This window comes from Triticum urartu, chromosome 6 (genome assembly GCF_003073215.2).
Source record: "Triticum urartu cultivar G1812 chromosome 6, Tu2.1, whole genome shotgun sequence".
In the NCBI taxonomy this organism is placed as follows: Eukaryota; Viridiplantae; Streptophyta; class Magnoliopsida; order Poales; family Poaceae; genus Triticum; species Triticum urartu.
In genome coordinates, this window is record NC_053027.1 from 374693334 (window position 1) to 374765422 (window position 72089).

At 47.0% G+C, this 72089-nt stretch overlaps 1 protein-coding gene across 2 annotated transcripts; it reads right to left on the reverse strand.

Annotated features, from left to right (window-relative positions):
* Nucleotides 1-39313: 39313 nt before the first annotated feature.
* On the reverse strand, nt 39314-48876 carry LOC125517601 (probable inactive histone-lysine N-methyltransferase SUVR2). Of its 2 annotated transcripts, none has more exons than XM_048682811.1 (10): nt 48628-48876; nt 48407-48502; nt 45723-45918; nt 45248-45626; nt 42313-43271; nt 41531-41796; nt 40794-40860; nt 40649-40699; nt 40246-40342; nt 39314-39529 (listed from the first exon to the last, which is right to left on the reverse strand). In XM_048682811.1, exons 3-10 carry the CDS (start codon nt 45915-45917, stop codon nt 39498-39500), a joined length of 2046 nt encoding a protein of 681 aa, XP_048538768.1. In that variant the 5' UTR covers nt 45918; nt 48407-48502; nt 48628-48876; the 3' UTR covers nt 39314-39497. The 2 variants fall into 2 exon arrangements, with proteins under 2 accessions (XP_048538768.1, XP_048538769.1); XM_048682812.1 differs by having other exon boundaries at nt 48407-48507.
* Between the last annotated feature and the right edge of the window lie 23213 nt (nt 48877-72089).

Sequence of the window (72089 nt, forward strand, 5' to 3'; positions counted from 1 at the left end):
GCGAGCGCGGTCCGGTGTGCAGGCTGACCGAGAGGCGTGCAAGCTGTCCTCCAATGTGTAGGCTCACTGGGAAGCGTGCGAGCTGTACGCTGCATAGGCTCACTGGGAAGCGGGCCCTTTGACTTCCATGGCCACCCGCCTTGCTCGGATCCTCTCCATTAATGGCGTCCGAGCCGCTGTTTAATACGGGCGTCCTTATTGTTCGCCTCCCATTCCCTCCCCCCCCCTCCCACAGACCTCCACCAACGCCATGGCGCAGAAGGATCATCTTCCACTAGTCTTCAAGTTTGGTGAAGTCGACTCCGACCGAAGGAGTTAGAAAATAAGGAGGAATGGGGCCTCATGGGCATGGCTCTGAACGAGCTGGCCGCGGTGGTTGCTGCCCATGCACCCGTCCCAGCTTCCATCCCCGCGCCCATGCCAGCGACCATCCCCGTAGCATTGACGGACAGGTCGCCGAGCACTATCGCAGACTTGGAAGCTGCGGGCCTCAGTGAGGTCTCCGCGGACCCCCGCAAGATAGTGTACATGCCAGCGCCCGTGCCCGTGCCCATGCGCGCCCCTCCATCCACCGTGGCGCCGGTCCCTGTATGTTTGCCTACATCCGCCGCGCATGTGCCCGTACGCGCGCCACTCTCAGCGGCATGGGACGCCGCCGCCGACCGCTACATCACAGCGCTACTAGCTGCCGTCCTCCCGTGCCCTGCCTGTCAATCGTGCGATGACATGATTTTTGATTTCCAATTGAAGAACATTCTGCGCTGCCTTGAAGACTTCAACAATGGCGTCCCGGAGGACGACAACGACAATGCCGGCGCAGCACGCCGCCTCCGCCGCCGCCGGAAATAGTTTTTTTGGGTTTAATATTGTATCTCGATCATATGAATATAAATTCGCTGTGTGACTGAATGAAAGATATGGTTTGAACGAACTTGCATTTTTCTCTCTTAATGTACAAACTTACCAAACAATTTTCTTTTGAAAAATGTCGATGGCTTTTAAATATTAAACAATCATCACAAACATTTTAGTTAGAACACCTATATGCAAACCGACAATTTCCCCAGGAAGCCAAGGGAAAATGGGTTGAGCAGGATTTGTGCAGCTCTTAATCGCAAACGTTTTAGATAGAACACCTGTATGCAAAGTGAGAGCTATGGTCTTCCCCCTTAAGTCAAGGGAAAATTTGCAGCGCGGGATTTATGCATCTCTTCAATGCAAACGGTTCAGATTGAATACGGTATGCAAAGCCAGACTTCGGTGCTAAGCCAAGAGAAAATGTGACGAGCAGGATTTGTACATCCCTTCAACGCAAACGGTTGTTTTGGATGACCCATGTGCAACCACGTACAGGCAATTTGGTAAGATTTGCATCTGTCATATTGGGTATATTGCCATTTGTCAAACTGGAAATATTGACATTTCTTGATCTAGTAACATTGCCATTTGTCAACCTTGTAACACTGCGATTTATCAGAATATGCAGCTAAAAATCACTAGCACTGTCTAATTTTTGCAACTAAAATTTAGTAATTAATCATAGATTTCATTCATAGATTAAGCATTCATTCTTTATACAAATAGTTCAACTCGACAGCTGAACCGACCAAACTTTTCCCGAATTGTTACCAACCACGTACTGAAATAGATAGTTCAACTATATATAATAGCTAAATTTAAGTACGTTGTACAGTTTCACCACATCTATAGTCAGATGAACTGAACAAAATAGCCCCTAAATACTACAACTACGAAGGGGATTTGTACTACTTCCGGCAGCCTCTCCATAGTCGAGGGCACTTGGTAAGAGGCAGAGGAGGAGGAGCCTGTCGACGAGCTGGACAACTACAATACGGTGCCTGCCACTGTTGCACCTTTAGCGATGCTCACCTCGAATGCCCTCTGCCGCTCCAGACGAACCCTCTCGAAGCGGTGGTTCTCCTCGTAGATCTCCTGATTCCTCGCCTCTGCGGCGGCATGTACTGTGGCCATGCCGGTGGTAAGGATCTTTGCGTGCTCGATGAGGCGCTCCTCCTCCTCTCGCAGGAACTCGATGTAGTGTGCAAGGTCGCTGACACATGAGCGAGCCTCCGCCTTCGGGCGGCGACGGCGGGGGAGCGGGTGATGACCCCGGCGGTCGACGATGGGCTGGCGGACGATGATGGGGTGGCAGCCACGACCACCACCTCCCACCTTCGGGCTGCGGCAACGGAGCGGGTGATGGCCATGGTGGCCGGTAGTGGGGTGGCGGCCATGACAGCCACCTCCCGCCTTCGGGCCGCGGAGGCGGAGCGGGCGATGGCCCTGGATTTTAACGGTGGTGTGGCGGCCACGGCGGCAGACGGTAGGGTGGCGGCAGTGGCAGTCGGCAACAGCTGCCGACGGGCAGCGACGGTGGAGCATGTGGTGGGTGTTACGTGCACACCCAATAGGGACGCCACGCGCACTACACTACATTAGGGGCTGCGCCGCCGCCACGGTGTAGCCTCCTAGCTGGAGTTGTCCTCTGATGACAGTGGAGTGGCTGAGCGACGACGACGGACCGGTGCCATTGCGATTGTGGGAGAAGCAGACAAGATAAGCTATAGGGAGGGAGGGGGAAATGCGACGCGGGACTCGCCGACCATGAGGGTTTATATAGCAAGCCGGCAAGCATTGGGATTTTCGGGGATTTCATCAAGTCGGGCGGGAAGCTTGCGCCGGAACCTGCGAGGTTGCGCGGGAACGGGCTCATTGATGATTCATTGGCGCCACTTTGAGCCACCGTTTGGCCAAAAGAACACCCCTGCGCACTGTGCAAGCTTGAGCTGTAAGCCTTCTGCGGCAACAGGGTGACAAGACGTGCGAGAGGAGGACAAAAGGCCACGTACACATATGGTTAATAAAAAAATATTTGCAATTTAATTACCTACAATACCCCCGTCCTAGTTTATAAGTAGGATTTAACTAATAAAACACGAATGCATGTCGTCAAAGATTATATCATCGGATTCGTATTTGAACATAGTTTCCAATTATATAATTTTTACAATCACACGGCTTATTAGCAGCAATCGTCTATGTTATTATTGGTCTTCGCACACATTTCTGATTAGGAACCTGTTTGCTGTGTATCACACACATCTTGTTCAGTTGAACCATTTCCATTGTGTTGCCTAATCACACACAGTTCATCCTAGTGAACTGTATGCCGTATATCGCACACACCCTCATCTGGCTGCCCATTTCTGTTGCTCTGAATCATCGCAAATAGTTCTTATGGATTAATTGTTTGCCACTCATCACACAAGCAACTCTAATATGAACCGTCTTTGATGTCGCCGCCATCGCAAACGTTCTGCATCTTTTTTGACGGTTTTATTACATCTGTCGGTGTACAAAAAGAGGGGTACTTTTTTGTACCCCTATAACTGTGCACGGGCAGTCTGAGCCGCGGATACCACCACACCAAGCAAGGCAAGGGAGGTGAGACAAGGTAAGACTGAAGCTCAAGAGAACTAGAACGACGCCAAGGCCAAGACCACAAAGAGCAAAGGGGACGAAGCGGACTCCCCCGGCAAGATCCTTGCCGGGAGACAGTTTTAGCAACCCCGGCAAGACCCTTGCCGCGGCAACTCGCCCCACACCTACGGAGCAAATCACCCTTGAGTCCACTGCCCCCATGGGGCAAGGATTCGGGAAACATCCCCGTGGTGGCATGCAGATCTTTGTGAAGACATTCAAGATCAGATACGCACTAAGGAGACGACAACCCTTGGCGGGATCCCAGCCGAGGAAGACCACAAGGCCCCCGGCAAGCGCCTTGCCAGGGATGACAGCAGGCGCCTCGGCAAGACCCTTGCCGGGGCCCCGGCAAGGCCCTTGCCAAGGACACCCGCAGGGCCACCATCAGGCCAACGCCGACTAAACCTCCACCGCCGTTCACATGCAGCTGCCGACCCAACGAGCTGGGCAGGCACCTGCGTGGTGGCATGCAGATCTTCATGAAGACCCACCACTGCGCCACCTCAGTTGCCTGCCTACCTACATGGCATCGCAGGCGTCGCTGGCCAGGGCACGTGTCGACACAAAGAGGAGCGGCGACGGACGAGACAGATCTCTCCCCCGTCCCCGATAAAGCAAGGACACCTAAGCAAGACGCATTAAATGCACCTTGTCATGTAATGCGAGGGATAACCTCGCATCACTGTACCCTTTCCACCTCCTGTGTGCCACTATGGCAACCCCATTTTCTATAAAAGAAGGCCCAAGGCGACCAGAGGAGGGATTCGGCTTTTTGGAGCTCCTCACGCCCCATAGCTAGCTCAAGAACACAGATATACAATCCACCAAAGCAGGAGTAGGGTTTTACGCATCCTCGCGGCCCGAACCTGGATAAATGAACCGTGTGCTATCTGTTTGATCCGCTCTTCTCACGACCCCGCGCCCCGCTAACCACAGTAGGGATTCTTGTGATCCCGTAGGTGTCGTTCCCACTGACAACATCACCGTTTGTGATTGATGCATCGCACACAGTTTCGTCAAAGGGTCTCTGATTCGACTGTCGCATTTGGACCATCCTGCAGTACTGATGTTCCGACATCCCTGTGACCTAGTCACCTATTGAAAGAGCATGGTGCCGCCATGCATGGTTTTGGTAATTGATGACATTCTCTATGGACTAATGGTTGCCTTGAGTTATATTTGAAGGATTTTTCCAAAGGCATTTCTTGAAGTCCATCTGTTGGTTTCAAGGAGTTTTCTAGATGACCAAGGTGCTATTCAAGGAATTATCCAAAGATTGCTCATGTAGACGATATAATACAAGGTTGATCAAGACTAAGTCAAACTGTGAATCAAGTTGATCAACACGCAAAGCGTAGAAGATGTAACGAAAGGAATCAAGTGATCCCATGGTATGGTAAGTATTGGCTATTACACTTTGTGTACTAACCCATTTTCTACATGATGGTTTTATGTGGGGTTAGGTTACAGTGTGCAAATTCAAGTGGACCATCATGAAGATATCATGTCCTTGAAGCTTGCCGTCCATGTGACAACGGACTTGTGAAGATGTGCCGAAGAGTGGCTAAATGCACCTTATAAAGCAAGGACACCTAAGCAAGACGCATTAAATGTGCCTTGTCATGTAATGCGAGGGATAACCTCGCATCATTGTACCCTTTCCACCTCCTGTGTGCCACTGTGGCAACCCCTTTTTCTATAAAAGGAGGCCCGAGGCGACCAGAGGAGGGATTCGGCTTTTTGGAGCTCCTCACGCCCCATAGCTAGCTCAAGAACACAGATATACAATCCACCAAATCAGGAGTAGGGTTTTACACATCCTCGTAGCCCGAACCTGGATAAACGAAAAGTGTGCTATCTGTTTGATCCGCTCTTCTCACGACCCCGTGCGCCGCTAACCACAGTAGGGATTCTTGTGATCCCATAGGTGTCATTCCCACCGACATCTCTGGCGCGCCAGGTAGGGGCGCGGTTGTGAGAATCGGCTTTAGCAGTTAGTTCGGCGCTTCTTCATCATCATGGCGCCCAAGAAGAAGAAGACGGTGGCGGTTGGCCAGTCGGAAGCCGGACAGCCCGCCCCGACGTGGGCGAGCAGTAGACTGGTCGCAGAAAGGACCCAGGGCGCTGCTCGCGAACACCAACACCATCCCAGCAGCCGGGGTTTGGGAGGCGGCGATGTTTGTGCGCCTGGTAACAGGCCACACGTCGCCAAATCCAAAGGCGGAGCCAAGCCCTTCGCGGGTGGAGCGGGGCCTTCCAGGGTCATCGCCGCCCCGCCCGAAGGCGACGCAAGGGCCTCCAAGACTCCCACGTCGGCGCCAATAGCGCGCTCCTCCCAGGCAGCGCGAGACGAACGGTGTAATCACGCCGAAGATCCCGGGCGTCACCGCGGGAAGAGCCCCGAGCGCCACTCCCGGGACGTAGAAGACCTGCCCACTCGCCAAGGTGCTGGTGAAAACGGCATGCGACCACGGGGTCATGATAGAGCTCCTTCTGACATGGTCAGAAGTCGAAGCGCGTCGCGATCCGTGCAGGTTTTGCTGCCACCGACGCCAGCAGAGGCCCTGGCACGCACGCAGTTGCTCCTCGACTTTCCTCCCACTACGGGGAAACTCGACGAATGGAGAGCCACTATCCGAAGCCTTGTTGCGGTGGCCAACAAATCGAACCAAGACCGGTGGGGCCCCCGGGTCGACACTCCGATGGAGTCCCGCGGACCAATAGCGGAAAAGCCGGCGGCGCCGTGACCATGGTGCATTCACCTCTTCCCCATCCGGTACCGCGGACGCCGGCTCGTCGCAACATCGCGGGCGACGACATCTCCATAGCATCATCTGACCCGCGGACCCACTGTGACCAGCGCCATGTTCTTAGGGAACGAGCCCATGAAGACGCTCGAACCACCATCGAGCGCCGGCGCGGAGCGCGCCACCAGTCAGACAGGCGAGCAGGGCCTGCTGTGAATCACCCGGCCCCGGAGAGCCCTGGAGGCCTACCTTACGAGGTAGGCTGTCCGGCTTTTACCCGTGAGCTGCGACAGTTCCAGTGGCCCACTCACCGCACCTTCAAACCTGACGTTGGCGAAAAGTACAACGGCAAGACTCACCCGTCTGAGTTCCTCAGCATCTACACCATCGCGATGCAAGCCACCGGAGCCCGCGACGATAAGGTGCTTGCGAATTACTTTCCATTGGCTCTTAAACCCAATGCCATGTCATGGTTGATGCACTTGCCGGTAGACTCTATTTCCTCCTGGTCGGATTTGTGCCATGAGTTTGTGGGCGCCTTTACTGGAGGTCACCAAGCCCATGGCCAAGCAAGCGACCTGCATGTCATTCCCCAGAAGGAAGGCGAGAGTCTGCGCAAGTATATACAGAGGTTCAGCCGGGTACAGTACAATATCCCTGATGTTCACCCTACCGCCATCATCAGCACATTCCATCAGAACGTGCGTAACCGCAAGATGCGCGAAGAACTGGCAATGAACAAGGTGAAAGATGTGGCAGAACTCTATGTTCTTGCTGACAGATGTGCCCGAGCTGAAGAGGGAAGGAAGTACCCCGGCGAAGATGCCAGCGTGGAAACCAACTCCTCAGATGAGGATACTGCCGCCCCGGCGAAGAAAGGCCGGCACCGCAACAGGAAGCGCAAAGGTAAGGCTGTGCTTGCCGTCGAGGGATCTGACGACGCTGGCTCCACCAAGAAAACCAAGGTAGATGACCCCGGCAAGGAAATTGCCAGATGTGTCGCCTGCCGGGCCTTGGCGGCTGCCGAGAAGCCAGGAAACTCCGACAAGCAATACTGCAAGATCCATCGCACCAAAGGCCATGATCTCCAGAACTGCCGATAGGTTGAGCTCCTTGCTGAGAAGCAGAGGGCTGAATATGAGAGGCGGGACAAGGAGAAAGGCCAGGACGGTGCTGAGGGGTCCGGCAAGAAGCGTAACGGTCAGGCGGGCCGTCGCGGCAAAGATAAACAGCAGGAGAGGCCCGCCCGGGGCCGTGACATAAAGCCATAAGACGATGATCATGAAGAGGACGATGAGTCTGGTGACCAAGAATTTCAGAAAGCTACAGAGGCCATGTGCGTCGATGGCGGCGCCTCGCTGCATACCTCTCACCGCCAGCTTAAACAGTGGGCGCATGAGATTACAGTGGCGGAACCGTCGTTTGATGCCCAAAGGCCGCTGAAGTGGTCCAGCACACCTATCATTTTTGACACTGAGGATCACCCGGATCTCACTACTACAGTCGGGTGCTTGCCATTGTTGGTTTCACCAAAAATACGCAACCTCAAGGTGAAAAAGATGCTAGTCGATGGCGGGGCCGGTCTGAACTTAATCTCGCCTGCGTGATCGAGAAATTGCAGATTCCTGATGAAGACCTCAAAGAGATGGGCACGTTTCAGGGGGTCAACCCGGGAAGAAGTCAACCAAAGGGAAAGGTCACGTTGCCCGTGACTTTTGGGAGTGATCTGAACTACAGGACAGAAAGGATTGTGTTCGACGTTGCCAAGATCCCCTTTCCTTACAACGGGATCCTTGGCCGCCCGGCGCTGGCCAAGTTCATGGCGGCGTCACATTACGCCTACAACACCCTGAAGATGCCGGGGCCTGTAACGATCATCACCGTCCCGTCAAACAAGAAGGATGCGCTAATTTGCGTTGACCAACTCTACCAACAAGCAGTTGTAGCAGCCGCCACTGCTAAGGCGCTTGCTCCTGCCGCTGGAGCCCCAGGAAGGTGAAAGAAGAAGAGCGGTGAGACCTCAGGCACCCACTCCGGCAAGCACACCTCTTCGGAGTTTAGCGCTCCCGTCGAGGACGTGCCAGAGAGCTCCGCCGACAGAAACAAGAAGTCCAGGGCCACACCGCCGGGAACCAAGAAGGTTTCTGTCAAGGAGGACGGCACGGGAGGAGCTTTTACCATAAGCTCCACCCTTGACAACAAATAGGAAGACGCGCTCGTCACCTTCCTGTGGGAGAATGTCGATGTGTTTGCATGGCTAGCATCCGACATCCCTGGCGTTCCCAGGGAGGTGATTGAGCACCACCTTGCTGTCTGTCCTCATGCGCGGCCCGTCAAGAAGAAGGTCAGAAAGCAAGCTTTGGAACGATAAGAGTTCATCACAGAGGAGATCCGGAAACTGGAAGCAGCGGGTTTGGTAAGAGGAGTGCTCCATCCAACGTGGTTGGCCAATCCGGTGGTAGTGCGCAAGGCAAATGGGAAGTTGAGGCTGTGTATTGATTACACAGATATTAATAAGGCTTGTCCCAAAGACCCCTTCCCGTTGCCGCGCATCGACCAGATTGTTGACTCCACAACTGGGTGTGATCTGTTGTCATTCCTCGATGCCTACTCCGGCTACCACCAGATCTTCATGACAAGGGAAGATGAAGAGAAAATGGCATTCATCACCCCATGTGGTACGTATTGCTTTATACGGATGTCTTTCGGGTTGAAGAGTGCTGGTTCAACGTTTGCAAGGGCGGTCCAGATTGGTTTTGAACCCCAGCTCCATAGAAATATGGAAGCTTATATGGATGATATAGTGGTCAAAACCAAGAACAGGGCAACCCTCATATCAGATTTACAAGAAACATTTGCAAACCTACGCAAGATCAATCTCAAGCTGAACCCTGAGAAGTGCGTCTTCGGCGTCCCGTCTGGCAAGCCTCTCGGGTTCTTTGTGTCACAGCGTGGGATAGAGGCCAATCCGGACAAGATCAAAGCTATAGAGCAGATTGAAGCGCCCAAGCGAGTCAAGGATGTGCGTCGGCTTGCTGGTTGCGTTGCCGCCATGAGCAGGTTCATTTCCAAGTTCGCCGAGCGCGCCCTTACCTTTTTCAAAATTTTGAAAAAGGCGGGCCCGATGGAGCAGACGCCAGAAGCCGAAGGAGCATTGCAAGATTTGAAGAGGTACCTCTCCTCGGCGCCAATACTAGTTGCTCCCAGGCCACAGGAACCGTTGCTGCTGTACCTGGTAGCAACGAACCAGGTGGTCAGCGCCGCACTAGTGGCGCAGAGAGAAATTGATGATGAGGTAATAGCAGCGACGGAGCCCGATGCCACCGATGCCGAGACGACGCAGCCAATTGAAGTGCCGCCGAAGAAGAAAATGATGCAGCACCCGGTCTACTTTGTTAGTTCCCTCCTGCAGGGGGCTAGATCGAGGTACTCCGGTGTGCAGAAACTGCTCTTCGGCCTTCTTATGGCCTCGAGGAAGCTGCGTCACTACTTCTAGGCGCACGAAATCACTGTCGTCACTCGCCTCCCTCTGCAACGGATATTGCACAATCCAGACGCAACGGGAAGGATCATAGAGTGGGCACTGGAACTGTCCAGCTTTAGCCTCAAGTTTGAGAGTACCTCGACGATTCAAAGCCGAGTCCTGGCGGAGCTCGTTGCAGAATGGACCGCGACGCCTGACGAAGAAACACAAGAGACTGCTCTCCCCGGCAAGGAGGCAAGTTGCGACTCGATCATGTACTTTGATGGAGCTTTCTCCTTACAGGGCGCCGGGGCTGGCGTACTGCTTCCCGCGCCCATCGGAGAGCACCTCAAGTACGTGATCCAGATGCACTTCCCCAGGGAGGTGTCAACAAACAATACGGCTGAGTACGAAGGGCTGCTTGCCGGTCTTAGGATCGCGGCGGACCTTGGAATCAAGAAACTCGTCATCAGAGGCGACTCGCAACTTGTCGTCAAGCAAGTCAACAAGGATTACCAGAGCCCATTGATGAAGGCCTACGTCGATGAAGTGAGAAAGCTGGAAGAGCGTTTTGACGGTATACAGGCAGAATATGCTCCCCGAGCGGAGAATGATATCGCCGATTACCTGTCAAAACGCGCTGCCCTCAAGCTACCTATGGAACCAGGTACCTTCGTGCTTCGGCTAACTCAGCCATCCGTTGATCCATCAACAGAGCAGAACAAGAGGAGAAAATTAGGGCCCGGCAAGTACTTTCCTGCCGAGCTCCCCGAAGCCGCCGGCAAGGATGTTTCCGGAGACACTGAGCCCGCCATGGGACGGCTAGCTCCGACAGAGCATCAAGCTCTTGCCATGGAGACAGCCACTCCGATAGCGGAGGAAATGCCTTTAGTCCTCGCCGTCGAGCCCCAGGCTCCAGCGTGGGCACAGCATACTGTCTGATTCCTCCAAACAGGGGAACTTCCTGAGGAGCAGGAAGAAGCGGAAAAAGTAGCCCGTCGCTCTACTATGTACCAGTTCGTCGATGACGTCCTGTACAGAAAGAGGCCGAACGGCGTGAAATTGAAGTGTATCCCTCGAGAGGAAGGACTGGGGCTGTTGGCGGAGATACATGGAGGCATATGTGGATCCCACATCGGGTCAAGGGCCCTTGCCAGCAAAGCGTTTCGGCAAGGCTTCTTCTGGCCCACCGCCCTCCAGGATGAGACGACACTAGTCACCAGGTGTGAAGCGTGTCAGTTCCATTCAAAGAAGCTTCATCAGCCAGCTCAAGCCCTTCAAACCATTCCTCTCTCCTGGCCTTTCTCGGTCTGGGGGCTCGACATACTGGGCCCTTTCCCCCGCGCTGTCGGGGGCTTTGAGTACTTGTACTTTGCAATCGACAAGTTCACAAAGTGGCCAGAAGTGGAAGCAGTGAGGAAGGTCACAGCACAGTCAGCCGTCAAGTTCTTCAAAGGACTGGTGTGCCGTTTTGGTGTACCCAATAGGGTTATCACCGACAACGGCACGCAGTTCACAAGCCACACCTTCATGCAATATATTCAAGACCTCGGCAGCAAGGTCTGTTTCACTTCCGTTGCTCACCCACGAAGCAATGGTCAAGCTGAGAGGGCAAATGCTGAAGTACTGCGAGGCCTGAGGACAAAGACCTTTGACAGACTGCACAAGAGTGGAAGGCGCTGGATTGATGAATTGCCGGCGGTTCTTTGGTCAATTAGAACGACACCAAATCGAGCCACCGGCCAGACACCCTTTGCCCTGGTATATGGGGCAGAAGCAGTTCTCCCCATGGAACTCATATGCGGGTCACCTCGAGTACTCGCTTATGACGAGCTTGACCAAGAGCAATTGCGGCAAGATGACGCAACGCTCCTTGAGGAAGATCGTCTTCGGGCGGCTGTGAGAGCAGCGCGCTACCAGCAAGCCTTGCGCCGCTACCATAGCCGCAAGGTTCATGCCCGAAGCTTTGAGGAAGGCGACCTTGTTCTTCGGCGCGTTCAATCGGCCAAGAATTCCAACAAGTGGACGCCAAAGTGGGAAGGCCCTTATCGGGTAATACGAGTCACCAGGCCCGGCCCAGTCCGCCTGGAGACCGAAGATGCCATTCCGGTGAGTAACTCCTGGAACATTGAGCATCTTCGCAAGTTTTACCCGTGAGGCGCGGCTTGCCGGGCCCCCCGGCAAGCCACCTTTTGTACGAGCCTTTCCGATGACGCATGTAACCCTCTGTACAAAGCCAGGCGCAGACCCTGAGCATAAATAAATGAAGCGTTGGCGCCCTAAGTTATAGCATGCATGCTAGGTCGAGTCTCGTCCTTGGTTAGGGTTGATAGTGCTTAGCGGCGACTAACCCCTAGCTTAGAGGTCGAGTGTGCGTCTCTTTGTCTTTCTTTTGTCTTCTTTGGTTCACAGGACACACAGATATCCGTGCCAAACCACTTGGGGAGGAAAAAAAAAGAGGAACAGACCAGCATCTAGCCCCCGGCAAGCCAGTATTGCCGGGGGCTGCAAGAGCAAAGATTCACCCACGGCGAACCAGGGTTGCCGGGGACTGCAGCTTCAGATAAGTTCTTCATCCCTTATCATGCATTCCATTATGGACTGAGGTATGCGAAACCTTTTTTTCCCCTAAGCTACTATGCTCCCATAACTCTAGGCCCTAGGGCTCGTTCCTGGGGCCAAGTTTGGTCGTAGTCGCGGCAGCAAAAGGATGAAACAAGGAGCCTAAACCCGCCTCATCCCTGCCTCCGCCAAAGGCATGAGGAAGGTCGAGCGAAGTGGGGAGACGGCAAGGCCTGTTGCCGAGCAAGGAAATGTTTATCTTGAAGATATCAAGGATTTACTCCTTGTCGTGGGTTCCACCCGCAAACAAATGACCCGGCAAGCATCCCTTTTTCATTAAAAAAACATTCCACTCAGTTACAATCCATAGGGAATGAAAAACATGAATGATGGGATTACAAGTTTTAAATTCAACAAAGGCCCGAAGGCATTCAAACTAAAAAGAGATAAGGTGCCCGTAATCCCTTTCTTGTCCCTCTCCTCAGGAGGCAGGTCAAGGAGGCGAAAGGGACAAAAGGAGCGCCTAGGCGAGCTACGTGTGGCAGAAGACACCAAGAGAACATCTTGGTGGCCGTCCAAAGGCTGGATGGTGATGGCGGCGCCGAAAGTAGAGCTCGAAGACGAGGCAGCAGGACGTCAGCACGCGTCGAAGGCGTCGGTGCCCGCATACTCCGACTTGACGGCTTTGCCGCCCACCCCCTTCCTCTTCCGTAGCCTCCCAATGCCAGCCGCCCAAGGAGACGACCCCGAGAAGTTCAAGGAGCCGGCGACACGGATGATGGGGTCGCCGGTGCCGCACGGAGCGGCACCCGACACCTAGTCAGACCCGTCATCCTGCCGCCTACTACCCTCGTCGTCGCTGCCGCTGTCCTCCTCGTCACTCCCGCCCGAGGAGGAGTCTTCACTATCAGAAGAGCTCTCCACGCATCACCTTGCACGGGTCCCAAAGCACCCGAAGACCTTGACGGAGAGAAGGCCACCCTCCATCAGCTTAAAATGGAGAGTAAGCCCTTCCATCAAGCGGTGGATATGAGCAAACGTCTTCCATCCCCGACGAAGATACATCACGTGAGGGGCGGGGAAGTCGACGCGGACCCGCGTGCCACTGATCCCGCAGCCCCTCATGTGCAGCCGCAACGATTCCGGTGGATCCAGCTCCATCTCCCGCGCAAATGGAGTCAGGAGACGAAGGCGACGATGCGACAGCCGGCGCAGCCTGACGAAGAACTCACAAGGGTCATCCCCAACATGGCCCTCCATTGGAGGAGGAGCTGCTGGCGGAGGCGAGGCCGGCGCGCCGCCCCGTCGTCCTCTTCCCCGAGCGCCCCGGCCTCGCCCATGGCCTCGCCCCCTCCCCCTTCCCCTTGCGGCTGGCTCTGCCATCGCAGACACAGGAGAAGGAGGGACGCATTGTCGAGCGGCAACCCTCGCCGCCACTGTTGAAGGACCGGGATTCCCTCTCTCCATGACGAATGGAAGGGAGGAGCAGAAGCTGAAGGAAGAAGAAGATGAAAGAATGCGGGACGCCATCCCCCCTCCCGCTCTTTATAAAGGATCGGGGTTGGGGCTCGGCCACCCCACTCGAACAATCAAGATACGGAAGGCACAGGGAGCTAGGACCAACCCGCCGCCCCAACCAGCGACAGCCCGGTTTCCCGCCTCCACCGTTTGCCACCCCAGGCGCATGGGAGACACGTGGCGGACGTGCAGAACCGAGGGGACGGGTGAGACGACCACTCCCCACCCTGTGATCGTGGGGAGTGGACGCCTTGAAGATCGTGCCTCAGCCCCTTTCAGTAAATGGGCCGCGCCTCCACGCCTCCATCCATTATGGGGAAGGCGCGAACCGCCCCTTTACTACGATGTGGCGCATGCCTGCGGGAACCAACCCCACACATACCGCCCACGTCACACACGCCTCCCCACGCCGCGCCACGCGCGGGAATCGTGGGAAGCACAGCGCGCGAAGAATCTTACCGCGGTAAAAACCGCCCTGCCTGCCCGCGCACCGTTTTTGGGCCTAGCCCAACAACGCATTGCGCTTATGTGTGGCCCAGGCCCGGGAGCTCCTGTCGATGTACAAAAAGAGGGGTACATTTTTGTACCCCTATAACTGTGCACGGGCAGTCTGAGCCGCGGATACCACCACACCAAGCAAGGCAAGGGAGGTGAGCCAGGGTAAGACTGAAGCTCAAGAGAACTAGAACGACACCAAGGCCAAGACCACGAAGAGCAAAGGGTACGAAGCGGACTCCCCCGGCAAGATCCTTGCCGGGAGATAGTTTTAGCAACCCCGGCAAGACCCTTGCTGCAGCAACTCGCCCCACACCTACGGAGCAAATCACCCTTGAGTCCACTGCCCCCATGGGGCAAGGATTCGGGAAACATCCCCATGGTGGCATGCAGATCTTTGTGAAGACATTCAAGATCAGATACGCACTAAGGATACAACAACCCTTGGCGGGATCCCAGCCGAGGAAGACCACAAGGCCCCCGACAAGCGCCTTGCCGGGGATGACAGCAGGCGCCTCGGCAAGACCCTTGCCGGGGCCCCGGCAAGGCCCTTGCCGAGGACACCCGCAGGGCCACCATCAGGCCCACGCCGACTAAACCTCCACTGCCGTTCGCATGCAGCTGCCGACCCAACCAGCTGGGCAGGCACCTGCGTGGCGGCATGCAGATCTTCGTGAAGACCCACCACTGCGCCACCTCAGCTGCCTGCCTACCTACATGGCATCGCAGGCGTCGCTGGCCAGGGCGCGTGTCGACACAAGAAGGAGCGGCGACGGACGAGACAGATCTCTCCCCCGTCCCCGATAAAGCAAGGACACCTAAGCAAGACACATTAAATGCGCCTTGTCATGTAATGTGAGGGATAACCTCGCATCACTGGACCCTTTCCACCTCCTGTGTGCCACTGTGGCAACCCCTTTTTCTATAAAAGAAGGCCCAAGGCGACCAGAGGAGGGATTCGGCTTTTTGGAGCTCCTCATGCCCCATAGCTAGCTCAAGAACATAGATATACAATCCACCAATGCAGGAGTAGGGTTTTACGCTTCCTCGCGGCCCGAACCTGGATAAACGAACCGTGTGCTATCTGTTTGATCCGCTCTTCTCACGACCCCGCACCCCGCTAACCACAGTAGGGATTCTTGTGATCCCATAGGTGTCGTTCCCACCAACAACATCACCGTTTGTGATTGATGCATCGGACACAGTTTCGTCAAAGGGTCTCTGATTCGACTGTTGCGCTTGGAACATCCTGCAGTACTGATGTTCCGACATCCCTGTGACCTAGTCACCTATTGAAACAGCATGGTGCCGCCATGCATGGTTTTGGTAATTGATGACATTCTCTATGGACTAATGGTTGCCTTGAGTTATATTTGAAGGATTTTTCCATAGGCATTTCTTGAAGTCCATGTGTTGGTTTCAAGGAGTTTTCTAGATGACCAAGGTGCTATTCAAGGAATTATCCAAAGATTGCTCATGTAGAAGATATAATACAAGGTTGATCAAGACTAAGTCAAACTGTGAATCAAGTTGATCAACACGCAAAGCGTAGAAGATGTAACGAAAGGAATCAAGTGATCCCATGGTATGGTAAGTATTGGCTATTACACTTTGTGTACTAACCCATTGTCTACATGATGGTTTTATGTGGAGTTAGGTTACAGTGTGCAAATTCAAGTGGACCATCATGAAGATATCATGTCCTTGAAGCTTGCCGTCCATGTGACAACGGACTTGTGAAGATGTGCCGAAGAGTGGCTCACCCATAGTGGAGTATGGGGGAGCAATCAAATTGTCTTCATCAAGCCAACGCAATCAAGAAAGGTGGTCCAACTTGAGGGAGTCAAAATCGTCATCATCTAGCTCAAGTGGACTATGTGCAACGAAAGGTTTGCCCTTGATAGGTTTTCTATTTTACCGGTCTCATGGTGGTAGTTGGGAGACCGGGTTATAGGATCGATTATCGTACTATCAAGGGGGGCTCTCAAGTGAGTAGCTTGATCCAATTGATCGTAGAGAGCTCAAACCATTGCATCGTTGCATCATCTTTCCTAGTTCTGGTTTGGTGTTTCTCTTTGTGAGTTTTAGATCTTATGGTCATCTTCGTGACAATCTCGAGTTCATCAAAAACAGAGTTCATATGCATATTTTATGATGTTTTCAATGTAGGAGTTTATGCTGGTTCTTCTTTGATGGAGGTTCTTCACTATTGGATAGTATTTGTCGTCATCTATCCAACAATCTTGAATTTTCTTAATTCGGAGCTCATTTGCAGAAGTTATGGCCGTTCAGGTTTTATTGTATCCATTTATTTTGCTTGGGCTTCTTAGTAGCACTCCCGTGGTAGTACCGCTCTGGGAAGCGACAGTACTGCTTATAAGCGGTACTTCCGCTGTCCAATTCTGTGGCTACTACCGCTGCTTCTGGGACTCATCTTTTCGTGTCGGGTTGTGAGGCAGTGGAACGGTAGTACGAGCGGTAGTACCGCTTACAAGTGTCCTATTAGGACACGACTCCATATCATATCTAAACACAATACTACTCAGAGTCCAACTGTAACCTACCTTGTACACTATATTCGACAAAACTCTAACTAACTCCACCTTGGGGAATATTCTCCACCACCATGAATTCATTCATGTGTGAAACTTCCATGTACAGTGGACTTGAGCTTATCCCATGAGTACCGCTGCTACTCCAAAGACTCCATGTGAGTCCACCTGCAACTTGTAGTCCCTCCTTTTCTTGATCACAGTCAACACTCGAGCAAAACTAATTTCCTCTTTACTCTAGTTTGTGCTTCCAACTTCCATAGTATCCGTCCAATGCCATCACACACTGATCACTGACCTGCATGAAAGTGCACAACTCACATATTGGATGTCACACATAAGAGTTACGTGAACTCAACACCACTCCTCTTTCTTGACCTCTTGTCTAAAACTTGAAAGAATTTCGCCGTTGCTTGTAGTCATCCCGAGTAAAATTCGTAGTTGTCTCACGACATGCATGACCAGCAGAGCCTTGGCCCATCTGCATGTCCCAGGCATACCTGATGTCTACTACACAACTTGTTCTTATAGACTCGTGTTAGGCCTCCAAGTGCAGAGTTTTGTAGGATAGTAGCAATTTTCCCTCAAGTGGATGACCTAAGGTTTATCAATCTGTGGGAGGCATAGGATGAAGATGGTCTCTCTCAAACAACCCTGCAACCAAATAATAAAAAGTCTCTTGTGTCCTGAACACACCAAATACAATGGTAAATTGTATAGGGGCACTAGTTCGGCGAAGAGATGGTGATACAACTGTAGTAATGATGGTACATATTTATTTTTGTAATAGTAACAATAAAAAATAGCAAGGTAACGAGTAACAAAAGTGAGCACAAATGGTATTGCAATGCTTGAAAATGAGGCCTAGGGTCCGTACTTTCGCTAGTGCAATCTCTCAACAATGCTAATCTAATTGGATCATATAACCATCCCTCAAAGTGAGATGAAGAATCACTCCAAAGTTCTTACCTAGTGGAGAACATAAGAAGAAATTTTTTGTAGGGTACAAAACCACCTTAAATATATTATTTCCGTTCAATCTATTCAAGAGTTTTTACTAAAATAACGCAAAGTTATTCTTTCCGTTCGATCTATCCAAGAGTTTGTACTAAAATAACACCATATGATATGCATCAACCAACTCTAATGTCACCTCGAGGATTTTTTGGCGTTGGTTTCACGTGAAGATGGGCCTCGAGGTGAGCACTAAGCACAACCCACCGGGGCGAGCCAGGCCCCTCTAGCGTGCCCTGGTGGGTTGTGCCCTCCTCGTGGCTCTTCTGGCCCTCCCGTGAAGCTTCTAGTGCCTCTTTTGTTCCAAAAAAATCTTCAAAAAGTTTTGTTGGATTTGGAGAACTTTTTTTGCACAAAAAACAACACCACGGTAGTTGTGCTGAAAACAGCATCAGTCCGGGTTAGTTCCATGCAAATCATACCAAAACCATATAAAATTGTTGTAAACATGGCATGAATACTTCATAAATTATAGATACGTTGGAGACGTATCAATACCGCATGCCTCGCCGCTATTACCGCGTCGAGCCTCTACTGTCCCAGCCGAGTCTCAAGGGTCGCGAACCCACACCGCTCAATCCCTACTGCAGAGTACCATCGATCATCATCGACCGATGACGAGTCTCACGCTTTCATCCGACCATTGGGCTCTAGTCCGAATTACGTGTTACTCGCTTTTTTCCATGTTGAAATAGGCTTCGATTCTCTGGATCCTTACATCATAGCCCCTCAATCCAGTTCCACCTTCAACATGACTCCATGGTAGATGATCAGTCCACCCCGCGCCCCGTCGACTTCAAGCTCCCATGTGCACTGTCTTGAATCAACCCCCCCCCCCCGCCGCCATAGTCTTGTCGAAGCCACACAAGCCTTTGAGCTTGCACCTCGTGTTTCCATGCCCAGAAGTCGGTCACCATCAGCATCACGCTCCTATATCGTCATCGCCGATCCGACCCCGTCTTTTGTACCAACCAACTTGCGTCCGTCCGTCAGACTATCTAGTATGACCCAGCCGAACTTGTGTGGCTGCATGACACGCTCGAGGCTCCCAAATCGTCTCCCAAGAATTTATATCCATCACATGATAATTCCATCTTATTTGAATTGACTTCCCGCAACACCTTCAAGCATCCTGTTGTGCCAACAAATCTTTCATCTGTGTCTGCCATAACCCATGGGCTTTTAGTTCTGTGGACTTCTCCACCTCAAACCCAGTACCCATTGGCGCCATGGTTCTTCGTATGACTGGCTGTTTGAAAAAATACATGAGCTATCCCCATAACGCCAAAGTACATGAGACAACCTAGCATGGTCTTGCCTCCATGCACTAGTAGCAACCAAAAAATTTGGCCTTCACGTTATCTGCTCCCTTGGCTCAACTCTTGGCGCTAATGTAATTGCCTAATCAACGCCTCCTGCAAATTCCTATGGATGCCAATGTGATGGATTCTTTCCCTGGCCCAAATTGATCCATCTCCTGCCTTTCTGTGTCACATGAGGACTTGGTCCTCCTTTTTTGTCTCAAACAAATCTTCGGCACGATCATGCTTGAGTTCCTGCATGGGATAACATCATCGAGCCAGCTCCGCCGTACCTATGCGCGGCCACGCACCATAACCGAGCCGCCTGATCCACAGCCCGCTGGGCCTTGCCTGCACCAGCTGCTCCAGGCTGCTGCTCGGACACGTCCCATGCATCTCAACTCACTAGATTGTATTGATCTGACGCTTGCCTAGCTCATTGCCGCTTGTACACTCGCCCAATGGATCCACACGATCAATCACTGCACGTCTGCCATCGCCAATGCTTTCGCCTCCCATCTATCAATCCGATCTCGTCGAGAACTCCGCCAGATTCCGATTGCTTGTTTTCCAATCTCGTCGAGAACAACGCTGCTGTCAGCTGCAATCTCAGACTCGATGCTTCCTGTAGATCAAAAATTCACAGCCTTCGTACGACCTAGCTCATGACACCACTTCTTAGAATAAATCTGAGGCATATCGTCGATCATCCGAGGACCAAGCAATCACACGAGGCATGGCGCCGAAATTTGTTAACGAGGTTCACCAATATGGCTACATCCCAGGGGCCTGACTACGGGCGCTCCTCCCCGTGACACCGTCACAATAGCGCACTCAGGCCACCCATGCGCCAACACACGCCGCCAGCTCCCCCTTGCGCGCATGTGCTATTATGTTGGCATAGGTTACATCATGTGTCTACCGCCACTATATATGAGAGGCCTGGGATACAAGTGTCCTATTAGGACACGACTATATCCAATCTAAACACAATACTACTCAGAGTCCAACTATAACCTACCTTGTACACTATATTCGACACAACTCTAACAGTTCTTGGTGTTCTCCTTGTTCTTCCTCTCATATTCCTCCATAGCTTTTGTTGTTATGGTGGGATTTGGGAGCGAGGGACTTAAAAACTTTGTGTGTTCTTGCCATTGCATTAGTTGCATCGGTTTGAGTTCTCCACAGTGATACATGGATGTGAAAGTTGAGAAGCTTGTTACTCTTCGGTGCTTGGGCGCCCTAGACGGTTGGTGGTGTCACGGAGCTCAATCATTGTGGTGGAAAGATCTGGGACAAGCGTAAAGGTCTCCAATTATGCTATGGAGATTTCCCTGAGCAATTTGTACGGGTTCCGATAACCGCCCCAAGGGTTTCCATTTGTACGGGTTCGATCGGTGACCGCCCTCAAGGATCCCATAGTGGAATCACAACATCTTGAATTGTGCGAGGGCGTGAGGAGATTACGGTGGACCTAGTGTCTTCTTGGGGGGCATTGTGCCTCCACACCGCTCCAAACTGAGATTAGCATCCGCAAGGGTGTGAACTTTGGGACACATCGTCGTCTCCGCGTGCCTTGGTTATCTCTTACCCGAGCCCTTTAGTTATGCACTTTACTTTGTGATAGCCATAGTATGACATGTTATATATCTTGCTATCACTAGTTATTTATCTTTCTTAGCATAAGTTGTTGGTGCACATAGGTGAGCCTAGTCGATTTAGGTTTTGTGCTTGACAAATTAAACACTAGTTTTATTCCGCATTTGTTCAAGCCTAAACCGTAATTATTTTAAAGCGCATATTCACCCCCCCCTCTAGGAGACATCCACGATATTTCACCTATGTCTGGTGAGATGATGATGGGTGTCGTCACACTGAGAGGGCCCTAAGAATATCTCTCCGTCATCGGAGGAGAAAATCCCACTCTTGAGCTATCTAGTCCCTTGTCAAACTTTTCAATGAACCTATAAGTTTTCGTTATAATCATCGTGTTACAAATGAAATTTGAGCAACCCCAAAGTCCATCGTATGGTAAGAAGTGATTACGATAATCTCATGGAATAAGGAAGTAAAGCATATGTGACTCTCCGTGTTATAGCAATTGACTTGTGACGATTGTATCTCAAGGTATGACAAAAAAGTTTGGGTCGATTGAATGTGATCGTTCTTACAACATCATATTCTCAAAGTTGTTTTACGACTATCATTACTCTTAATGATGTCCTAAGATCCAGAAAACATGTTCACTAACAACACTTGAGCTAGGCTTAGAGGCAAGACTAGGAATCAGGTTTTACCATTTATCATTCCACACATGCATATGAGTTTCCACTGAATCGCATATTTTAGGATCATAGCAGTTATAGCATATAATATAAATTCTTAATTATAAACATGGAAATATAATAATACAATATTATTGCCTCTAGGGCATATTTCCAACATAGCCCATCAAAACATACCCCTTCGCCATATTTTTCCTTGGTGTAAAGTACACCGAGGGTGTACAGTGCACACCGCTCACATGCTCGCTTTCCAGCGAGGATGCGAACCTTTCCCATGCCTCTCTATCGATGGAGCTGCCCCTGATGCTCCACACACTCCCAATCATTTCCCCTCTCCCAAGTCTTCCTCTCCTCCCCAAAATCCTACCCGTTCCACCAAAACAGAGAGAAATCGAGAGATGAGAGAAAGCCCCCATGGCATCCGCGTGATCATGGCCTTCCCCGGGCCTCGTCATGGAGTCTAGGAGCATTGCGGCAATGTCTAATTCCCCCATGTACACGGAAATGGTTTGGGACTCCAAGATGGTGACACCTACTTTGTCGTCTTTGGCTATATAGCAAATCAACAATGACGAGTGATTCCGTTTAACTCCATCGACTCATGGCCAGCTAAGCACATGCACGTGGTTGTTGTGAGCCCCTATTCCTTTTCGCTCCATAATTTCCATTTTTGCATCCTCTGACATGTCTTGCCATGAAACCCGAGCATCACCTCCACACAACCATGTCGCCGAGAATGCTTCGATGGCCTCTAGCCCTTTTATTTTGTGTCGGTCATCGTAGTTTCATCTCTAGCGTCGATTACACCTTTTAGCTCGCCATTTTGCACATCGTATTGCCTGATCCAGTCGATCCCAAGCCACTCCGATTGTAGCTTATCACTGGTGATGCCTCCGTCCTCGTCTAGAGGCAAGACTTGCACCCGTGTGTGTAGACTTTCATGTTCGCTTTTGCACCTAGGTGCACGTCAAGAGTACGTCGGGAACGTGTTCCTCCACCGCTTTTGTGGTTGATACGTCTTCATCGTATCTACTTTTCCAAATAATTTTGCTCTTGTTTTGGACTCTAATTTGCATGATTTGAATGACCCGGACTGACGCTGTTTTCAACTGAACTACCATGGTGTTGTCGTTTGTGCAGAAATAGAAGTTCTCGGAATTGGAAGAAACTTTTTAGAGATTTTTTTGGAACAAATAAAAAATACTTGAGAAAAGACCCACTGGAGGGGGCACCTGCTGCCCACGAGGCACCAGGGCTCACCCACCCCCTGGGCGCACCCTGGTGGCTGGTGGGGCCCACAAGGCTCGTTGACCCTAATCTCAGCACTATAAATTCCTATTTCCCGAGAAAAAATAAGGGGGGAGTTTCATCGCATTTTACGGTATGGAGCTGTCGCCACCTCCTGTTCTTCATCGGGAGGATGGATCTGGAGTCCGTTCCAGGCTCCGGAGAGGGGAATCCTTCGTCATCGTCATCATCAACCATCCTCCATCACCAATTCATGATGCTTACCGTCAGGAGTGAGTAATTCCTTCGCAGGCTTGCTGGACAGTGATGAGGTGGATGAGATTTATCATGTAATCGAGTTAGCTTTGTTAGGGTTTGATCCCTAGTATCCATTATGTTCTGAGATTGATGTTGCCATGACTTTGCTATGCTGAATGCTTGTCACTAGGGCCCGAGTGGCATGATTTCAGATCTGAACCGTTTATGTTTTCATCAATATATTTGTGTTCTTGATCCTATCTTGCAAGTTTTATGCACCTGCTACGTGTTATGATCCGCATACCCCAAGGTGACAATAATTGGTATTCTTTCTGGTGATTACCATAGTTTGAGGAGTTCATGTATTCTCTTTGTGTTAATGCTTTGTTCCGGTTCTTTATTAAAAAGAGGCCTTAATATCCCTTAGTTTCCTTATGGACCCCGCTGCCACAGGAGGGTAGGACAAAAGATGTCATGCAAGTTCTTATCGCGAGCACGTATGACTATATATGGAATACATTCCTACATTACATTGATGAATTGGACCTAGTTCTATGTCGCCCTAGGTTATAACTGTTACATGATGAATTTCATCCAGCATAATTATCCATCACCGATCTAATGCCTACGAGCATTTTACATATTGATCTTTGCTAAGTGACTATTGTTGTTGCTTCTATCACAATTGCTACAAAACTATCACTGCTACCGTTACCGTTACTGTTGCCATCATTACTAATGCTACCGAATTATCATATTATTGTGCTACTGATCACTCTGCTGCAGATATTTAGCCTTGAGGTGTGGTTGAATTGACAACTCAACTCCTAATACTTGCAAATATTCTTTGGCTCCCCTTGTGTCGAATCAATAAATTTGGGTTGAATACTCTATCCTCGAAAAGTATTGCGATCCCCTATACTTGTGGGTTATCAATGGTAGCCACCCACGCACCACTGTCAGCAGCACAAGCTCCTTGTGAGCTTCAAAAATGGTTGTCATATCTGGTTTGAATGGTCGCGATTAGATTCCCCCATACCCATTCACTCCCCATGCATCGCTATCACCCAAAGGGAAAGGGTGGCGGCAATTACACCAGAGGGGGTGAGGATGAGGGGAGAGAGGAGGCATGATAATTACACATGGGGGTTGCCGTGGCGCATAAAGGCGAGCTGCAACGACTTGAAATGGTCGGGAGCATCGGGACTAGGCGCAGAGCATCGGTTCTTCATGCCAGTGGTGTGGTCACCACTTGCATGGCATAGCCAAGCCAACTAAGTGCTACTAAACCATGTTACTAGTGTTTCTTGTTTTCATAAGAGACAACCTAGAAGATGGGACAATCAGGGGACCAATGGATTGAGTGCAGTGACCAAAGACATGTTTTGAATGTCGAGTGTTTGTACTGAATGATGGTATATTGGGTTGGTGGAATGAGTTGACACTTGGTAGGTAGTGGTAGGTTACTATGGTGAGTGATGTGGCAAATTTTTAGACAAATGGGATCAATCCAGGTGCCAGTTGTAGTTTAATCATGATGCCAAAGTTAGTTTTGGTAGTTTTGCACATTATATGTACCATGGGATCCAATGTGTTGGTGTGCATGGGTGTGGTAGGTGCACAAGCTTAATTATAATAACATTCTTTTCATAGAAAAATAATGTTTCTTTGGGGAGAAGAATTATGGAATGGCTAGAATAGGTGTGCCATTGCCTTGGCAAGATTATAGAGGTTGGATCACTTGGGAGAGAACTAGTAAAATGTTTTGAACTCAACTCCAAATAAACTTCCAAATGAAGATTTGGACCAAAGTTCAAAGAGAATCCAAATGAAACTCAAATAGAAAGAAATGGGAAAATTTGGGGTGTTACAGAACTCTAAATTGTTTTTATTGAATTACCAAAAACTGGGAGACTGAAAATGCAATTGCCTTTTAATTGTCTTGTTTTGGAATCCATGATGACAAGTTACTTGGGACTAACATTGGCCTCTAAGTGTTTACACAAGTGTTAGTCTCATGGTTACAAAGTTTGTGGCCCGATGACTATCGAAAATTACTAGGCTCAAGGAAGAGGTGAAAATGGCCATCGAACATAGCATATCCTTCATGTTTCTTGAGTATAGGCATCCCACACTATTAAGATGGGATAACCAGGTTTCAAAGAATAAGACCGAATGGCAGTTACACACTTACCATATCCATAGCCAAATAACACTACAACAACCTATGTGGGAAATGTGGGGAGAAGCCAAAAACAGGGGGTCAGTATAATTGGGGAATCGCCCAGTGTAACAGGCGAGGAGGTCTGGGTAGAGGCACTAGTGGGAGGTTGGACCAGCTCTCGAGCTGGGGTTTGGTTCAACTGGGCACTCTCGGGATATCAACTAGGTATAACCGGGCGTTGGTGTGGCCTGCATGTGGGTATCTGGATGGGAGACCTTCGCCGCCAGGTCTAACCAGTCGTACCACGGGCTGCTCTCGGCCTCACCCTATATAACATGGTCTTCATGTTGGTATAATCCGGCCCTAGGTTGTATAGGTTCTCTAACTAGTTTTCTCTATCTCTCTACAACCGGCATTCATCAGTGACCCAGTCTGACTAGCCACTTTACCCAGGTTACACTAGGACCCAAATTTCTGCAGCCAAACATCTCTTTTCCACACTATATAATCCACCTACCACTTCAGTAGGTGGCTGCCACACTTAAGATATTTTGATCAAGATTCATTTGAGCATCTCTCTCTCTCTTTTCCCCTCATGAAAATCAAAGACTTCATGAGATATTCTTGGCAGTTTGGAGAGATTTCACCAAGCATAGATCCACTCATGCTCTCCCTTTTTTGACATAAGCTTTTCGTAATTTCAGCAAGTTCTAAGTTTTCCTTTCATTCTTCTTACTCTCGAAGGTTGCGGACACCTAGGCGGTAGAAGTTCTTCGGTGAGGGATCAATTTTTTATCTACCTTGGAAAGTTTATGAAGGTTTGGAGGCTGCCTTAAGGTCTTTCACTAGTGGTTGAGAATCGCATTCGTGGTGATATCTCAATGAGAATTGGGTGAGCCTTCGTGTGAACACTCATCTCTGGTGACTAGCTTTCCTTAGGTGGTGATATATCCTCATCTCCAGAGTCTTCGGCTATCTCCAATCCCAACTCTTTAATTGTGGTTTAGTTTAGTCACTTGACCTTGCATTCATCATATATGGTTGTCTATCTTATTGTAGCAATTTTTTAAGCACACCTTTATATTTCACATAGCCTAAACTTGCTAATTATCAAAGTAAAATTTATAGTTGTCCCTATTCACCCCTCCCTCTAAGGCCATCTTGATACTTTTAGCGATGTGTGGCATGATTGTACAGGGGATGGGTTCTCCTTAGTAATGGGAGGACGAAGCAGAGATTGAAGATGTTAGTGGTGGTTGTCGTGGTGATGCTGCAGATGACGAGGTATTAGCATCGTTGAATGTGGTGGAGTATAGTGCATCACTGGTTAAGGGCAAAAATGGAAAGAGCTAGATAAGCTGAAACCAAAGAAGTAAAGCTTAATTTAGAGGACCTGTTGATTCATTTGTTAATCTTTATTTTAAATACTTAGAGAAGCTTTCTGGATTATCTTTTTACGGGAAAGATTTTCCTTTTTTGGTCCTTTAACACAAGTTGCACTGCATTATGAAATGACTATACCTATTATTGTTTATGTGATCAATGGAATTTAGATGACACTAAGTATGATCTAAACAATGGCCACAATAATTGTATTGTGTGGACAGTACAACTTCAGTATGTCCCCAATTACTATTTTAGTAGGCATAATGTCTAAAGTTTTGGTGAAATTATGGAACGTTCATATAGTTTACAAATTTGTGTGGTGATGCCCTTTGAGAGCTGGTTTGGATAGCAGAAGGTTTCCGTGCCTTTCGTCAAGGAATGACCCTGAGTTATCAAACCCACAACAGGATGTGCACTATATGACAAAGGCTCTGACAAGTTACTGCTAACAAATTAAATTCTAGTTTTCAACCTTTAACAACCTTTTGGGGTGTAAACACTAGTATTAAAAACATGCATAGGTATGAGGTCTTACTCTCACAACCTTATATTTGTGCTCGGGGTCTTAATGATATTAAACTGTGCTCTAGAAGACAACCTCTATGATGTGCTTGCAACGCGAGAATGTGGGGGATGTGTCAAAAGTACGTATTGGCCGGTGCACCACCTGCATCAAGAGTTAGTTTTCCAACTGATGGCCCTTACCGTTGAGTGGGGTTACCTTGGTTATTAAGAATAAACATTCAGATAAAAGCATTGTGTGTTTAATGACTACACCTCATTCATCCCCAGGGAATAGCTTTCTGCTACCGTACTAACCCCTTCTCTCACTGTTGTTTGGGATAGCGTTCCACCTTCTCCTTGATAGATCTACGGGATCCTGGGTACATGCAGAGCCTTAGAATGAGAAGAAGACAAGAAACAACTTTATTGCAATCAAACACATAAATAGTGTCAAATACCCAAAGTCATTCCAATGATCCCTTGCACAAATACATAGGGTTGCAGGGCCTACCCTAAACCCATTACCTTACTGGATTACTCACACACGATGATCGGATCACAAGATGAACTCATTCAAGATAACATAAAGATGAATGATTGATTGATTGATAATATGTCTTAAAATAGTTGTTGGATGTGATACACCGATTACAGGTATGACAAACTTGGAGAGGGGTGGCTGCTATGGTGGCAGAGGCAATGGAGATGAGATAAGAAATGGCGGCGGCTAGGTTTGGAAGATGGTTATTTATCCCCATGTCGTGAATGGTTCTCTCTCTGTTGAAAATTAGGTGACGACCCCTTTATAACTATTGGTCATGTGGACCTCCTGGACCTGACGACAAGCGGTACAAGCATTGAGCGCGTGCTCATACCAAGCGTCATCTTGTGCTATATTGACCTTGGTGCACCTCCAATTGTCTTGCCTCTTCCACCAAACTTCATGTTTCCTTGTGTGTGATGAATATGAGTGGACTAACAGATTCTGATGTGTTATAGTCTACAAGATGAGTGTGTAGATGTGGTTTTTAAGAAGGATGGTGACTACAAAAGGAAATGCACTAGTTTGTTGCCTCCTATGTAGATTAGGTTGAATAGATGGGCTGAGGTGCTACAAAAACTTTGTCATGTAAGATGAAAATATATTTTTTGATGTTACTAATGAGCTTAACAAGATACTCATGAAACTTGTTAACTCATTCGTTAAGCTTGTTCATTAAGAAGCAAGCCACAAGCTTAAGGAACCGAACTATCGAGCACTCATTAAGCTCACAAGTTACGGGCTTTTAGTCCAGCCCTAGTGACGATCCCCTTTCGTGTAGACCACTTTACTATTGAAACACATTAAACAAAGTATTTCGTGATCTCTCGCATTCATTACCCGATTAAAACAACAGTGTGATGAGCTCAAAAATATCACTCACCATGTGGTTGTTACGATTTATGCTTAGTAGTTAGGTAAGAAATGAACCATGCTTTTAAGTTTTTTTGAGAAATCACCGGGGGAGGAGTCCCTCCACCTCAATATATTACTCAACTGGCCATATGCCAAGAGATTGATTTAGTTTATAAGGAAAACCGGACAATAACTAAATAAGTTGACCTCGTTTATGAGGAAAATCGTAGAAGTAACAAGGTTAAAAGAAGAGAATAAACGAACACCAAGGAGACGATGTGACCTAGCTAGCAGACAGAAAGACCATCACCAAAAAAGGCACAAGAGATGTGGGGTGCTATTGAGGGACCACAATACCAAAACTTTGCAAACAGCTTAACACACTACACCGGCGTGCGTACCAAACCCCATGGCGCAACACAAGAGCATCAACAATCATTGAGTGCCTTGACACGAACCTTGACTACGAGCACCGCCACGAGAGATCAGAAAATTTAGCCAGTTGGAGAGGCATCATCGCACCATCACTGAGCAAAGGAGAACCAATATAACACCAAGAGCACAATGCTCACCACAACACAAAATCAGCCATGGGAAGGTCTTGAGCATGCGCAACAAAAGGATGCCACACCACACGATGGGCAAGCGTGGAAGGATGGAAGCTCCACAAAACCAAGCGGTGTTATTGCCAGACCCAAGGATACACCACCGTTGCCCCAAAGTCAGTAGCCGCATCAACCCACAACCACAATCCTCCTCCATCCAATCACCACCAATGACCCTAGGCAACCAACAAGGATCGTCACCTCGAAGACGGTGCCACCATGGTGGTTCTGGTCTCAGGGAGCCGCTGTCATCCGGTCCAGGAGTTGGATCTTGGGAAATTACCCATAGTATACAAGGTAGGCGGGCATAGGAGCATGAAGCGGCGACGCCTCCAAGGAGGGATATGACACCGCCGGTGCCGATCAAAGTCGACATTGGGCTATCACCCGTAGCATCCCATCTCGCCACCGAAATTGCACCATGTCCCCGTTGAGACCAAAGGCACCATCACTCAGGTCCTCACTAACCTCCCGTCACGACGGTTTCCGAGCGCTGCCAGATCCAACCCAGGTAGTCGAAGCTATCACGTTTGGACAGATCTGAGCGACACAACCATGATCTGGCCGGGACCGCAAGCCTCCCGGTGTCGGGAGACGCGTGCAGAGGGGGGCAGCCACCCCGACCTACAACAGACTGGAGCAGATGAAAGGACTATCCACCAACACACTGAGACCACCACTTAGCCATCCTCCATCTGTGCGCAGCTGGTGCCCTAGAAGCTAGCTGCCATCACATTGCCTAGCAAATGTCACCACCACACCCCAAGCAGCAGCGTCCGCCACATCTCGAGGAGGGAAATTGCAAGCCGCGACCAAGGGAGAGACCCACCTGGCTCAAGCGGCGGTTGGGCTAGCCAGTACTCCCTCCATCCAATGAAGAGTGTACATCTAGAAATTTTAGGACAAATTATGGAGTTAAGTAAAAATGCATTGGAAAGGTGCAAGCTACTATCTCTTTCCTCTTTAATTACCCAACCCCCAATGAGCTAAGTGCATGTAGAAATTAAGAAAACCATGTGTAGATTGCCATTAGTCATGATTACCGTGTGATGAGATCGAAGTATTTTTTTTTCTACTTTAAGATGCATTGGGAAGTTAGAAGTACACTTTTTGTGGACAAATTTTAAAGCCAAACATACACTCTTTACCGGACAGAGGGAGTAAGCGGGAACACAACACATCACAGGGATGCACACGCAGGCAAGCCAACTAAGACTACCCACAATGGGAGTAACATAGGTAGTAACATCACACATTTCTAGATAAAAATAGATGATGTGGCAAGCAATAAATAAAGAAAGAGAGAAAAGTAGTAACATAGCTAGTTACTACTAGTATGAGTAACATCACATATATCAAGGCAAGATGAATCTATAGCGTAATAAATGAAGTGTTGCATGTTATCATACATATGTTACTCCCCACTGTAAAGGTAGTAACATAGACTAGTAACATATGCATGTTACTACTCTATGTTACTACCCATTGTGGCTAGTCTAAAGCCACCAAGGTCATCAAATCTGTTCAACGCCGGGCAGGGGGTAGCCACCGACTCCATAGTCATCACCTGGTACTGTGTGGGACCGCAGAACCTCCAAACCAGTGCCATCGCTCGCCACGAGCACTATAGCACGACCAACGAGCCACCGTAGATATGGGCACGGGATCCTTTGATCCACTGCACCAAACAATGACGACCACACAGCATCCCAAGCTGACAATCCCCGTCGCTGAGGAAGGTAGGGCCACCGCCGCCACCCACCCTGAGGCCACCGCTCCGGCACACCTCACCCTAAGATGACCGCCTCCGCGTAACCACGTCCGCCGACCCCAATGCCCTCAGGGCAGGGCCCAAGCCCCCCTATGATCTTAGAGCAACTCCAATGGGGCGACCCATTTCGTCCACCCGCATCCGTTTGGGTCGGCGCGGACAAAAGTGGCGGCCCAACGCGCTGACCCAAACTCAAATCGTGTCCGCCCGGCGTCCGCGCCGACCCATTTTCGGCCCAAAGTTGTGCCTAGAATGCGTCGGCGCAGACGCGCCGCGCGTCTCCTCGCCTTCTGCCGCATCCCCACCTGGCGGCTGTCCAACCACCACGGTGAACATAATTTATGATGACCGCCCACCTTGGGCCCACGCGTCAGCGACGGCGGGCGTCCTTTTTTAAGTCGGGCGTGCGGCGCGGCCGTCCTCATCCACTGCCACTCGCCCCCCGTCCCCATCTGGCCACCCCTGCCCCCACGCCGGCGACAACCCTAGCCACCGCCAGCATGGACTTCTTCTCCGGCATCGGCAGCAACCGCAAGGGCAAGGCCCCCGCCCGCCATTCCCCCTCCCTCCCTGCCCTCCCCGGCCGTCGTGCGCTCCCCGGCAGAGGCAGCGCATCAATGTGCCGTTGCACCAGGCCGAGTGGCACTGGCACCACCGCGTGCCTCTGGCGTACCCCGACATGACGCTGTGGCATGACTGGCATTTGGATCCGGAGAGGATCCCTGTGCCGGCGGCGCCGCGGACGGCGAGGGCCCATGTGGAGGAGGTGTTGCGCCGGCGGGCGTTGCTGACGCTGGAGCAGCGTGCTGAACCGCACTGCGTCGTCGACTCGCCCAACTGGGGTCGATGGTTTGCCGTCGAGCATGAGGAGGCGAGGCGAGGCGGCGTCGACCGCAGCCTGCCGCCGCCCGCGCTCGTCGTCCATGACGAGGACCAGGAGGCCAAGGCCGCCTACCAGGCGGCCATTAAGGAGAGCGAGGAGGAGGAGCGGTGGAGGGAGGCGGATGAGGCGGCTTTCCAGGCTGCCATGGCGGAGGCCATGGCCCTCTCCGCGTCGGGCGACTGCGTTGTGCCACCGGTGACCCCGCCGTCCCCGCCCAAAGCCGAGCTGGAGGAGCCGGCCTACCTCGAGCGCTACTCCTAGACCGGAGTAGTGTGCGAGTGGGTCAGCGCTCCGCCGATCTGGCTCAGGGCGACAGAGAAGCAGGAGGCGGCCTACCTCGACCACTGGCCCCGCGTTCGGTGGGCCGAGGAGCACCGGGAGAGCGAACGCCTGTAGATGCTCAAGCGCAAGGCCGAAGAGGAGGCGCGCCAGGCCCAGGCAGCGGCAGCGCAACCCGACATCGCCGCCCTCTGGAACACGGCGTTCCCCTGGGTCGGCGCTGCGCCGACGCTGATCGACCTCACCGGCCCCGATGTAGATGCCGCTACCGACAAGGACGCCTAGTTTTTAGTTTTTTATGTTAATTAATGTAATATGGACTTTCGCCGGCCTTTGTGGCCGGCTTTTATGTTTAATTAAATGCATGTATCAAGACTTTTTCTTGGCGCGCTGACAAAATGGGTCGGGCCAGCGTTGGGTGCTCGCGCCGACCCAAACACAGTGTCGGACGTTTGTGTCCGCCGGGCCGACCCAAACGGACAAAAAGCGGACAAAAGCGCCGTCCGTTTGGGTCGGCCCGTTGGAGTTGCTCTTAGAGCATCTACACCGGGCTTGGCAAATCCGTCTCCTCAAACGCACGCGGACGCGCCCAAACATGTCTACGGGCACTGACCGGGCATGTCTCAAATTTCCACAGTTATAGCCAGACATCTCATACTAGATTCTCAAATCCATACAAAGACATGCAAACTAAAAAAACCTACGTACTACGTCGATCACCTAGCTACTCGTCGTTGGAGATGTCGATGATCTCCGTGCCGGGCTCCGGCAGCATGGGCGGTAGCTGCAGCTCCGGCTCCTCTGCCTGCTCCCATCGGAGGAACGCCCAGTTGGCCTCCACATAGGCCTCATCCTGAATAGACTGCAGGATGGCCCGCTGCTCCGCCATCTCGTCGGACCGGGCGACGGCAAACTCCGCCTCCGCCTGCTCCATGTTGAAGCCCGACAGCTGCTGCTCTGGCTCCTCCACCTCCATCAGAGCCATCTCCTCCTCTCCCCCCGGCTACTCCTCCTTCGGCTCTGGTGAGTCCGGAGACAGCCCGGCAGCGATGCGGGCGGCGCACGCAGCTTGCCTTGCCCAGATCTCCTGCTGGATCTCGGTGCGGCGCTCCGGCGTCAGCATGGCACAGTAGATGATCTTGCTCCGGACCACGGCGGAGTGCCGGAGCATGGGCGGATCATCAAACCGTGGGCAGAGCGCCGGAGCGGAAGAGGGAGGAGGTGGATGGGCTCAGACTGACGGTGAGAAGAGGGGCAAGGTGGTTGCGTTAGAGTTGCGGGAGGCCGGATGACTTAAATAGCTGGATTCGGTCTTGGGCGGTGAGCCGGAGCGGCGCCACGCGGCGTCTGTTGGACCGACTGGTTTTCGGGTGGTTCCCCGTGGGACCCCTTCGTCAGTTCAACGTGGCGGGCATTCCCGGACGCCCCCATATCCACCCCATATTTGGGCTGGATATGGGGGGTGCCTGTCAGTCAGTGCGTTTGAGGCCTGTTTGAGACGTTCGTCTGGGTCGAAAAAATATGACCGCTCAGTGACAGAGCAGCCCGCCCGGACATATGAGGCGAGTTTGTGTGCCCGGCTGTAGATGCACTTAGGTAGAAAGGCCCACCACCACCGCAGCCACGACAATGAGAGATCGTTGGGAGGAAGCTTTTCTGGTGGCGGCCAAGTTTCGCACCTTGTCACGAGGGGAGCGACACAAGGAGCATGGATTTTTTTAACATCATAGTACTTTTTATTGCAAGATAATCATCATATTATCTTTTACAAGAGTATCAACAATCTCTTGTGAGCAAGCTCGGATGGCTGCCGCAGCTGCTTAGGGTGTGGATCATGGGCGGTGGTATCAATAAACAACTTTTGATTTGGGTGCAGCTGTCACGGGTGGATCTTCCAGCCGCCCCGCAGACTTTACTTCTACCTAGTTTGGCTAAATCATGAGCAGCACAATTAGTCTCTCCAGAAGTATGCTCAAAATATTATGCAAAAAATAACATGCAAGGTGATATATATCATCAAAAACTGCCGCCAAAAGATCGAAAAAGCGACCTCCAATCTTCATTGTCTTTATAACCTTGATGTTGTCAGAGTTGACCTCTGTGTGGTTATTGTTAGAGTTATAATGTAAGTCATGTACCCCTTTGTATTTATCCCGTTGTATAAGGGGTTTCCTGCATATGTTCCACACCTGTACATGTATATATATCGTCCTATGGCCTCATGGGAATACAAGTTGCTTATTCCTAACATGGTATTAGAGCTAGGTCAATTTTTTGCACGCTGCAACTCGTGCGATTGATCCATCCCGATCGAAGCAGTCCCGCTCGATCTCCAACCGGCCTCGTGTGATTGATCTCCTGATCGAAATCTTCCTCGATCTCCTTCTCCTCCTCGTTCCGCTGCAGATAGAAGCTCTCACCACGACCTCCCGTGATCGATGTGCTCCAGGCCCCGCTCCAGATCGAAATCGCCTCCAACCGCCGGGCCTCCAGTCTTCTCAGTCGCCGATTCCCATCGCCCAGCTGCAGCCAGCTTCAAGTGACGAGGCGCTCATCTTCCTGCTCGCCTCTACTTCTTTCCAGATCGGATCCCACCGCCTAGCTGCTCGATTCTGCCCTCCAGATCGGATCGGGCTTCCACGCAGTCGTTGACCAAAAAAAATGTCTGCTGCATCGGGCTATGTTGCTGTCCCTCGCTGTCCAGTGATCTTTGATGGCACTAACTACACAAAGTTTACTGGCTTCATGCGCATTCACATGCGTGGCATCCGTCTCTGGGGTGTTCTTTCTGGCGAGGTCTGCTGTCCACCACGCCCGGTTCCTCCGGTTGCTCCTACTCCGCCGACTCCAGTGGTTCTTCCTACGGATGCTAATCAGGCCGCCAAGGATGCGGCTAAGCTTGATGATGAGGCTGCTGATCGTGCTTATGATGAGAGGGTTTTGGCTTATGAGGAGGCTCTTCAGACGTATCATGGTGCTCTGTCTGTTTACACCCAGTGGCTTGATGATGATGCTCGTGCTGCAGCTGTTCTCACTGCTAGTGTTCTGCCTCGGTTTGCTTCTGAGTTTCTGGGTCTTCCTACTGTCTTTGAGATGTGGACCCGTCTTCGTCAGCGCCATGAGCCCTCTGGTGATGCCTTATACCTTTCTATGGTCCGTCAGGAGCATGCTCTTCAGCAGGGTGACTCTACTATTGATGACTTCTATGCACAGAGTTCTGCTATCTGGTGCCAGCTTGATTCTCTCTGTAGTGCTAGTTGTCATACTTGCCCCTGTTGCCAGGCTGTCCAAGCCAATTTGGAGTTTCATCGCGTCTACGAGTTCCTATCTCGGCTCCGTAAGGAATTTGAGCCCCGGCATGCTCAGTTGTTTGCTCGTGGTCGTATTTCTTTGATGGAGGCGCTTTCAGAGATTCGTGCTGAGGAGACTCGCTTACGTGGTGCTGGTTTGCTGGAGGTTCCCTCTGTGCTCGCGACTCGGGCTTATTCCACTCCACCTGCTGCACCGACCCCTTCTCGCTCGAGTGCTCCGCCGCTCTTGCCCACTCCTTCTGGAGGCTCGGGTCGCCCCCGTCCACATTGTGACTACTGCAACAATGATGGTCATATTGAGTCCCAGTGCTACACGAAGCGGAAACACCTGCGCAAGGCGCGATCATCATCTTCAGGGACTTCGTCATCTACCTCGACAGCTTCAGCCATTGCTTTGACTGAGCAGGATATTCTGAGACTTAAGCGTCTGCTCGCGGCTTCAGGTTCTTCCTCGACGGGTACTGCTAGTTCTGTGACTGATGCTTCCCGCCCTGAGTAACCGCCCTCTACACAGTCAGGTACATCCCCATGGGTTCTGGACTCTGGAGCTTCTTTTCATATGTCTTCTCATTCTTCCGCTTTGTCCTCTCTTCGATCGTTGGATTCTCCTGTTCATGTCTTCACTGCTGATGGTACTCCACTTTCTGTTGCTAGTAGAGGCAATCTTTCCACTCCTTCTTATTCTGTTCCTGATGTTGCCCATGTTCCTCGACTTACCATGAATATGTTTTTTGCTGGTCAACTTACCGATTCTGGTTGTCACGTCATCCTTGACGTTGACTCTTGTTCTGTCCAAGACTGTCGCACGCACACTCTGGTTGGGGCTGGCCCTCGCCGCCGTGATTCTCAGGGTCTTTGGGAGTTGGACTGGCTTCATGTTCCTTCCGCTGCCACCACCATCGCCAGTTCTTCCGCTTCAGTTGCCTCTGTTACTGGTTCCTTCAAGCAGTGGCATCATCGACTTGGTCATCTGTGTGGTTCTCGGTTGTCGTCTTTAGTTCTTCGAGGTCTTCTGTGGTCTGTCTCAGGAGATGTCTCTTTAGAGTGTCAGGGTTGTCATCTTGGCAAGCAGATTCAGTTACCATATTCACATAGTGAGTCAGTGTCTAAGCGTCCTTTCGATTTAGTCCATTCTGATGTATGGGGTCCGGCTCCTTTCGCTTCGAAAGGTGGTCATAAATACTATATTATTTTTATAGATGATTTCTCTCGTTACACATGGCTTTATTTCATGACTTCTCGTAGTGAGGTGTTACATATTTATAAGCGTTTTACTGCCATGGTTCATACTCAGTTCTCTTCACCCATTCGTGTTTTTCGTGCTGACTCCACTGGCGAGTATATCTCTAAGATGTTGCGTGGTGTTCTTGCTGAGCAAGGAACTCTCTCTCAATTCTCTTGTCCTGGTGCTCATGCTCAGAATGGTGTGGTTGAGCGAAAGCATCGACATCTTCTTGAGACGGCTCGTGCATTGATGATTGTTGCCTCTCTCCCGCCTCATTTTTGGGCTGAGGCCGTCACCACCTCCACCTATCTTATCAATATACAGCCTTCCGCTGCTCTACAGGGTGGTGTTCCTTTCGAGCATCTTTTTTATCGTTCTCCTGATTATTCGATGCTTCGCTTGTTTGGTTGTGTTTGCTATGCTCTTCTTGCCCCTCGCGAACGCACCAAACTAACCGCTCAGTCTGTTGAGTGTGTCTTCTTAGGCTACAATGATGAGCATAAGGGCTATCGTTGTTGGGATCCTATAGGTCGTCGGATGCGTATCTCTCGAGACGTGACTTTTGATGAGTCTCGTCCCTTCTATCCACGCCCATCTTCTCGACTTTTTCAGTGGAGAATATCTCTTTCCTCACTTTTCCTGACTCACCTATCACCCCCGTCGAGCCTGTGCCTATTCGTTTCACTCCTTCTGCTTCTCCACCTCTAGTCGATTTGCAGCCACCGTCTTCCCCGGTCTCCTCGCCTAGCATGTCACCGGATTCTACACCTTCATCTCCGGTGACTTCTTCGTCGCCACCCCTCGATTCTACCTTGGCGAGTCCTCCTTCTATTGTTCCATCTTTTCCTCAGCATTACACTCGTCGTTCACGACCTGTGGATGCTTCTGTGGATGCGTCGTCATCTTCCTCTCAGCCTACTTATGGCTTGCGTTCTCGTCCTCGTCCACCTGTTGATCGCTTTGGATTTCCCACCGCTGGTGCTGCTGTTCTTGAGCCGACTTCTTATCATCAGGCTGTTGTTCATCCTGAATGGCAGTTTGCGATGGCCGAGGAGATTGCTGCTCTTGAACGCACTGGTACCTGGGATCTTGTTTCTCTTCCTCCCGGAGTCCGTCCCATCACTTGTAAGTGGGTCTACAAGGTTAAGACTCGCTCTGATGGTTCTCTTGAGCATCACAAAGCTCGTCTTGTGGCTCGTGGTTTTCAGCAGGAGCATGGTCATGATTTCGACGAGACCTTTGCTCCTGTGGCCCATATGACCACTGTTCGTACACTTCTTGCCGTTGCCTCTGCACGCCACTGGTCTATATCTCAGCTTGATGTTAAGAATGCCTTTCTTAATGGTGAGCTGCGTGAGGAGGTGTACATGCAGCCACCACCTGGGTATTCTGTTCCTCATGGCATGGTATGTCGTCTTCGTCGCTCTCTCTATGGCCTTAAGCAAGCCCCCCATGCCTGGTTTGAGCGTTTTGCCTCTGTGGTCACTGCCGCTGGTTTTTCAGCAAGTTCTCATGATCCAGCCTTGTTTATTCACCTTTCTCCTCGTGGTCGGACTCTTCTTCTTCTCTATGTTGATGACATGATCATCACTGGGGATGACCCCGAGTATATTGCCTTTGTCAAGGCCCGTCTTAGTGAGCAGTTTCTTATGTCTGATCTTGGACCTCTTCGCTACTTTCTTGGGATTGAAGTCTCTTCTACCTCTAATGGCTTTTTTATATCCCAGGAAAAGTATATCCAGGATCTTCTTGCTCGTGCTGCTCTTACTGACGAGCGCATTGCTGAGACTCCTATGGAGCTCAATGTTCACCTCCGTGCTACTGATGGTGATCCCCTCCCTGACCCGACGCGTTATCGTCATCTTGTTGGCAGTCTTGTCTATCTAGCTGTCACTCGTCCGGATATTTCTTATCCGGTTCATATTCTGAGTCAGTTCGTCTCCGCTCCCACCTGGGTTCACTATAGTCATCTACTTCTTGTTCTCCGATATCTTCGGGGCACAATCTCTCACTGTCTATTCTTTCCTCGCTTCAGTTCTTTACAGCTTCAGACCTATTTGGATGCTACGTGGGCTAGTGATCCTTCAAATCGCTGTTCACTTTCTGCTTACTGTGTTTTTCTTGGTGGTTCTCTCATTGCCTGGAAGACGAAGAAACAGATTGCAGTTTCCCGTTCGAGTGCAGAGGCTGAGTTGCGAGCAATGGCTCTTTTGACGGCAGAGGTGACTTGGTTACGGTTGTTACTTCAGGATTTTGGTGTTTCTGTCACTACACCGACTCTGCTCTTATCTGACAGTACAGGTGCTATTAGTATTGCGCGTGATCCTGTGAAGCATGAGCTCACCAAGCATATCGGTGTTGATGCTTTCTATGTGCGTGCTGGTGTGCAGGACCAGGTTATTGCTCTTCGGTATGTGCCTTCCGAGTTACAGTTGGCGGATTTCCTGACGAAGGCCCAGACTAGAGCACAACATGGCTTTTATCTCTCCAAACTCAGTGTTGTTCATCCACCATGAGTTTGAGGGGAGGGGGGGGTGTTAGAGTTATAATATAAGTCATGTACCCCTTTGTATTTATCCCGTTGTATAAGGGGTTTCCTGCATATGTTCCACACCTGTACATATATATCGGCCTATGGCCTCATGGGAATACAAGTTGCTTATTCCTAACAGTTACACCCTAGTTGCCAAATTCAGACCAAACCGTAAGGCCAGCGCATATTTTAAGTTAGAAAACAAAAAACGATTCATATACTTGAACTTCGTACATACTCCCTCCATCCCAAATTTCATCGAGAAAAGGAATCAAGAGACCTTTCCAAATCAAAAGTTGAGATCAAGAACGGGGAACCAAAAGGTGCTGCTTGGAAGCAAGCTCGGATGACAACACTTAAACGGGCAATCCAGGTCCAGTGACGAGTCATTAATCTGGAACATTTGTTCTACACAGAGCAAAATATCACTTGTGACAAAACCACAACGACGACACTGCAGATGCTATGTAATCTTGAATCTCCATGGTGCCATATATCTCTTGAAGAGTACTCATAGCAACACCAGGGCTCTGGATCTAGATCCTGCAGCAGCATACCACCATTTGGGGTCAGCTGATGCAACTTTAATGGTAAATCATACCACTCAAAATATCAAATGAAAAAGCAATTTTGGTGAAAATATTCATTTGTCTTTACCAGATGAATTTAAAAAAAAATACCAGATGGAATTTTTCATTCCGTATACATTCTGGAAAAATTATATGTTGGATAGGGTTACAAGGGTATGTTCTAGTATATATGTTTCAAGATCAAACTCAATTACCTCACTGTCTATCTTACAAATTTCACGACAATTTGGTTGCTTTCAACTGGTACAGCCATAACAGGACATCATATGGGCATATAGTCATGTATTTTTCACCCGAAATGTTCAATACCAAGGAACTGCTATATTGAGGGGTACACACTAAATATATGCTAGTTCTTCTGCTAAAATTGGTTACACCGAATAGTACTCCCTCCGATCCAAAAAGAGTGTCGTGGTTTCAGTTCAGTACCACGACACTTTTTTTTGGATCGGCAGGATTAGTATATCGCCAGCCGTCATGTGCATAGACATAGAAACACTAAATTGAAAAAAGAGCTAATGAGAAATAATCATAGATGCACCATTAAGAGGCATGCTAAAACCACTTGACATCTTCCAAAGATTAGAGTAGGCCAGTGGGGTAGGGAAGGTTGAGAAATAAGCATCAGTAACTATCAAGTGCACCATAAAAAAAGATTAAGGCACCTACTTGGGTTGCTTTTTTTGTCCCGGCAGTGCTTGCTTCCGCAGCAACACTTGAATGCCTTGATAGGGTGGTTGACATCGTTAAAATCAATATTGTAGTCCTGTGGTCAAAATATGCACAAAACAAGATTATGAATTTTGACGCGCGACTTAAAGTAGGCAAGAAGATTTCACTAAACAAAGAAGGGACAGTAGCCTGGCAAAACTATTGATGGGTTCGAATTGATACAGTTCAACATTAAGTTATAGAAGTCAAAAACACGACATTGAGCAAAATATAACTAGCATGGTAGAAACGGGTTAGCCCATATCTTGTAGCCCTCAGATTCACTGGTACAGGACTGATACAGCACAATGGAGCTTAAATGCTATTGGCTAACTGGATGAAATACAAGGGTGCCACCTACCCATGTCAGTTCTTCAAATGGCTCTATTTTCCTTTTGGTGAAAAATGCCACCTGAATGAAACAAAAGAATAGATAAACAATCTTCATGTGTTTCAAACTGGATTAACACACAAAAGCCAATAACTAGCTGGAGTTGCATACATACATGGTAGTAGTGGCGGTCAGGTGTCTCGATCTGAACAGGTATATCAATGAGATTGGCATCAGAACACCTACAGCGTACAATGACATACCAAGTCAACAACTTCTCACGATAAAACATACCAAATTAATAAGTCAAAGTTATTGATGCAGCATAGTATGGAAGCAGCATTTTTTTTTTGTCTCAAAATCACTTCTGTTCAAAGTTTGGGTTAGGAAGTGTTATTAGCTAGCTTCAAATTAGAGTGGCATCACTTGAGTATCTTAATCAAAGTGCTGTCATAAAGAATAATACAAGCGCACCCACTACTAGTTTACAAGCATTTATAAAGAGCAATACTGGATGGTGATAACACACAGGCAAGATTTAGGAGTGTTCACTTCAACAAGTACACACAACAAGATTTGAACCTTCAGGCGGCAAGGTTTCCCCAAACCCTCACAGGTGGCCGTTCATCAGTTACATTTTGGTCAAATTTGATTGCAATTTCTACAACCCTTTTTTTGAGCGGGGGGGGGGGGGGGGGTTGGGGGGGGGGGGGGGGGGTTTTTGGGGGCTGGGGAGGTGGTTTTCTACGACATTTTTCTTGCGGAGGAAATTTTAACTTATAACTCCAAACGGCATGTATTGTGTTGTCTAATCACACAAAACCAGAAACATGATGTATTATAGAGAACTGTGAAGGATCATTATGCATCTCTGTTTAAAAAATAGCATATGGTTTATAAAAGGAATGTTACCTATGGTTTATAAACCTTGCCACATTCCCGTAAAAGGTGGCATCCAGACAGAGAGCATGGTCGTCCCCAAGAACATCTTCAGTGTCCCAATCAGCATTGAGCAGTGTTGGATATGTATGGCGACCTTTTGATGTCCCTTGAGTGTTTCGCTCATCAAGCTCAGTGTTAGTTAATATTTCACCAACATACTCACAAATAAACGCACCTCGTGGAATTTCCTCAGCAGCCTGCAGTCCCCATCCCTTTTTTCCAGGGGTTAAGAATACCTGAAACGACGATACTCAAATGAACATAAGAAAACATGCATGATGTTCAGTTTGATGTGCTGAGCACATGAACATACACAGAATGCACCACATCGCAAGAAAAAGAAATGCTGCAGTTACCATCATACACCATTATATTAGGACAAGGTCAAAATGGAGTTCTTTGTTTGATCAACATTGCCGTAATAATTGAAGTTAAAATACAAGGAATAGTTAAACAAGTTAAAATAGAAAGAAACAGGCTCGCCATTTTCACAGCTTGTTTACAGGTGCAGATTAATCATGTATCACTTGGAAGTCGTATACGAAATAGTTAAATACAGTTATTCTATCATAGCTTTAATGCTTATCACAGCTTGTTTATAACAGACAAAACTCTATTTTTATTATATGCATATGTAGCTGCATAATTGCACAGGGAATACAGTTATTCTATCATATTTGCCAATTGGCACTGATTAATCAAAACTTTTATCTTTGGTACAAAAAGGGTCATACCAAGAGTATATGACTTACCTGTAGTTGCCGAGTGATTCCTCGCTGCACCACACGATTTCCACAATTTCTGGCACAGCCACATTTACTCCAGCATTCCTTGATAAATTTCTTTGTAGAGTGTCCTTCACAAGGATTGCAAATTTTGCAGTGGAATTTAGGAAGCCCAGCGACACAAGAATCAAGAAATCCTTCCTCAAGCAGGCCATCCCTTGTATAAGCAAATTCACCTCCAGTTACTGTTGCACATGCACAAGGAAGTTGTTCTGCTAGACAATCTCCAAAGCAGCCTGAGCAGCAGCTTTCATCTCCTATTCTAGCAAGCGAAAGATTGACATATGCATTCTGGTATATGATATTGCATGGTATGTAGTGGAAGGGGGGCGGAAGAATCCCATTGCCAACCTTATTAATTATGGGAATACTCACATGTTCTTCACCTTTTGTTATGTCATTGACATCATGAGCTGGTCTATTGGCAATAACAAGCATATTACTGGAACTGATCTGTTCTCCAGCAAACGAACCAGAAGAGCATACACCACCATGAATAATGTGGTCATTAGGTGGCATACACGAGGAACCAACTTCATTTGGCTGCAACACTCGTGACACTGAAGGTTTAGACAAAAAGTCCATGGCAGGAACTATTTGTACCATTCCACTTTCTCTAGGTCCACTAGATGCATGACCCAAATCAATGATACACTGGCAAGTGTCTTGCAAAAGTTTTATGAAAGAGAAATTGGGTTCTAGGATCTTGTATGTCCTGAGACATCTAGCCTCCATTTCCTTGCATACAGACTCCATGTCCGGCATGTGGAAATCAGGATGATCTGCCGAGTTACATGTAAATGATAGTTTCCCTGTTCCAGAATTTGACAAAGCTACCTCAAAGTTGGTTGAAGAGTCTGTGCTGCTTGTGATTACTTGGCTTCCAGATGTATTAGATATGCTTCTTTCATGTGCATCCTTGTATACTGGAGGATTTGAAAAATCAAAATACAGAAATTCTAGTGGTTAGAAGTTACTCCGTATTAGAGATTAAGATCCTAGATTAACAAGGCAATGAAAAAAAAATATTAACAGCGCAGCTACAACAAGATGATGCAATCTTTGCAGGAAAAACAGGATATCTATGGAGCAGCTGCAGTACACATATTGGTATCATTAAAAGCGATATGGCAGTATTTTATAAATTCAAAGTTGACAACAGTACAATTGCTAACTTCCTATGTCAGTATGCCGTATAGGCTCACACACAAGCCAAAGATATCAGACAAACTGGTAAGCAATACACACCGTAACTAGTGATGCATTTAGAAAATAGCACGGAAATTAACAAGAGTTCCTACCATTTATGAAACCTATTTGATGTATTCCCAGCAGTCATTGATGTTTTTAGGCCTCCTCTGGTTTGGAGGAATTTCATAGGAATTCTATAGGATAGGATTCTTATAGGATTTTTTCTTTAGAGCCCTTTGATTCATAGGAATGCATTCCTATTCCTACATAGGATTTGTTCCTGTCCTCCACATTTCAAAGGAAAATAAACATTAGACACGAAATGACAAAAATTCCTATGATGTGAACGAAATGGCATCTCTTTTCCTATTCCCACTCATAGGATTTGAGATACATGTCATCTCATTTTCTACGGCCTCCTTTGGTTTAGAGGAATCTTGTAGGAATTTCTATAGGAAAAAAATCCTTTAGGCCTCCTTTGGTTTGGAGGAATTTCATAGGAATTCTAGAGGATAGGATTTCTTATAGGATTTTTTCCTTTAGAGCCCTTTGGTTCATAGGAATGGATTCTTATTCCTACATAGGATCGGTTCCTATCCTCCACATTTTATAGGAAAATAAAAATGAGCCTAGACTCAATGGAAAAATTCCTTTGGTGTCAACCAAATGACATCTCGTTTCCTATTCCTACTCATAGGATTTAAGATACATGTCATCTCATTTCCTACAAAATTCCTATTCCTACGATAATCCTATCCTATGAACCAAAAGAGGCCTTAGAGCCCTTCGGTTTGTAGGAATGAAATCCTATTCCTATTGAGGAATTATTCCTATCCTCCACATTTCATAGGAAAATAAACATGAGGCTAGACTCAATGGAAAAAATCCTATGATGTGAATCAAAGGGCATCTCCTTTCCTATTCCTACTCATAGGATTTGAGATACATGTCATCTCATTTCCTGTGACTTTCCTATTCCTACGATTTTCCTACCCTATGAACCAAAGGAGGCCTACAAGTTTTCTATTTCTATGATATTCCTATCCTATAAACCAAAGGAGACCATGTTTTTTGAACACACACCAAGATTGAGTGTCATCTGTATATTAAGGAGGGCACTGAAATGTCACAAGTAAAAATAGACCTCAAAAAAGAACAGAGAACTGGTAAACAAGAGTGTTTATTACTAGCTAATTAATCGTACAAAAGGACGAAGAACAAAGAGAAAACTAAAAGGGGAAAAAAAAGGCAAGATCTAAGCTGGGAAAGGTCATGAGGCCTGGAGTGGCAACTGTCAAAGTGCCTTCGCTCCAGCAACCACCTGCCACAGCTCAGCTTAGTTAAAGAGTGACTCAATCAAGTGCTGGCACCTCAGGATCACACCATCAAACACGCATGCATTGCGTAGCCACCAAATTTCCAGTGTCAGCATGATCAGTGAGTGTGTCTTTTAAGTCTACGAGTTATAAAACTTATGACCGCTAACTTCTATCACACTACAAACTATATTATGGAAGTAACTGGTGATAACTGCTCATGGTGGAAATTTTGCAATCCCCAAAGAACCTTTATTTGGAAATATTAAAAAGACTATAAAACTCAAAACATCAAGATTATATAATACCTGATTATAACAATATTTCTTCATATAAAATGTGGGCGCTCAGCAAATAATAAGAGTGTGAGACATATTTGCTTAAACAGAAATTACCTCTCTGATGCCTGGAATCTTGAACCGGTGGGCTCATAATAGCCAGTGGGGTCTCGAATGTAGGAAGGTCTTGACCTTGGACTGATAAAGCTAAACTATCTTCATCTGTCGGTGTATCCTCCAGAACACTGGTTTCCATATTTCTTTCTTTAATCGGCAGTCGCGAAGAAGATAACTGCAATGTGTTTACAGTGGCACAAACTGTTTGAGGGGACAGCTTGCCTGCTTCTTGCTGCGGTGGAGCTTCAGCCAACTCTCTCTTCTCATTGGCATGCATCTTGGATGTAGGTTTTTGAGAATGATGTTTTGCCCTAAGCTTCTTGTTATAGTGGTCCGAATCAGGATTCTTCCTTTTGTTAGCTTGTTTTTTCTGTAATTCCTGTACCAAAAGTAGTAGCATAACAAGTTATAAGAGAAATGTTGTCCCTCAAAACAATACATTCTGACTATAAAATCAGAACAAACTAAACTGTACTTTGGGATCTGGCTCGTCAAATATAGCATCGGTTAGAACCCGAAAGTCATCAGCTTCAATGTACTCCCAGTTGTAATCATACAACTCTAGTAGCTTCGTCAACACTGGTGAAACAGTTTTTCTCGCGATTCCAATAACATCCAGCTTTGCGACAGCAGCCTCAAATTTTTCATCAAAAACGTTTGAAGATGACATCCTGCATGCAACGGAAGAAATCAGCACATTGCATCATGCATAAAATGACATCCTCAAAAAACTAAGTGATAAAAATAATAAAATGCATAGAAAAAGTTAAGCTAGTTATCACAACAACTAATGAAGACATACAATACAGATAAGGATATTGTTGGTATATTACGAAAAGTTGTCTAACTACTAAGTGAGTGCAATGCTAGAGCGCTGCAACACCACCGACGTGCTCGCAAAGAATGGGTGGCCACACGACCCTGCCTGTGCGCTCTGCTTGGAGCCATTGGAGGACGCTGTACTGCTCGCATTGTGCCCCTACACGATTGAGGTCTGGCAGGCCACTCTGGCATTGCATCCTGCGGTCGGCACTTGCACCATCATCAACCACTACCTCCCTTGAGTGGACGGAGCGGAGCACCGTGATACTGCCGAGAGAGGAGAAGAAGGCCTGGAGCTAGTTGGTCCAGCTCACCTGGTGGACCACGTGGAAGGAACAGAACACAAGAATCTTCAAAACCAGCACTACAGCAACGGTTGGTTAGAAGGCGGATGCTTACTGCTGCTTTAATAGTATGCTTACAATACTGATCTACCCTCATCTTTAAAATCGAAATAATATTCCAAATAATTTTGCGTCAAAAATACTTCAATAAGAACTATGTGTGCTAGGAAAGTAAGAAATATATAGGAAACTAGAAACCTGAATATAAAAAAAGGTTTTCCCAATATTGCCTAGGGAATACCCATGAAAGAGTGCCACCCACTAGAGCACTGAGCAATACATACAGCAATTGTGAAGTCCTGCCAAAACAACTAAAATTTCTATCTATCACTAGCGACCAAATTTCAAATCCAAATTCAGTTTACATACGGAAATACAAATACAACAGTGAATAGTAAGATTGTATTTTTGTTTCTTATAAGTTTCAGAAATGTATATGTCTTTTCTTCCATTTCATTTGCATCGGGTCTAGACTTGAAATTTTGTGACTTGACAGATTTAGTGTACCAACCAGAACTTGTCTGAAATTTACAGGTCATCTGCACTTAATGACCGCACCAAAAGTTGCTCTGTACCAGATACAGACTTGTTAAAACCCAATGCAGCATGCACGCAAATCTATTTCCTAGCATGCAACTGACATGTTAAAGAGAATAACCTGATGCAAATCAACCCACATTTTGGGCCAATAGCACTAAATGTATGCCCCTGAACTTGGGGGCATTTTGTGTAAACAAGTGTCGTGAAGGCTCAGTTAGAACCTCAAATAGTCATGAGAAATTTTTAGAAATTAAACCTTTCTCTTTCTTTTGACTGCCTCGTGGAGGGATGAAAGAAGGGAAGTTACAAAAGGGGGCTGTGACGCCACCTTCAGTTAAGCACCTTCGGTCTAGTCAACACAGAAGGCATCTAACCAACACACAAAAATTCTCTAAATTCTTAGGCACATTGAGAACAAAAAAGACAGATCATATTGTGAATTGGTAATTTTATAGAGCATACGTTCGGTATGAAGCCTTGCAGAACGACGGGCTCATGGCCTCTAATCGCCCTTCATGATGTTAACAGCATAAGCCCAGCCAACCTGCGCCGTGCAGCAAGGGTTCCTCCCTATCTCAGTCCATTGTGAATAGTACCCCAGGCCTATTGTTCGCACCAAATTTAAATTTTCTACTACCTCCGTCTAGGTGAATAAGTCATTCACATAGTTCTAGGTCATTGATTTGAATTAAATATGTGTTATATGTCATGAAAAATATATCACTAGATTTCTACACGAATGTAGTTTCTAAATATATATTTTTTGTCACATATAATACATATTTAGATAGTTAAATCATCAACCTAGAACTACGCGAATGACTTACTCACCGAGACGGAGGTAGTACTACGTATGACATGATTTATCTCGTTTGTTCCATGATGTAGGAACCAAAATTATACTAAATCAGCGACAATTAATATGGATCGGAGGGAGTATTAGTTGTTTGCTATGTTATATACTCCCTCCGTCCGAAATTACATGTCGCAAAACTGAATGTATCTAGACGTTTAGTTCTAGATACATCCATTTTTATCCATTTCTGCGATAAGTAATTCGGGGCGGAGGGGGTAAAAGTTTTGCCGATGTTGTTAGATTTGTTGATTTTTTTATGGCCATTAAAGCACAGCAGTACATTAAAATATCGTCCGGAAATTGCAACGCTTCATGTATAGTCGAAAGCAGAGCATCCAGTCGTATTATCATCAGTTCATCGCCACGCAAGCCTGCAAACTCAAAACGGCAAACCGCATAACCAAGGGCCCACAACACGAACCACCTCCCCAGATTTGATTGAGGACAAACAAAGGAACGAAACCATGGCAATCCGCCGAAACGGAACGGAACAAAAATCATCAGAAAAACACGCATTCCAGACCGAAAAGGAACGGAGAAAAATCATCACAAAACCCGCACTCCACACCGCAACGGAGGCAGCAAGCGCGCGCATACCTCCTCAATGCAAAACCAGCGCGAGGAATTCGCAGCGAGGATCTGGACAGCGGCGGCCCGTCGCAAGCTTACCCAGCGGCGAAGCGCCTCCGAACCCTGAACTAACCGCACGGAAAAAGGAAAAGGAAGAGAGCACGTCAGAATCCGCAGGAATGGGCCGGAAAAAGGAAAAAGGCAAAACCCAACAACAAAACCCTGCTCTGCGCAACAAACGCACCCACCTCCTACGCCAGCCGCCCAAGGAGACGAAGCCGATGCACGGCGAAGCGCCCGAGGGCTCCGCGGAGGACGGGGGCGCGGTCGCCGCCGGCGATCGCCGATGGGCTAGGGTTTGGGGTTTTGGAGAGGCGTTGCCGTGCGCCGGGGTTTTCAGGATGGGATGGATCGCGTAGAGAACAGGCTGTTTCGTGGTGGTGGATTTATAGGACAGAGGGGGGCGACGGAGGACAGATGGCAAAACAGAGGCGGCGTGGGAAGTCCAGGCGACGAGAACGGGGAAGAAAGCGAGCGGACTGCCCCACCCGCTGCGTGCGATTTGATACGGCGGGACCAGGAGGAGTGCGTTGCTGTCAAATCAAAAGAAATGCTATGGTGGAGTAGTAATTTCGCAGCGCAGGCGTCTCCGCTGGCTCCCTCGCCCCATTGCCACTTTTGCTGATCGCCCCTTACTCTATTGGAACGTGATTTTGCAGAGCCCACGCATGTGATGATGATGATCGGCCAGCCTATTTCCATCATAATACATCCAGGTGGCAGTTTGACAAACCGAAATATCCATGGCAACCGTGTATATATGCAATGCAGGTTCAACAAAAACAAACATATATATGTATTTTTCTTTTGAAAAGTAAGAAAAAACTTCCAGAACCTACTGTCCGCATATGCTTCTCCAGCATGACGCATTTTGTACCGTCAGATTTGTCAGTTGTTGTACGGATGCATGGTTGTGATGGTTTTCATGATGTCAACAAAAGCATGTGAAAATACTGAGGTCACGGCACATGATACAAAGTTGGCGTGGCGTCCAAATTTGAATAGTAGTAATTGTCACATTAAAAGAGTATTACACCGATGTTCCATTAAGACACGACGACAAGAGTAGGTTACAACGTCTATGTCAACCACGCCGCTTGGTTTTCGTGGACTGCACGACACCCATGGAAGTTGCTTTATTACAAGAGCTTGGACGAAACATTACTCAAACTTTAATGAAACAAATAGTCACGAGGAACTTCAGGTGTCGAAAATGATGTCAAAAAAAAAAAACTTCAGTTGCCGAAACTATGCCTTCGTCTTGCTCAGCCATTGGATTAATTTTCTAGATGGTTTACTATTACGGGTTCTTTGATTCAAGGGAAATTATGCTAGACCTTGGAGGATATAATTATTTTGTTTCACGTGTGTTGGTTGTGTTCTTGTGGTTTAGGACCTCTTTGATTTGAAAGTTTTGCAAAACATATAAATAGGAAAATGCATATATGTATTTGAATCAAATAGAAAGTTTTGTAAAACATATAAATATGATATAATTTGAAAGTATCATGTCTTCTTCAATCTTGTAGGATCATAAAACTATATATGAATTTGTATAAAATAGTACCACATGGCATTGCAGGAAAAATAAAATAGGTTGTAAGAAAAGATTTGGGTGGATGAAAAGAGTAATGCTACACGTACAAACGAGTTACATTATTGGGATGTAACTCTTTGTATGTTTAGCATTATTGGGATGAAAATGTATCTTCGAAGTAGAGTAGACAGGAATCCCTGGGATATAACTAAGGATACCAATCCTACCGATAAAATACACCTCCCATAACTCCTTAGGATTCTTGTCCTCTAAAGATTCTACAAGGTTTTTTTCTTTTTGAATCAAGGGAGCCCTGATGGCCCTATGGAGTTCAATGGGACACGATATATAATACGATGATTTCTCTATTCTTTTTGTTTCAAAAAACATGCCAATCAAAAGAAGCCCTTATTAGATTCAATGTTTTTGTATAAGTATCTATCTATATCTGTATCAATATAAAAAAAATGGGCAGATCCAACAAATCTCGGCCATCAAACAACATCGATCCAACAACCTATATTGCTTCAATGAAGAATACTCAACATGTTTAGCATGCAATTAAAATCATGTCAAATATCATCATCTACATTGTCCTAGTAATTAATGCGTAATTGATATCCACCTAATATGAACATGCAATTATTATTTTTCCTAATATTAACATGCATTGCGTGTACACATTTACTAGTATTAACAGAACGTCCGTGCGTTGCTACGGACTATCCATCGCATGTGGGCTCAACACAAAAACCCCACCTACGATGCACCCTTCTCTTTTTCTATCGGATCGTCCTCTTTCCACTCGGTTTTTCGCCGTAGCGAGACATTTCTCGCTGGAGCCTCCTCATTTAAAACCAGATGATGCTCATCTCATCTCCGCCATGTGTTTCAATAGGGGTGGAATTTTTCATGTTTACAATATAATAGACTAGGTGAAACTAACACATACTTTGACACACAACAACAAATAACTATAGAGATCATTCTCAAAGGTCCATTGAACTTTCCAAATGCACATTAACGTGGTAGGTGAGTGGCAACCTGAACGTAGTCACCAACAAGCTCCAACTCCACCCCATGTACCATTCATTGCTAGAAGGGATAATTGTTGTTCTTCACTTCCCCGTCCTTCCCTACATCTTCTACTCCTAGCCTCTTCTTCAACCCGCTTCATCGGTGCCAACCAGCACCACGTCAACATTAGTGCGTTCATCAGCGACGCCTTATCTCATTCTTCTCTTCGATTTACATTTCTTTGGGTATAGAAGCTACACTTGGCAAGCGGCCATTTTCCTTTTTTATTTAAGTATGGTTGGTTGTCAAACCTCACCAACTTTAGTTCTCATTCCTACTTTCTATTTGAATGGACACACTTGATTTCAGAATGTAGCTTGTCTCGCTTTCTCTATGACTGACAAGAAATATAATATGACCGCGTCCACAAATGCGTGTACATGAGGTCCGACGACCAGACTTCCACCACGTCCGTCCTCGACGCGTTATCCATGCCCTGGCATTCTCAAGCATCACGCCGACGTCAGGCCCGGCCACAACGTCCTACATGGTGTCGCGCACAGCGTCCCTCCACAAGGGCGCAAGGATACATACACTGATAACAAAAAAGATATGTTATATTTTTGTATTAGGAAAGTTGTGATTGTCAATTAATAGTAGAGATAATGATAATAATAAATAGAGATAATGATAATAATAAATAGAGATAATGATAATAATAAATGGCATAGTGCGCGGGATTAGTGATTTGTTATTGAGGAATATATGATTTTGTTTTGGAAGGTTATCAAGAAAAATCGTATGTTTGTCTTTTAGAAAGGTGATCTCACATATATGGTGTGATTTCTGAATTCTTAATTACTTATCATTTACGTGATTGAATTAAAGCAGCACCTGCCAAAGCTAGCACGAAACAAGATCTCACCCTTTAATGGGATTTGTTTTTTTAATGAGAGGGAGAAAATCTAGTGGGAAGGGGTTGTGGGAGGTGCGACGAAAAAAAACAGACCAAAAAAAAGACAGATGAAAGTAAACCGTGGAGGCGAGGCTAGAAACTCCCCCTTCAGGAGTAGAGAAGGGGTGGTGGGAGGTGAGATGAAAAAAGATCGGACGAAAATAAACAATGGAGGCGAGGCTACCACCTCCCCTTTTAAGAGTAGAGACAGTGCACGGGGTTAGTGATTGTTATTGCGGAATATCTGATTTTGTTTTGCAAGGTTATCAAGAAAAATCTTATGTATATCTTTTAGGAAGGTGATCTCACAAATATGGTGTGATTTATGAATTCTTAATTACCATCATTTATGTGATTGAATTAAAGCAGCACCTGCCAAAGCAAGCACAAAACAATATCTCACCCTTTAATGGAATTTGGTTTTTTAATGGGAGGGAGAAAATCCAGTGGGAAGGGGTGGTGGGAGGTGAGACGAAAAAAAAGACAGATGGAAATTGATACGTCTCCAAACTATCTATAATTTAGATTGTTTAATACTATTATATTATCAATTTGGTCTACTTTATATGCAATTTTATATAATTTTTGGGAACTAACCTATTAACTTAGTGCCCAGTGCCATTTCTTGTTTTGCCTATTATTTTGTTTCACAGAAAATCAATATCAAACGAAGTCCAAGCACGATGAAACTTCATGATGATTTTTTCTGCACTAGACGGGACCCTGGAAGATTCGAAAGGGGGTCAGAAGCATTACGAGAGGGCCACGAGCTCAACCTGTGCGCCCCCGGGGGGCGCACCATATGATCTTGTGGGCCCCTCGTAACTCCGTTTTCCCTAATTCCACTTTTATAAATTTCCATAAATTCCAAAAACACTAGAGCGAGACTCGAGACAATTATTCTGCCAACGCAAGCCTTTGTTCTTCCGCGATCCCATCTGGAGGCCTCCGTCGGTAGTATGTTGGAGGGGGAATCGATCACGGAGGGCTTCTACATCAACCTTGATCACCTCCGATGATGTGTGAGTAGTTTACCAGAGACCTACATGTCCATAGTGATTAGCTAGATGGATTCTTCTCTCTCTTTGATCTTCAACACAATGTTAAATATTTGTATTTCTCTCTGATCTATCCGCTTGGTTTGGCCAATTAGATTGATTTATCTTCTGTGCGAGAGGTTCTTTGTAGTAGGTTCAATCTTGCGGTGTCCTCACCTCGTGACAGAATGGGTAACAAGGCATGTATTGTATTGTTGCTACTTGATACGTCCATTTTGCATCATGTTTTTATGTTGATATTTATTCTTATGCCTTTTCTCTCTTATTGTGCAAGATTCACATGAAGGGGGAGAATGTCGGCAGCTGGAATTCTGGCCGGAAAGGAGCAAATCTGAGATCCCTATTTTGCACAACTCCAAATATCCTGAAACTTCACAAAGAATTATTTTGGAATATATAAAAAAAATATTGGGCGAGGGAATACTAGGAGGGGACCCACCAGGTGGCCACAAGACTGGGGGCGTGCCCTACCCACCAGGGCGCTCCCCCTGAGCTTGTGGGCCACCTGGCCAGCCTCCGGTGCCCATCTTCTGCTATATGAAGTGTTTTGACCTAGAAAAAAAAATAAGAAGAAGGTTTATGGGACGAAGCGCCACCGTCTCGAGGCGGAACCTGGGCAGAAGCAATGTAGGACTCTGGCTGAGTGATTTCACCGGGGAAACTTCCCTCCGGAAGGAGGAAATCGAAGCCATCGTCATCACCAACGATCCTCTCATCATGGGAGGACCAATCTTCATCAACATCTTCACGAGCACCATCTCATCTCAAACCCTAGTTCATCTCTTGTATTCAATCTTTGTCTCAAAACCTCAAATTTGTACCTGTGGGTTGCTACTAGTGTTGATTACTCCTTGGAGTTGATGCTAGTTGGTTTATTTGGTGGAACATCATATGTTCAGATCCTTAATGATATTCAATACCCCTCTGATCATGAACATAAACATGCTTTCTGAGTAGTTATTTTTGTTCCTGAGGACATGGGAGAAGTCTTGTTATAAGTAATCATGTGAATTAGGTATTCGTTTGATATTTTGATGAGATGTATGTTGTCGTTCCTCTAGTGGTGTTATGTGAATGTCGAGTACATGACACTTCACCATGATTTGGGCCTAGGGGAAGGCATTGGGAAGTAGCAAGTAGATGATGGGTTGCTTGAGTGACAGAAGCTTAAACCCTAGTTTATGCGTTGCTTCTTGAGGGGCTGATTTGGATCCACATGTTTAAGGATATGGTTGGATTTATCTTAATTATTCTTTAGTAGTTGCGGATGCTTGCGAGAGGGGTTAATCATAAGTGGGAGGCTTGTCCAAGTAAGGATAGCACCCAAGCGTCGGTCCACCCACATATCAAATTATGAAAGTAGCAAACGTGAATCATATGAGCATGATAAAAACTAACTTGATGATAATTCCCATGTGTCCTATGGAGCATTTTGCTTTATATAAGAGTTCGTCCAGGCTTGTCCTTTGCTATAAAAAGGATTGGCCCACCTTGCTGCACCTTTTTTATACTTGTTACTTGTTACCCGTTACGAATTACCTTGCTACCAAACTATTTGTTACCGATAATTTCAGTGCTTGCGGAGAACACCTTGTTGAAAACCGCTTGCCATTTCCTTCTGCTCCTCATTTGGTTCGACACTCTTACTTATAGAAAGGACTACGATTGATCCCCTATACTTGTGGGTCATCAAGACTTTTTTTCTAGCGTCGTTGCATGGGAGTGAAGCACCTTTGGTGAGTGGAATTTGGTAAGGAAATATTTATATTACGTGCTGAAATTTACTGTCAATTGTCACTATGGAAAGTAATCATTTGAGGGGCTTGTTCGGGGTATCTTCACCCTGTCTAGAAGCAATAAGAGTTGCTCCTCAACCTACTGCACCTACTGAAAATATTTATTATGATATTCCTTCGGGTATGATAGAGAAACTGCTAGCTAATGCTTATGTAGGAGATGGAACGACGCATCCTGATATGCACCTAATATATGTGGATGAGATTTGTGGATTGTTTAAGCTTGCAAGTTTATCCGAAGATGCAGTCAAGAGAAAGGTTTTTCCTTTATCTTTGGGGGAGCATTGACATGGTATAGGCTATGTGATGATATTGGAAGATGGGACTGGAACCAATTGAAATTGGAATTTCATCAGAAGTTTTATCCTATGCATCTGGTTCATCGTGATCGGAATTATATATATATATATATATATAATTTGGCCTCATGAAGGAGAAAGTATCGCTCAAGCTTTGGGGAGGCTTAAGTCAATGATGTATTCATGCCCCAATCATGAGCTCTCGAGAGAAATTATTATTCAGAATTTTTATGCTTGATTTTCTCGTGATGATCAATCCATACTTGATACTTCTTGTACTGGTTCTTTTATGAAGAAAACTATTGAATTCAGATGGTATCTTTTGGAAAGAACTAAATGCAACTCTGAAGATTGGGAACTCGACAAAGGTAAAGAGTCAGGTATAAAGCTTGAGTTTGATTGTGTTAAATCTTTTATGGATACCGAAGCTTTTCATAAATTTAGCACTAAGTATGGACTTGACTCTGAGATAGTAGCTTCTTTCTATGAATCATTTGCTACTCATGTTGATCTCCCCAAGGAGAAGAACCCAATAAAGCTGAAGAAGAAATTATTACCTATAGTGTTAATCCAGTTATTCCCACTGCTTATATTGAGAAACCCCCTTTTCATGTAAGGATAAAAGAACATGCTAATGTTTCAACTGTGGTCAACAAAAGTTATATAAGAACACCTACACCCTCTGAACAAATTAAAATTGAACCTAATGTTTCTATGGTTAAAGATCTCTTGGTTGATAATATTTATGGGCATGTTATTGATACGTCCATTTTGCATCATGTTTTCCTACTATTATTTATAGTATTTTTATGCATTATAACACTTTGTGGAGTAATTCTAATGCCTTTTCTCTCATAATATGCAAGGTTTACACAAAGAGGGAGAATGCCGACAGCTGGAATTCTGGACCTGAAAAAGCTATGTCAGAGACACCTATTTTGCACATCTCCAAATGAGCTGAAATTTTATGGGGAATTGATTTGGAATATATAATAAATATTGGAGAAACAAGCCACCAGAGGTGGGCACCTAGGCGCCCACAAGGCACCAGGGCGCGCCACCCCCTCCAGGCGCGCCCTGGTGGGTAGTGGAGGCCCAGGCCCACCTCCGGTGCCCATCTTCTGGTACATAAGGTCTTTTGACCTAGAAAAATAAGGGGATGACTTTCGGGATGGAGCACTATTGTCTCGAGGTGGAACTTGGGCAGGAGTAGTTTTGCCCTCTAACGGAGCAATTCCGCAGGGGGAACTTCCTTCCCAGAGGAGGAAATCAAAGCCATTGTCATCACCAACAACCCTCTCATCCTTGGGAGGCCAATCTTCATCAACATATTCAACAACACAATCTCATCTCAAACCCTAGTTCATCTCTTGTGTTCAATCTTTGTATGAAAACCTCAGATTGGTACCTGTGGGTGACTAGTAGTGTTGATTACATCTTGTAGTTGGTGCTAGCCGGTTTATTTGGTGGAAGATTATATGTTCAGATACATTATGCTATTTAACATCCCTATGATCTTGAGCATGGATATTATTCGTGAGTAGTTGCCTTTGTTCTTGAGGCCACAGGATAAGTCATGTTGCAAGTAATCATGTGAATTTGATATTCGTTTGATATTTTGATGATATATATATTGTGATCCCCTTAGTGGTTTTATGAGAACGTCGACTACATGACACTTCAGCACCTTTGGGCCTAAGGGAATGCATTGTGGATTAGTTATTAGATGATGGGTTACTAGTGTGAAAGAAGCATAAACCCTAGTTTATGAGCTATTCCGTAAGGGGGTGATTTGGATCCATATGTTTAATGCTATGGTTAGATTGTTATCTTAATTCTTCTTTCGTAGTTGCATATGCTTGCGAGGGGGTTAAGCATAAGTGGGAGGCTTGTTCAGGTAAGAGCAACACCCAAGCACCGATCTACCCACATATCAAATTATCAAAGTAGCGAACGGGAATCAAACCAACATGATGAAAGTGACTAGATGAAATTCTCGTGTGTCTTCAAGAATGCTTTGCTTATTATAAGAGATCATTTTTGCATGTCCTTTGCTACAAAAAAGGATTGGGCTATTTGTTGCACTTTATTTACCGTTATCGTTACTTGCTTGTTACAAATTATCTTACTATCAAACTACTTGTTACCGACAATTTCTGTGCTTGCAGAAATTACCTTGCTGAAAACTGCTTGTCATTTCCTTCTGCTCCTCATTTGGTTTGACACTCTTACTTATCGAAAGGACTACGATTGAACCCCTATACTTGTGGGTCATCAAGACTCTTTTGTGGCGCTGTTGTCGGGGAGTGAATCACTCTTGGTAAGTGGAAATTGGTAAGGAAAAACTTACACTACGTGCTGAAATTTATTCTTACTTGCTACTATGGAAAACAATCCTTTGAGGGGTTTGTTGAGGGTATATTCACCTAGACCGGAAACACAAAGAGTTTCCACTCAACCTACTGTACCTATTGAAAATATTGGTTATGAAATTCCTTCGGGTATGATAGAACAACTGCTAGCTAATCCTTATGCAGGAGATGGAACGAAACATCCTGATATGCATTTGATACATGTGGATGAAATTTCTAGATTGTTTAAGCTTGCAGGTTGTAACACCCACGATGCGGCTATATCTCCCACGTGTCAGAGCATGACTTAGAGGCATAACCGCATAGTAGGCATGTCGCAAGAGGGGTAATCTTTACACATCCCAAGTACTGAACAAGAATGGGATAAAGAGTTGGCTTACCATCGCCACTTCACACAATACATAAATATAGCATTACATCATCCAGAATACAATCAAGGTCCGACTATGGAACCAAATAAAGCAAGACCACCCCTATTTCTAGATCCCCGATCGCCGCAACTGGGCTCCACTACTGATCAATTGGAAACGAAACAACACAACGAACACGATCTTCATCGAGCTCCTCCTTGAGCTTGGTTGCGTAATCTGCACGGGCATCATCGGCACCTGCAACTGTTTTGGAAGTATCTGTGAGTCATGGGGACTCAGCAATCTCACACCCATGAGATCAAGACTATTTAAGCTTATGGGTAGGAAAAGGTAGTGAGGTGGAGCTGCAGCAAGCACTAAGCATATATGGTGGCTAACTTACGCAAAAGAGAGCGAGAAGAGAAGCAAAGCACGGTCATAAACTAGAAGTGATCAAGAAGTGATCCTGAAACTACTTACGGTCAAACATAACTCCAAAGCCGTGTTCACCTCCCGGACCCCGCCGAGAAGAGACCATCACGGATACACGCGTGGTTGATGCATTTTAATTAAGTTAAGTGTCAATTTTTCTACAACCGGACATTAACAAATTCCCATCTGCCCATAACCGCGGGCACGGCTTTCGAAAGTTCAAAACCCTGCAGGGGTGTCCCAACTTAGCCCATCACAAGCTCTCACGGTCAATGAAGGATATTCCTTCTCCCAGGAAGACCCGATCAGACTCGGAATCCCGGTTACAAGACATTTCGACAATGGTAAAACAAGACCAGCAAGACCGCCTGATGCACCGACATCCCGATAGGAGCTGCACATATCTCGTTCTCAGGGCAACACCGGATGAGACATCCTACGAGTAAAACCAAACCTCAAGTTTCCCCGAGGTGGCCCCACAGTCTACTCGGTTCGGACCAACACTTAGACAAGCACTGCCTCGGGGGGGCTAAAATAAAGATGACCCTCGGGAGCGCGACTCCCAAGGGAAAAGTAGGTGGTGGTGGGGCAAATGGTAAGACCAAGGTTGGGCCTTGCTAGAGGAGTTTTATTCAAAGCGAACTGTCAAGGGGTCCCCATAACACCCAACCGTGTAAGGAACGCAAAATCAAGGAACGTAACACCGGTATGACGGAAACTAGGGCGGCAAGAGTGGAACAAAACACCAGGCATAAGGCCGAGCCTTCCACCCTTTACCAAGTATATAGATGCATTAATTAAAATAGGAGACATTGTGATATCCCAAAAAATCCATGTTCCAACATGGACCAAACTTCATCTTCACCTGCAACTAGCAACTCTATAAGAGGGGCTGAGCAAAGCGGTAACATAGCCAAACAATGGTTTGCTAGGAAAAGTGGGTTAGAGGCTTGACATGGCAATATGGGAGGCATGATATAGCAAGTGGTAGGTATCGCAGCATAGCAATAGAGTGATCAACTAGCAAGAAAAGATAGAAGTGATTTCGAGGGTATGGTCATCTTGCCTGAGATCCCGCAAGGAAGAAGAACGAGTCCGTGAAGAAGACAAACGGACGTAGTCGAACGGATCCTCACAAACGCGACGTTATCGGAACTAACCCAAAGAAGCAACACCGGAAAGAAGCAAACAACATAGTAAACAACCATCACATAAGCATGGCATGATGCACAATCAAGTATGATGCATGTCCGGCTTAATGAGGCATGACATGGCAAAGTGCAGAAACAATACTACAAGTTAAGATGGAGCTCAATATGCAACGAGTTGCATATTAACAGAACACCACATTCAAGTTATTTAGTTCGATCTCGTTTATGTACCCAACAATATTAAATGTTGATTAACATGGCAAGAGGTGAAGAAAATGAAAACTACCTATTTAGGCAAGTTTAAATGAGGCCGGAACAACAAACAAGTCCGAAAACTCCTCATGTGCATATTTTTGGATTAGGTACTGTTCTGCCCTAAAGCATATTTTATAGTTATTAAACATGCAAGAAAAGTGCACCATGTTAAACTAGGCATTTTTCTACCCCATTTACATATAAAGTTTGTTAGGTTTGGAGCTACGGTTATTTAGTTATGAAATAAATCATTTTAACATGGCAATTAAGCAAAATTAAACAAACAACAAGTTTAAACATTTTAAACATGCATGAAAGTGGCAAATTATTAATCTACACAAAATTCTAAACATTTTACATATATAACTTATTTTACAATGATGCACCATTTGTGAGTTATTATATGCATGTTGTGCAAGGGGTTTTCTGTAAAACTGCCAAACACTGGATAATAGCAAAATCCACAGGTCCAGGGAAAAACACATAGTGGGCCGAAACTGGAGCAAGATGGGCCAACAGAGAGGAGGGGCTGGGGGAGCTGCTCACAGCGGACCTTGGCCCGGTTGGCAGATCTGGCCTGGTGCGGACGGAGCGGCTGCAGCAGGCCGGCTTGGCACAGGCCGAGCCCTACGCTGGGAATCGACCCATGGGGAGGTGGCCGCGGTCAACGGAGCAGTGGATCGAGCGGTTCATGCTCCTCCCCGAAGCAGGACGACGACGGCGGCCTAGCGCAGCTCTGGCAAGGTCCAGGGGCACGGGACGGCCAGAGACGAGGTCAGGAACGGATGCGAGGCGGCAGAGGACGACGGATCCGGGCGGTGGCTCGCCGGATCCGGGGCGCCTAGCCCGGATCTGGCCGGAGCAGCCCGACGGAGATGCGGAGTTTGGCGGCGGCGGGGCGGAGCACCTGCGGGAGAGGACGACGGCGGGGTGAGTTCGGGCATGGGGAAGAAGGGAGAGGGCGCGATGGGGCTGGCCTGAGCGGACGTGGTCGCCGGTGGAGACTCCGGCGGGAGGAGGCCAGCGAGGGCGACGCGGTGGTTGTGGGAGATCTTTAGGGAGCAGCAGGGAGGCGGATCGTTCGGGCAACGGCGGCGAAGCGCTTGGGCCCCGATGGGCTTCCCAGGGCCCGAAACGGGTCCTGGCGGTCTTGGCGATGGAGGGAGGTTGGCCGGGACGCGTGGCACGCCCGGGTTGGAGGAGGGCGCGGTCAGGTGGTGGCGGGGCTAATGGAGGTGCGACAAGTGGCGGCGGAGGACTTGGCCGGCGCGGAAAACGAAGCAGAGGTGGGAGGTGGCGGCGGCTGAGGGTTAGGGGAGGCTAGGGGTAGGGTTTTTTTAGACTAGGATTAGTCCAAAAATGGACTAGGTGGTGTTTAAATAGGAAAAGGAGGGCTAGAGGAGGGGGTTTGAGGCCGTTTCGGAGCCCTCCGATCTCGATCGGACGGTTCCGGACGCGGGGATGGAGTAGGTGGGCTGTGATGGGTTGTGCAAGTGGACTAGTGGGCTGAGAGGAGATGAAAGAAGGCAGCCCGGCAACCGCTTCCAGAGACCGAAAACGTCCAACGTAAAGACCGGCTATATTGCCGCTATAGTTAACCGTTGGGGCGTCAAACAGACTCCAATGCGATGAAATTTGGCAGGTGGCCTACTGACAACATAACAACACCACATGCCAACTTTCAACCCATTCCGAGTACATTTTCCAGCCACTTGATACAATGCGGATGATGACATGGCAAGATGCAACACGCAAGCAAATGACATGGCAAAGACAACGAATAACTGGAAGACACCTGGCGCAACGGTCTCGGGGTGTTACACAGGTTTACCCGGAGATGAAGTTAAGAAGAAGGTTTTCCCTTTATCTTTGAAGGGAAAATCATTTACATGGTATAGGATATGCGATGATATTGCTAAAGAAAATAAGCCCTAGAGGCAATAATAAAGTTATCATTTATTTCCTTATTTCATGGTAAATGTTTATTATTCATGCTAGAATTGTATTAACCGGAAACATGATACATGTGTGAATACATAGACAAACATAGTGTCACTAGTATGCCTCTACTTGACTAGCTCGTTGATCAAAGATGGTTATGTTTCCTAACCATAGACATGAGTTGTCATTTGATTAACGGGGTCACATCATTAGGAGAATGATGTGATTGACTTGACCCATTCCGTTAGCTTAGCACTTGATCGTTTAGTTTGTTGCTATTGCTTTCTTCATGACTTATACATGTTCCTATGACTATGAGATTATGCAACTCCAGTTTACCGGAGGAACACTTTGTCTTCTACCAAACGTCACAACATAACTGGGTGATTATAAAGGTGCTCTACAGGTGTCTCCGAAGGTACTTGTTGAGTTGGCGTATTTCAAGATTAGGATTTGTCACTCCGATTGTCGGAGAGGTATCTCTGGGCCCACTCGGTAATGCACATCACTATAAGCCTTGCAAGCATTGTAACTAATGAGTTAGTTGCGGGATGATGTATTACGGAACGAGTAAAGAGACTTGCCGGTAACGAGATTGAACTAGGTATTGAGATACCGACGATCGAATCTTGGGCAAGTAACATACCAATGACAAAGGGAACAACTTATGTTGTTATGCGGTTCGACCGATAAAGATCTTCGTAGAATATGTAGGAGCCAATACGAGCATCCAGGTTCCGCTATTGGTTATTGACCAGAGAAGTGTCTCGGCCATGTCTACATAGTTCTCGAACCCGTAGGGTCCGCACGCTTAACGTTCGTTGACGATATAGTATTTATGAGTTATGTATGTTGGTAACCGAATGTTGTTCAGAGTTCCGGATAAGATCACGGACATGACGAGGAACTCCGGAATGGTCCCGAGATAAAGTTTGATATATGGGATAATAGTGTTGGTCTCCGGAAGGGTTCCGGAATTCACCGGAAGGGGTTCCGGATGTTTCTCGAAATGTTTGGGTATGAGAACACTTCATTTGGGCCAAAGGGGAAAGCCCACAAGGTTTTTGGAAAGCGCAAAAGGAACTTTTGCAGAGTCCAGGGGCCAGATGCTAGGGTCCCTGGCGTCTGGGGCCAGATGCCGAGAACCCTGGCATCTGGCCCTGGAGTCTGAGAAGGACTCTTTCCTTTCGGGTGAAACCGACTTTGTGGAGGCTTTTACTCCAAGTTTCGACCCCAGGGCTCAACATATAAATAGAGGGGTATGGCTAGCACCCAAGACACATCAAGAAACACCAAGCCGTGTGCTGGAAACCCCGTCCCCTCTAGTTTATCCTCCGTCATAGTTTTCGTAGTGCTTAGGCGAAGCCCTGCGGAGATTTTTCTTCACGAACACCGTCACCACGCCGTCGTGCTGCCGGAACTCATCTACTACTTCGCCCCTCTTGCTAGATCGAGAAGGCGAGGACGTCATCGAGCTGAACGTGTGCTGAACGCGGAGGTGTCGTACGTTCGGTACTTGATCGGGACGGATCGTGAAGGTGTACGACTACATCAACCACGTTGATAAACGCTTCCGCTTACGGTCTACGAGGGTACGTAGACAACACTCTCCCCTCTCGTTGCTATGCATTACCATGATCCTTGCGTGTGCGTAGGAAAATTTTGAAATTACCACGTTCCCCAATAGTGGCATCCGAGCCTGGTTTTATGCGTAGATGTTATATGCACGAGTAGAACACAAATGAGTTGTGGGTGATACAAGTCATACTACTTACCAGCATGTCATACTCTGGTTCGGCGGTATTGTTGGATGAAGCGGCCCGGACCGACATTACACGTACGCTTACGCGAGACTGGTTCTACCGACGTGCTTTGCACATAGGTGGCTGGCGGGTGTCAGTTTCTCCAACTTTAGTTGAACCGAGTGTGGCTACGCCCAGTCCTTGAGAAGGTTAAAACAATACTAACTTGACGAACTATCGTTGTGGTTTTGATGCGTAGGTAAGAACGGTTCTTGCTCAGCCCATAGCAGCCACGTAAAACTTGCAACAACAAAGTAGAGGACATCTAACTTGTTTTTGCAGGGCAGGTTCTGATGTGATATGGTCAAGACATGATGCTATATTTTATTGTATGATATGATCATGTTTTGTAACCGAGTTATAGGCAACTGGCAGGAGCCATATGGTTGTCGCTTTATTGTATGCAATGCAATCGCCCTGTAATGCTTTACTTTATCACTAAGCGGTAGCGATGTAGAAGCATAAGTTGGCGAGACAACAACGATGCTACGATGGAGATCAAGGTGTCGCGCCGGTGATGATGGTGATCATGACGGTGCTTCGGAGATGGAGATCACAAGCACAAGATGATGATGGCCATATCATATCACTGATATTGATTGCATGTGATGTTTATATTTCATGCATCTTATCTTGCTTTGTTTGACGGTAGCATTGTAAGATGATCTCTCACTAAATTTCAAGATAAAAGTGTTCTCCCTGAGTATGCACCGTTGCGAAAGTTCTTCGTGCTGAGACACCACGTGATGATCGGGTGTGATAGGCTCTACGTTCAAATACAACGGGTGCAAAACAGTTGCACACGCAGAATACTCAGGTTAAACTTGACGAGCCTAGCATATGCAGATATGGCCTCGAAACACTGAGACCGAAAGGTCGAGCATGAATCATATAGTATATATGATCAACATAGTGATGTTCACCATTGAAAACTACTCCATCTCACGTGATGATCGAACATGGTTTAGTTGATTTGGATCACATGATCACTTAGATGATTAGAGGGATGTCTATCTAAGTGGGAGTTCTTAAGTAATATGATTAATTGAACTTAAATTTATCATGAACTTAGTACCTGATAGTATTTTGCGTGTCTTCAAAAAGGGTAAAGGGGAGAAGAAGGGGAACTTCAAGAAGAATGGCAAACAAGTTGCTGCTCAAGAGAAGAAACCCAAGTCTGGACCTAAGCCCGAGACTGAGTGCTTCTACTGCAAACAGACTGGTCACGGGAAGCAGAACTACCCCAAGTATTTGGCGGATAAGAAGGATGGCAAGGTGAACAAAGGTATATGTGATATACATGTTATTGATGTGTACCTTACTAATGCTCACAGTAGCACCTGGGTATTTGATAATGGTTCTGTTGCTAATATTTGCAACTCGAAACAGGGGCTACGGATTAAGCAAAGATTGGCTAAGGACGAGGTGACGATGCGCGTAGGAAATGGTTCCAAAGTTGATGTGATCGCATCGAAATACTACCTCTACATCTACCTTCGGGATTAGTTTTAGACCTAAATAATTGTTATTTGGTGCCAGCGTTGAGCATGAACATTATATCTGGATCTTGTTTGATGCGAGACAGTTATTCATTTAAATCAGAGAATAATGGTTGTTCTATTTATATGAGTAATATCTTTTCTGGTCATGCACCCTTGAAGAGTGGTCTATTTTTGTTGAATCTCGATAGTAGTGATACACATATTCATAATGTTGAAGCCAAAATATGCAGATTTGATAATGATAGTTCAACTTATTTGTGGCACTGTCGTTTGGGTCATATTGGTGTAACGCGCATGAAGGAACTCCATACTGATGGACTTCTGGAATCACTTGATTATGAATCACTTGGTACTTGTGAATGTCACGACCCGACCCGAATGGATCAAGCGCTCTGTGCTCAGGTGTCATCCCTGGATCAGTAATGCTGACACCACACAGTACATCGAAGGATTTATAGCAGAGTGGCAATCACACACTTATTACATCGTTGTCTCAAAGAGAACTTATTACAATAAAAATGGCTTAAGGCCATCTAGTAACGATAACAGCGGAAGACTCGGAAGATAAATGGGTCCATCAACTCCAACGGCATCACTGAGTATAGAACCACGACCTAAAACACCTTACTCGTCGTCTGAAAAGTCTGCAACATGAAAGTTGCAGCCCGAAAACGGGTCAGCACATGGAATATGCTGGCAATGTAACACATAGAGAGTAATGGGATGAAACAGCTATACTATATGCATATATGGCTGGTAGAAAGCTCTATGGTTACAGTTTTGCGTAAAGCCAATTTTTCCCTACTGCAAAGGAATAAAATTAATTACTATCATGGTGGTTGTGAAACATCGAGAATGGTTGACAGCATTCCGATCCCAATTAAGTGAACAATTAAAACCCAACAATATTAATTAGAGTAACCTGATGAGATTCACATGATATTCAAGAACTAGATGCTCAAGTTGTCCATAACCGGGGACACGGCTAATCATGATTAGTTTGTACACTCTGCAGAGGTTTGCGCACTTTTCCCCACAAGACTCGATCGCCTCCGTTTGGTTTCTCGCACTACATGGTGTTTGAGAAACGGATGACCGAGACATAGTCTTTCAGAAGCGCTAGCACCTTACGATCGGGTAGACCGGTACACCTACATCCCCTACATCTGCTAGTCTACCACTGTAAGAGTTCGCACAACTTAGTCAACTATGCCAGAGCCCATAATGGCTTGTGGCTGCACACGGAAGTTACTAGCATGAATGATCTTATGATCCCTTTGAGCCTGGGTGGCGGTCCGAAATAAAAACAGGCAAGTCCTGATAGACATCAGGTGCCTCAATCCACCCAGATGTGTGTTTAAGTTGCCACCTTAGATAAACCATTAAAATTATCAACTCACATCTGTCATGGATATCACTCACCCAATCCACGTCTACTAGCATAGCATGGCATAATAAGCAAATGTAGAAGTAACTCCCAAGGGTTTCATAATAATACAGGTAATAGGTACTACCTCATCTACATCCCATCCCACAAATTAATTAGATCCTAATCATGCAATGTGTGAGGATTGATCTAATGCAATAAAACATGGGTTGTAGAAAAGGTATGATCAAAGTGTTACTTGCCTTGTTGATGATCCGCGAGTCCTAGGGTATCGAAGTAACAAGCAGCGCAATCCGGGTGATCTATCGCAGACAAACAACAAGCATACAATAAGTACTCATCTAATGCACAGGTAAAACTCGAACAAGAGAACCAACCAGAAAGTTCAACTTAAGAACTCCGGTTGCAAAGAAAGAACGAACCGAACGAAACGGAAAACAAACGGCGGAAGAAAACAACTCGGTTCTAGCAAGTTGAAACTAGGTCAAATTTTACCGGGGCAAAAACTTGTTCAAGTTGATTAGACGGAACGGCGGTTTCGAAACGAAACTCCAGGCGCTTGAATCACCTGATTCTGATAAACGAGCGAGAAGAAAGACTAGAACGAGGATCGGATCTGAGATCACGATCGCGGAATAAATCCGACGAAAAGAAAACGGAGAACGGTTAAACGAACGGACGTTCGTTAACCTAGAAGAATCCGGTGATCACTTTCGTTAGGATGAACGGTCCGGCGAACGGTCCAAAGGCAACTAAATCGGAAAAGAAAATGAATCCGATCTAGGGTTTCGGAGAAGAAAAAACCGAAACGAAAAACTGATCTAGAAAACGAATCAGAAGAGAAGAAAAGAATCGGAACGATCAGAAGAAAACGATCCGAGGAAAAGAGACGCGGGGCAACCTCCGGCGAGGTCTCCGGCGAGGGGCTCCGGCAGCGTGGCGTAGGGCGGCGGCGGCGTGGGCAAGGTGCGGCGGCAGCGCTAGGGCACAAGGGCAGCGGCGCGGGTGTGGGGTGGCGCGGCGTGGGCAAGGTGCAGCGTGGGGTGCGGTGGAGGGCTTGGGGCTTGGTTTGATGATTTAGAGGGGGGGTGTTGGGGTATTTATATTGGGGAGGGGAGGGGGTTTCTTGAGGTAGGGGACAAGAAATAGAGAAGGAAAAGGAAAACGAAACAAAGGAAAGGGCTAGCCTAGAGTCCTACTAGGACTCGGCTAAGGGAGCGGCGGCGGCTGCCTGCGCCTGGCGCTGGCGCACAGCGCGCACGCAGGGGCTGGGGCAGTGGCTGGCTGGGCCTTGGCCCGGCTGGCCTGCGGAAAACTTTTTTTAACTGGTTTTTGCGCGCAAAAAACAAAAGAAAAAGAAACTAAACGAACTCCGAAAAACCTAAAGTAAATTTTCCCCGACTCCTTAAAATGAGTCGAACAAAATGAACTTTTCTCCGGACCTAAAATGCAATTTTTGAAAACGCGAATTTTTCCCTATCCAAAGAAAACAAACAAACTTCGGCAAACAAAATTTGAGCTATTTATTAAATCTTCATTTTTTTCCTAAATTTTGGGAAAGTCATATTATTCCCTCTCTTATATTTTTTATATTGGAAAAATAATTGAAGATGAAATAAATAAATCAAATGATCCTCTTTTCAAATTCGAGAAAACTCTCAAATATGAAAATAACGAAATCTCCAACTCTCTCCGAAGGTCCTTGAGTTGCGTGAAATTTCTAGGATCAACCAAAAATGCAAGAAAATATGCTATGCATGATGATCTAGTGTATAACATTCCAAATTGAAAATTTGGGATGTTACAAACCTACCCCCCTTAAGATGAATCTCGCCCTCGAGATTCGGGTTGGCTAGAAAATAGGTGAGGGTGGTCCTTGAGCAAATCTTCTTCTCTTTCCCAGGTGGCTTCATCCTCTGAGTGGTGGTTCCACTAAACTTTGCAAAACTTGATAACCTTGCTGCGAGTAACTCTACTGGCATAATTGAGAATCTTGACTGGCTTCTCCTCATATGTTAAGTCGTCCTTCAACTGAATCGCTTCGAGTGGCACGGTATCTCTTAGCGGTATCTCCGCCATTTCGGCGTGACATTTCTTCAGCTGAGAAACATGGAATACATCATGAACTCCTGACAGTCCCTCTGGTAATTCCAACTTATAAGCGACTTTTCCCATACGTTGCAAGATCTTATACGGTCCAACGAAACGCGGTGCTAACTTTCCCTTAACTCCAAAGCGCTTAACTCCTCGAAGTGGGGATACTCGGAGATAAACTCTGTCTCCGGTTTCGTAGACGGTCTCCTTGCGTTTAGAGTCTGCATAGCTCTTCTGCCTGGACTGGGCTACCTTGAGCCTATCGCGAATCAACTTAACTTTCCGTTCAGACTCCTTAATCAAATCTGGTCCAAAGAATTGACGGTCTCCAACTTCGTCCCATGACAACGGTGTCCTGCACCTCCTTCCGTATAAAGCTTCGAAAGGTGCCATCTTTAAACTGGTTTGGTAACTGTTGTTATAAGAAAACTCCGCATACGGCAAGTTATCGTCCCAACTAGATTCATAATCTAGCGCACAAGCTCTCAGCATATCTTCCAAAATCTGATTGACTCTCTCGGTCTGTCCATCTGTCTGTGGGTGAAAAGCTGTGCTGAACTCCAGCCTGGTTCCTAATGTTTCATGCAACTGATTCCAAAATTTTGAGGTAAATTGGGTTCCTCTATCTGATACGATACTCCTCCGAACTCCATGCAAACAAATGATCCTAGTCATGTATATCTTCGCCAACTTAGCACTGGTGTAAGTGGTCTTAACTGGAATAAAATGTGCTACCTTCGTCAAATAATCAACTACTACCCATATCGAGTCATAGCCTGCTTTCGTCCTGGGTAGTCCTGTGATAAAATCCATGCCTATCTTATCCCACTTCCATTCGGGTATCGGCAATGGTTGTAACAATCCTGCTGGCTTCTGATGCTCTGCCTTCACTCTCTGACATACGTCACAAACTGCTACATATGCTGCAATATCCTTCTTCATTCCGGTCCACCAGAATGTTTCCTTTAAGTCCAAATACATCTTGGTATTCCCTGGGTGAATCGAATACGGTGAATCATGTGCCTCTTGCAAAATCAACTTCCTGATCTCCGGGTCATTGGGCACATAAACACGGTCCTCAAACCATAGGGTATCGTGCTCATTCTCACGAAATCCCTTTGCTTTTCCTTCACTCAATTTCTCTTTTATAGCAGCAATCTCCTTGTCAGATTTCTGAGCTTCTCTGATCTTATCCATCAATGTTGACTGAATCTCCAATGTTGCTACATAGCCTCTCGGAACTATTTCCAAACATAGCTCACGGAGGTTTTCTGCTAACTCCTTTGGTATTTTCCCCGTCACTAGGGTGTTGACATGGCTCTTATGGCTCAATGCGTCAGCTACTACATTAGCTTTTCCGGGATGGTAATGCAATCTCATGTCATAATCCTTGATAAGCTCCAACCATCTCCTTTGTCTGAGGTTCAACTCCTTCTGCGTGAAAATGTACTTCAAACTCTTGTGATCTGTGTACACCTCACAATGATTTCCAATGAGGAAATGTCTCCACGTCTTCAATGCATGCACTACGGCTGCTAACTCCAAATCATGCGTGGCATAATTCATCTCATGAGGCTTCAGTTGTCGTGAAGCATACGAAACAACTCTTCCTTCCTACATAAGCACTGCTCCAAGTCCTCGACGTGAAGCATCGCAATACACCTCATAATCCTTGGTCTGATCGGGCAAAATCAATACTGGTGAGGTGACCAAACGTTTCTTCAACTCCTGGAAACTAGCCTCACACTCCTCAGTCCATTTGAACTTAGTATCCTTCTTCAACAATTCAGTCATAGGCTTTGCAATCTTTGAAAAGTTCTCAATGAATCTCCGGTAGTATCCTGCGAGTCCAAGAAAACTCCGGATCTCTCCAACTGTTGTTGGTGCTTCCCATTCGGTTACGGTCTCAATCTTTGTGGGGTCAACTGCTATACCTTCTCCGGATATAACGTGTCCGAGGAATCCAACTTCCTTCAACCAAAACTCACATTTGCTGAATTTGGCGTATAACTGATGTTCCCTTAGTTTTTCCAAAACCAAACGCAAATGTTCCTTATGCTCCTCTTCATTCTTTGAATAAACCAGGATGTCATCAATGAACACTACGACGAACTTATCCAAAAACTCCATAAACACTTTGTTCATCAGGTTCATAAAATAGGCAGGTGCGTTAGTCAATCCAAATGACATAACGGTATACTCATACAGTCCATATCTCGTGGTGAACGCGGTCTTAGGTATGTCCTGCTCTCGAATCTTCAACTGATGGTACCCTGATCGCAAGTCGATCTTGGAAAACACTTTAGCTCCTTGCAACCGATCAAACAGATCGTTGATCATTGGCAGTGGGTACTTGTTCTTGATGGTTACTTCATTCAATCCCCGATAATCTACAACCATCCTTAATGATCCATCCTTCTTTTCCACTAGAAGTACGGGTGATCCCCAAGGCGAAGAACTTGGACGAATGTAACCTTTATCCAATAACTCCTTAATCTGATTCGTAATTTCTACCAGATCCTTTGCTGGCATCCGGTACGGTCGCTTCGATATTGGGCCTGTACCTGGCAATAACTCAATCAAAAACTCAACGTCTCTATCCAGTGGCATGCCTGGTAATTCCTCGGGAAATACATCAGGGTAATCCTTCACCACTGGTACTTCCTCCTGCACAACTCCTGTTAGGCAATTTACTTGTGTCCTGTTTGGCACATGCCGGGATACATACTTGATCCTTCTTCCTTCTGGTGTGGTAAGCAAAATTGTCTTACTGGCGCAATCGATGTTTCCTCCATACATCGGCAGCCAATCCATACCAAGAATCACATCCAATCCTTGAGATTCCAATACTATTAGGTCTGAGGGAAACACATAGTTACCAATCCTTAATGGTAACCGATCACACCATCGTCTAGCCATAAACTCCACTCCTGGTGAGCTTACTAGCATGGGTGACCTAAGGGCTTGGGTTTGTAGGTTATATTTATCCACAAATCCCCTTGATATGTATGAATGCGATGCACCAGTATCAAAAAGAACGAGTGCAGTAAATGACTTAACCAAAAACTTACCGATTACTGCATCAGGTTGATCTTCAATCTCCTCCACACTAATGTGGTTCACCTTTCCCCTATTGAAAGGGTTCGGCTTCTTCCCAGAGCTTCCATTGCCATTTCCATTCTGGCCTTAAGGACATCCATTGGCATAATGTCCGGTCTTGGAACACTTGAAACAAGTGACTTGACTCAGGTCTCTCTTGGTTGGGGTCGATGGGGTGGTCCGGTTCTGGCCGTTGCTTCCTCCATTCCCATTACCATTCTTGTGGCCATTATGGTTGTGCGAGCTACCTCCTCCATGGGTATGCTGAAACTGAAATCCCGGTTTAGGGGCAAAACGGGGCTTCTGCTGGGCTCCAGAGTTATACTTCCCCTGTCCATACTTCCTCTTACGGTTCTCAATCTGCTGTTGCTTCCCTTCAATCATGATGGCACGATCTACCAACTCCTGGTAGTTGTTGAAACTCGCCACCATCAACTTCATGCTTAGTTCATCATTCAGTCCTTCCAGAAACTTCTCCTGCTTAGCTGCATCCGTAGCTACGTCATCTGGGGCATAACGTGCTAACTTGCTAAAATCATCAACGTACTGGCCTACTGTCCTTCCTCCTTGGCGTAAGTTGCAAAACTCACGCTTCTTCAGGGC

Coding starts and splice junctions, on each gene's coding strand:
- LOC125517601 (XM_048682811.1), bottom strand. CDS start 45,917: ATGTCATCTTCAAACGTTTTTGATGAAAAATTTGAGGCTGCTGTCGCA. Junction 41,797..42,312: donor GAATCACTCGGCAACTACAG/GTAAGTCATATA, acceptor TCGTCGTTTCAG/GTATTCTTAACCCCTGGAAA. Junction 40,861..41,530: donor GCAAGGTTTATAAACCATAG/GTAACATTCCTT, acceptor TGTACGCTGTAG/GTGTTCTGATGCCAATCTCA.